We start from the raw sequence: 60,948 nt of genomic DNA, 5'->3' as shown, positions 1-60,948 counted from the left end.
ATTTAGCTCTTGAACAGTACTTGATATTTCTAAATAAATAGTTGTCAACCATCAAAGCTTTAAAGTGTAGCAGAAAGCTACTTAACCTATTAATATAAACCTTTTAACATTTAAATAGCAGGCCATTTAATCGTATGTTAATCGTGCATCTTCATTCCTGAAGGTGCACATTTGTCAGTGGGAAAATCTGAACATTTAAGAGCGCATCTGCAGGAAGTATCTGCCCCACCGACGGATCTCAAGCAATCTGTCATCTGCAGAACCAACCAGATCAGCGTCTCCCGGCCTTGACCTACAGGGCACCTACAGCTACTAAGAGAGGTGGACAGACACTTCTTCACAGATGCCTTTCATGACCTCCTTGAGTGGGGGATGTTCGCCTCCACACTCTCTCGGAGCATCTTATTCTCTCCCTCTGCACCGATCACAGCTTTAATTGTATTGGTGTGATGAATGCCCGTCTCCCTCTCTAGATCGTAAACTGCACGAGTTAAAAACCCTAATATGTTCCTATTCAACTTGTAATGCCCCAGCCCATTAGGACGCCTAAGGCGTCACTGCTATGCCACGGTATTTCTGCGACCGGCGTTTCTGGGCCCTAGTCGGGACGCCCGCCCCCGCGCTCGAACCTGCGGGCAGTAAGGTCCCGCCCACCAACGGCCGGGTAGGGCGAGGCCCGGCGCGGCGCTCTCGCGGGGACAGTTCCCGGGCTCGCGTGGGCGCGGCCCCTGGAGGGGGAAGCGCGGAGGGCCGGGAGCGGCGCGAGGCCGGGCCTGGCCAATGAGCGCGGCCGGGCGGGGCTCGCCGCCGGCGGCCCGGGAGCGCGCGGGGCTGGGCGTGCCCACGGGTGACGCTCCGGGCCTGGCCGGCCAATGGGCGCGGGGTGGCGGGCGGGCGGGCCTGGCGGCCGGGGGGCTCTAGGACGCTAGCGGGAGGCCGGCCGGACAGACTGACGTTTGGCTGCAACGCGGGAGGCGCGTGGCGGGGATGGCGCTGGCGCGGGCCTGGAAGCAGATGTCCTGGTTCTACTACCAGTACCTGCTGGTCACGGCGCTCTACATGCTGGAGCCCTGGGAGCGGACTGTGTTCAGTATCCTGCCCGGGCCGCGGGCGCGGGGCCGGTGGGGGCGCGGAGGGCCGGGGCGGCATCCTTTCGGGCTCCGGGCCTGGCAGGCGGAAGGGCGGAGGGCCGGCCCCGCGGGAGCCGCGCGCCGACTAGCCTCTGCGCGACGGACACGCGGGCCGAGGTGTGGGGGCCGCGCTGGTGGCGTTCCTTTGGTTGGGAGCGGGCCGGGAGGGCGAGAACTCTTGAGATCAGCGGTCGCGGGTGAGTCTCCGGACCCGAGATGGAGGCGCCTTTATTGCTGGAGGAGATCCCCTAGGGAGACGTCTCCCCGGTGTGCCCTCGCCTGCTCTTTGGCCGCGCCAGCCGTGGGTTCGGGCTCCCGTTCCGTGGGAGGCGGGGATAGTGGAGCAGGCTCCCGGCTTGGGCGCTTTTGACCTTTAACTGTCCCTGATTTAGCTGGCTTCGATCCTAGTGAGAATGCTAACTAGTTTATCAGCCTTCAAGTGAGGTTGTGAATTTGTGTTTATGGCATCCCAATTCCGTTTTTGAAAGCAGCTCTGTTCATTGGACCTTTTTTGATCTTGAAGATGGTTTTAAAAGTGTGTTTTACTCATTAATTTGCTGTTTGCATAGTCCGGAACAGTAGAGCCTGAAAAGGAATTTATGGTTATTTGCAGATAGTGTTTGAAACTGTGTTTTCGTAGATAGGTAATAACTACTTGTTAATGACTACTGAGCGTTTGCTACCAGCTAAACACCTGGGCTAAGCACTTTTCCTGTATCTTAACTCATCTTAACTTTCATAACCACAATGAATAACTCATGGTTGTGAAGAAAGGCTTACTGAATCTATGTTGACGTTCCTTGATATTATTCTTGCAGAATAAATACTAATAATGAGATAGAACTATTTATAAAAGAGCTTGAGGACCAATATGAGACAAATACTTTACAAAGCATGCTTGCTTCATGGAGGGCCGCTCCTCTTCAATGTGGTTTAGTTGGAGTAGCTTCAGAACAACTTTGCGAATACACTGTTGCATTGTGGTAGAGAGATAATTTCATTCCAAGCCTTAAAAGTGTTTATTTGTATTGAACTAATTTAAGATTGTACTCAAAGCTGGCTTTTGTTTCAGCACTTGAGGCATCTTTGCTGCTTTACGAGTTTTATTATTGTTGGCGTTTCTTTCCAAACCTGGAATTTAAGAACCAGAATGCATATTCTGGATGTAAAATATGTAAAATCTGAATGTAAAGCATGCTCTAGTTTCCTGAACCATTTACTTGTAGCTGTAGTTTAGTTAGGATTTTTTTTTTTTTCAATTTAATTTCACTCTAAGTTCTATAGGTTGGAATGCATGAGGTCATCCTTGTAAAGTGTATAGTAAAATAGAGACCACCTCTTGACTTAGTTAAAATTACTAAAAAGTGAATTTAAACAGTGTTAAGGTAAGTTGAAATTCTTTAAGAAATCAGAAGTTAAATGTAACGCCCCACTATCAGAGTGTACACTTGATTTTACTCTTGAAGGCTTTTTTGGCCTATGGATAAATGCTACAGTGTCAGTGATATTAAGGCTTTTTTGTACTATGTTGCAATAGTAACAGTGTCTTACAAATAGCTCCATGATGGCTTTGGGGACCTAATGTGGAGAAATAAATTATGAAATTGTCTGTAGTACCTCTGTGGATTTTTGCCTTTGAAACTTTTGACTTCTCATTGGTTTATGTAACCACGTGATTTCAACTAAAAAACAAAAAAATAATGAGATCTGCAACAACCAGAGAGAGATCTGCTGGGAACTTTTGATTTCCACCTCTTGAGGGGAAGCTTTAACGTGTTTCAGAAATCCCCTTTCCCTCCTGGAAGTCATCAGTGGGAAAGGAAAAGACCAGGTTTTGTAACCAAGACCGGTTTTGTAACCAGTGAGACACTCCCTGTAGTATGTCTCACTGAGTAACATTGTAACCATGCTGTTGAGGGGAGATGGGAAATTAAAATATACTTTGTTAAAATAATTAGAAGCATACATGAAAGTTATTTTAGCCTTGTTTTTTAATAAAAAAAACCCTAAACTTGTATTTTGTTATCACTGGATTATATTTGCCACCTTTCTATGGCTTTTTATGTTTCCATGGCATTTTATACTTTATTTTAAGCAAAATGTGGACAGTTTTTTGGTGTATGTTTGAAATTAGATTCCCCCCTGAAAGAGAGGACATGATTTCTTCAAAGAAAGAGTTCTTTTTGTTGTTCAGCAACACATTACTGCACACAAATAATGCTTGACAAATATTTGTTTATATGTGGCAGAAGTACTGATTTTAAGCTACTTTTAGAGTAGCTTTGGAACTAAACTGTTTCTGTTGAACAACATTCAGTTCTTATAGAGTATTCAAACTTAAAGAAGTAGAAAAAGCTGTCAGTTGAAAGAATTTCTTTTATTTTGGATATGTTTACAAAATTTGCATTGTTGTCCCCTCATTTGTAAAATATGTACATTTGTTGAATTCTTTGTTCCACAAGTATATACTTTCTAATGGCAGATACTATGTGCCACCTGGAAGCCCATTTTAGAGAGTAGGGATTTACCTACAAATAAAATGTAAAAATATTCTAATGCCACTAGACAAATAAATAAAAATATAGATTATTAGGTTCTTATAGATGTTATGGAGGTAAAAAAACAACAGAGATGAGGATAGGAACTAAGGAAGAGGTCATGTGCTTTGATTTTAGCTAGCGTGGTCAGAAAGGAGACGTTTAGAGAGATTTAAGCAGGGAGAAAATCCCAGGGGATTGAGCATTCCAGGTAGCAAGAATGGTAACCATGCCCTGAAGCACCAGCATGTCTGGCGTGTTTCGTGTTTCAAGGATAGGTGTGTGATTGGGGTGGGTAAAGTGGGGTGAGTAACAGGAGAGGTCAGATCCAATCCGGTAGGGCCTCCTAGGCATGGAGTGCGCATTCTGGAAGTGAAGGGAGGTGCTCATACCTTTTGGGTAGAGTCACTCAGATCCAGTAACAGTTTTCTCACTGACATTTTTTCTCCCTGACATTTAAATATTGGATAAAGTAGGAAAAGAAAACATAGGAATATACATTTTTTCCTTTCTTCTTGAGACTTAAAGCTCTTTTCATTCTGAGTGGAAACCCAGACAGACAGACAGACAGACACACACATACACCCCCACACCCCCCCCCCCACACACACCCCACCCCCACCCCACCCCCCCCCCCCCAGGAATGGGATTTTTGAAACTTATTTTAATTAAAATTTTTTTCAATGTACTGAGTTCTTCGGAGTTTCCAAGAATATGAACTTCAGTTTTTCCTTCGGGGAAATTAAATCCAAGTTCAGGAAAAACAAGAATTTACACATATTCTCAGATTCCCCCTGCCCCCTCACCCCATTCAGCTGGAAGAACTGGGCAGTGAGTGCTTTGGGACCCAGAGCAGGAAGAGCGATTAGAGAAATTGCAGAGGGAGGTATCTGAGTGTTTGGCTGCATTTTCCCCATGTGGGAAGAAGGTGTGGAAGAGATGTGTTAGGATGGTGAGTGAGTGTGCCAGGCTGACTGGCTGGAACACAGATTCTTTAATGCAGAATAGGTGGGAAGTATAGTTGAAGAAGCAGGTTGAGGCTGTTTATTAATTGGACACTTCTGTGTCCAATTTGTGTGTGTACTTTGGCCAGATGCTGGCCTAGGCGCTATTTCTGATGTGTCAGTGAGCAAACGAGACAGAGATCTTTGTCTTTGGGAACTTCTATAATAGGTGAACTATGTGGAAATTCTGTGGCAGTCCAGTGGTTAGGACTCTGCACTTGTGAAGTATATAGTATATTAGGTGGTAAGCATTATGGAAAACAAAAGTAGGTAAAGGGGATAAGAAATGTGTGGACAAGATGAAGTTATTATTTTTAAAGATGTCAGGAGAGGCTTCATTGTGAAAGCATACTTGAGAGTGAAAACATGAAGGAGGGGAGGGAGTTAGCAGGGTAGAAATCTGACAGAAGAGAGTAGCTTGGCAGAAGGAATAGCAGTTGCAAAGTCCCTGAGTCCATAGCCGCCTGGCATGGATGAAGGCCGTCACTGAGGCAGGTATGGCTGGAGCAGAGTGAGCATTGGGGAGAGTAGCAGTCAGTGAAGTCAGAATCGGAAGTCCTAGAGGTCTTTGTAAGGATTTTGGTTTTTAATTTTGGTAAAAAGGGGTGCTCTTGGAAGATCTGATAGAAGAGCGATCCAATCTGAACTTTAAGAAAAATTATTTATTTGGCTTCTCCAGATCTTAGTTGCAGCATGCAGGATCTTCAATCTTTGATCTTCACTGCAGCATACGAACTCTTATTTGGGGCATGTAGGATCTTGTTCCTCAACCAGGGCTTGAACCCAGGCCTCCTGCATTGGGAGCACAGAATCTTAGCCACTGTACCCCCAGGGAAGTCTTCAATCTGACTTGATAAGTTTGAGAAGGTTTACTTTGGTTGCAGAATATGGAATAAATTAAGTGGCTAGAGGAAGGAAGGGTGGAAGCAAAGGTAGATGTTTTGGATTGAGGTAGGCTTTGAATGATCATGAAAAAAGCATTACTTAAATTTTTTTTCAAATTAAAAAATTAATTTAAAAGTTGTAAAAATTTTTTTTATACAACTTTAAAGGTTGCTTTCCATTGACAGTCATTACAGTATATTGGCTGTGTTCCCCACATTGTACAGTACACCCTTGAGCCTGTCTTACACCCAATAGTTTGTACCTCTCACTCCCCCACCACTGTTTCCCTCCACCCTCCCCAGCATTTTGTTATTTATTTATTGATTTGATTGCACTGAGTCTTAGTTGTGGCATTTGAAATCTTAGTTTAATTGTAGCTTGTGGAATCTAGTTTCCTGACCAGGGATTTAACCTGGACCCTCTGACTGGGAGCATAGACTTTTAGCCACTGGACCGCCAGGGAAGCCCCAGCATTACATTTTTTAAAGCTGTATGTTCTTTTCAGTGGTGGCTCAGATGGTGAAGAATCTGCCTGTAATGCAGGCAACCCAGGTTTGATCCCTGAGTTGGAAAGATCCCTTGGTGAAGGGAATGGCTACTAACTTTAGTATTCTTCCCTGGAGATTTCCATGGACAGAAGAGCCTGGCAGGAACCATAGGATTGCAGAGTCAGATATGACTGAACTACTAACACTTTCACTTTCACATGTTCTTTTCAATAGTGACTAGTTTATTTTTTCTTTTTTTTTTTCCAATAGTGACTAGTTTATTTTCTTAGATCTTTGCTGTATCCTCAAATGTCTAAACTGGAACTGAGAAAGATTTTTCTTTACATCTGAATATGCTTGAATAATTAGTGTGTTTGAGAGTTTAGAAAATATACCTTCTTGAACTATAAATGGAAAATAGTTTGCACATCTTCATGGATAAAAACTCAAAAGGTACAAAAATGTAGATGGTAAAATTCTTCCTTCCACCCCTGCCCCAGCCACCTTGAGACGACCATTGTCATCAGTTGCCTGTGCATCTTCATTCTATGAACACCTGGAAAGTAATAGGTGTTGTTTTGGTGTGTGTAGTTTGGGGAAATCAAAGTTTTTATAAGCCAGTAGAGAATTGTTTGAGGAATATATTTTGCTATGCCCTTTTGGAGGTACTAATAATGATTGATATGGTTCCCTACAATTAAGTGTGTCTGTTTTTTGTATATTTTCTATATAAAGTATGTTTTGTGAGTAAACAGCACACAAAACAAAATTGACAAAAGAAAGCTCCTATATATAGGCCAGTGGGTACCATTGTCTGTCTCTTTGGTAGAGCTTTCTCTGAACTAGTTAGTAAATTATTAAAACCTGAATTCACCAAGAGTCTTCTACTATAACTTGTTTTTTCTTAATGAGCTCCTTTTTTGAAGAAAATGTTTGTAAATATAGAACCATCTGACAATTTAAATAGGTTTCCAGTAAAAATCAGCATGTAATTAGGCAAAATTCTTAATATCAGAAAGTTACTTCTAGAAAAAAATTATTAGTAAGTAAGCTTAATGTCTTTTAGAAAGATTTTATCAAGGTACTTTCAAGTCAAATATGATTTCCAAATAATCATATCTCTTTATCCCTTTGGCCAAACTTTATTAAAACCAGTGTCGCTGTGTGCATCTAGACTTCTGTTTCCTTCATGTCAGATTTCTGGGTCTCTTTCATGCCTGAGGGTCACCCTTCTTGAAGCCGACTCCATGGGTGAACTTGTGAATGTTGGCAGTGGGTTCTGTGGCCACTCTCTTAGTGATGGCAGAATGGCCCTTCTCTATATCCTGCTTGCTGGAGGCATTTTGTGGGGCCCAGATTGGAAAGGTGTCTCATGTCCAAATTCATGTTATTACACAGATAGATGAGGCTTGGAACTGTGCCAGAAGTTTATAATTTGAATGAAATAAAGTACAGCATAAGTTAGTTGACATTCCTTTGTTTGCTGTCCATCCCAGAGGTTATTTTATAGCCTGGGGAAATTCTGGAAATTCTGGATTTCTGGAAGTAAAGTGGGAGAAGTGAAATTGTAAGTGGGGAGGGGGTGATGAGAAGGAGAACTAGCAGATCACAGTTCTCAGATCAGCTGGAGGAGAGAAAACAGTGGAAGCTGAAGACTTATAAACTGATTCCCCTAACTGATCCAAACCCTTTGAAAAGTTGCTCCAGGGCTCCAGTGCTTTGGTTTGAAAATCACTGCTCTCGCCTGTTTTGTACTGCCTGGATATTTGACTGGCTACATGAGAGTGTTAGACTGTCCCTTGTCTGTACTCCTTAGGATAGTATTTTCCCTTAGTGGGAAAAAAAAAACCCTCTTTTGAGAAAGGTGGAATATAAAAGCAAAACAACAACAACAAAAAAACCCAAACAGACCTGAACTGTGCTATGCAAAAAGTAGGTCTCCTGTACTAGGATGTCAGGGAGAGTCATGGGAAGTTGATGGTTGAGAGGACAAAGCACATGTAATCTACAGTGTTTATCAGTGTGTGATACAAGTGATTTTTCAGTAGAGGTGAATGTGGATCCTTTCTCTACTGCTTCATATTCTTAAAGACCTTGTGACCCCCATCCCCCAATCCCAGGTCAGAGTTTGAGAGTTGTTAACATTTGTGATGCTTATGGGCAAGGATAAGATAAACTCTTTAGATTAAAAAAAAAAAAAAAACCAAAAAGCCCAATGCTTAAATTTAATGATTAAAGCTACATGTTCCAGAAGATCTACTTAATAGAGGATGTATACTTTTCACAAATTGCAGTGCTTAAAAAAAATAGCAATTATGGAATGAGAGGTAGTAGTTATGATCAATAGTGATGAAAAGAACTATTACTAATACAGGAATTTTGGCATCACATGATGTTGTTTACTTGCAAAGTTGTGTCTGACTCTTCGACCCCGTGGACTATAATCCACCAGGCTCCTCTGTCTATGGGATTTCTCAGGCAAGAATACTAGACTGGGTTGCCATGCCCTCCTCCAGGGTATCTTCCTGACCCAGGGACTGAACCCATGTCTCCTGTGTTGGCAGACACTTTACCGCTGAGCCACCGGTGAACCCCATTACGTGTTGTATGTGTTCCTGAAAAAATTCTCAAATAAGATAGTTTATGGGAAAATACCATTGACTCAGACTCCTCAAAACTGCTGCAACTTCTAATGAGAACAATGATTAACATTTGGGCGGATAACTTGGATAGCCAGGGCAAGCAGACTGGAGGCTGCCCCAGGGGACATTAAAAATTGATGGACAGAGTTGACTGGAAATGCTGGGGTGTGACAGAGATGGTGTGGGCTGCCTTAGAGGAGGAGGTGCAGGCAGACAGGGCTGTCCTATCATTAGTGGAGAGCTTTTCCAGCCAGGAGGTGTACCGTTCTGGAGAGGGAGAACTGGTGCAGATGCTAATTTTTAATTTTCTTAAAATAGAGCTATAAGGACTTGCAGCCACTAAGCTGAGGGATGTTTCTTGCTGAAGATTAGTATTCTTTTCTCACTAATCTGGCTCCCCTAATTTTTGAAAAAACCCCATATGAAACAAATCCTACTTATGTATGAGCTGATTGACATTTCAGAAATGTGTTATAGCAGAGCAGATTATATTTTAGAGCAAACAGATAATTCACCCCCCGACCCCTTGACCCCAGGACTTCAGATCTTCATTAGATTAACAGAAACTCTCATTAAAAAGGGATATATCTGTACATAGCTTCATTGTCTCTGGGCACAGACCTACAAACCATTTCTAGGATTTCAGTTCAGAGTGGAACAGGATCATTGCTGGTTTAAGCAGAAGACTTTTTTGTTTGTTTAGTTTTTAAAGAGCTCATCATCAAGTTGTTCTAAAATCAATCTCCACACTTAGGTATGATGAACACTACAGAAAGCTCAGAGAATGGGTTTTGCATGCTAACATTAACCTCTGGTGCTGATGCAATATTCTTCGTCGTCGTTGTTTAGTCGCTAAGTTGTGTCTGACTCTGCAATTCCGTGCACTGTAGCCTGCCAGGCTCCTCTGTCCGTGGAAATTTCCAGGCAAGAATACTGGGGTGGGTTGCCATTTCCTTCTCCAGGGGATCTTCCCGACCAGTGGTTTGAACCCGTGTCTCCCGCATTGGCAGGCGGTTTCTTTACCACTGAGCCACCAGGGAAGCCCGTGATATCCTCTACTGTGGCCCAAATATCAAATTGGCGACATACCCTGGGCTGTATCTTCTACCTGCTTTCATTTATGGCAACCAGAAGTATCAAAAGTGACATATTTGGGGAAAAAAACTTAAAAAAACAAAACAAAACCATTTGGTGGTGTTCTGAGGCTGCAGGATTTTAGTTCCCTGACCAGGAAGTGAAACCCTGCCCTCAGCAGTGAAAGCACAGAGTCCTAACCACTGAGCTGCCAGGGAATTCCCAAAATAAGCTTTCTTAGCATTTCTTTTCAAGGTCAGGGGACAAAACCTGCAGTAAGAAAATTGGCAGCCCACTCCAGTATTCTTGTCTGGAAAATCCTGTGGACAGAGGAGCCTGGTGGGCTACAGTCCACGGGGTTGCAGAGAGTCGGACAAGACTGAGCACGTTTCTTTTCAAAGTCAGGGGACAAAACCCGCAGTAGTAAGGAAGATTCCTTTCCGTAGCATTGTTTAGCAGCTGACACCTGCTTTCCCTTAGAACTTTGATTGCTTTTCACCAAACAGCCTGTGGTTATACTTTGTCAGATGCTTTGTTTTCTTTGAAATGGTTCCTTAAAATAAATTTATCAAAATTTTGAATACATCTAAGGATAAAAGTAACATTTAAAGAGTTGATTTTACAAAAGGAATTTGAGTAATAGAAGATTTGGTTGACTAAGAAGATTGAAAAATGACATTTTAGCTCTGTTTTTTGATGTGACCAGGGCCATCAGAGACTGAAAACATTGAAACTGTTTAGTGAAGAAGAATAAATCATACCCACTGGAATAAAAACCTCTACCCTTTTCCGAGTGAGGAACTAACTTTGGTTTCTCCAAAGTCTTGTGAACAGGTTGCTAAGGTAGGTGGTGATAGTGTGAGGTTACTGGTTAGGCAGGAATGTTAGTTTCTGCAATCTTCTGACATACTGTATTTTAAAGCATTTCCTCTTTTTTTTTTTTAGGTTGCTGGGAAAAGGCCTAGGGTGGCCAGTTCCTTGTATGAGCAAAACGTCTTTATTTTTCCTATCTAGCTGGTAACTTACCAGCTTGTGATTAGTTGGGAATTCCTGTTAAAGAAAACAGAACAAGACACAGATATATGATTTCACATCTATTTGCTTTTTAATCCATTGAACCCATAAAATAGTTATGTCCAGGTATATAAATAACCTCTATTTTTTCACTCAGCCCTTGAACAAACATTTATTGGCAGTTCCTGCACAATCTTGGCACATTATATGCTCAGTTCTTTTTTTTTTTTTTAATTTTTATTGGAGTATGGTTACTTTACAATGTTGTGTCTCTGCTGTGTAGCAGAGTGAATCAGCTATATGCTTACTTCTATCCCCTCTTTTCTTGATTTCCTTTCCATTTAGGTCACCACAGAGCATTGAGTAGAGTTCCTCGTGGCTATACAGTAGGTTTTCATTAGTTATCTATTTTATACATTATCTGCTCAGTTCTTAATGATTGACGAAGTCCTGGCGTTGTCTAACAACGCACTACAGCTAGAAGCAAAGAGCGGGTGAGTACAGAAGGAAATGGCAACCCACTCCAGTATTCTTGCCTGGAAAAGCCCATGAACAGAGGAGCCTGGCAGGCTGCAGTCTGTGGGGTTACATGGCTGAGCATGTGTGCATGATGGTGGAGGGAGATGGGTTGGTAGCAAATAAACTGGTAGAACTTAAAAAAAAAAGAGCGACTGAGGCACTCCCTCTTAAGCACTTAAAAATCAGTGGTAGAGGCAGTTACATACACACAAGACAGCAAAGACTTTTTTTAGTTCTTGAGGTTTTTGGTTTGTTAGTCTAGATTTCACTAGCTTAGTTCTGTATTGCTTGAATCATGGAGCCCGCTTTAAAGCCTGATGCTGGCCAGTCTTGTACGGCTAACTGATGCTTGTGGAAACAGCAGTAAGGGCTTGGTAAATGGAGAGGTGGTTGTGGTCTAGTCACTCAGTCCTGTCCAACTCTCTTTCCACCCGTTGGACTTTGGCCTGCCAGGCTCCTCTGTCCATGGGATTTTCCGGGCAAGGATACTGGAATGGGTTGCCATTTGCTCCTCCAGGGAATCTTCCAACCCAGGAATTGAATCCAAGTCTCCTGCATTGGAAGGCAGATTCTTTACCACTGAGCCACCTGGGAAGCCCAAATGAAAAGATTACTGTATTACCTTGTATATTATATAACATGATATATAGATTATTATCACCTTCTAATATATGTGTATTATGTAGCACTGATTACTTACATTTTCTCTCTGTGTGTGTATCTGTGTGTGTGTGTCAGTGTCTCAAATAGAAGATTACATTAGATGATTGAGAAATGGTGCCTGAATGCCCTCTCCAAGCAAGTGGAATCTGAACATGTTGAGGCAGGAAGGGATTTCATTTTATGAAGAAACTTAGGTTCAGAGAGGTTGTGATGCCCTAGGATTATATTATAAATTAACAACAAGTTAATAGCAGAGTGACCTTGGGCAATTTCCAAACAAAGATCTGAGTCATAGTGTTAAGTGCCCAAGCCTTAAAACAGTAATTTCAATAAAGATTATGTTACCTATTATTGAAGAATAGATTTATATTAACCCTGAAAGATAAGTTATGTATATCCTCATGTTACAGATAAAGAAACTAGTAATCAGATAGTTTTTGGCACAACCAGGGATTGGCAGAATTGCAGCTCAGACCTAGGTCTCTACTAGTGCTGTGGTGATTCTGGTATCCATTTCTTGAACTTTACAGTGTATCAGGGACACTTTAAAATTTGAGAGGTGTGTTAAAAGAATGCAGTGGATTGAGAAATCCACTCAAGGACTCAGAGAGCAAATAATAGCTGTTGTATTCTAGGTAGTATACTTTTTTCTTTGGGAGAACATTTCTAAGGAGACAAAGGTCACATGTTCCCCAACCTTGCAGATGTCACAATGAAACCAGTGCCCAAGAGTGTCAATAGGCTGCCATTATAAATGGTGCCAAGCATTATCTCAGGAAATATTCAACTCAGTATTTTAGAGCTGTTTCAACTACATGGCTGAAATTGCTTAAATTGCATTTGTAGAAAGCTCTTATAAAAGGCATTTCTTCTTTTTTTTAAAATTTATTTTTATTAGTTGGAGGCTAATTTCTTTACAATATTGTAGTGATTTTTGCCATACATTGACATGAATCAGCGATGGATTTACATGTTTTTTTTGCATGTTTTGTAAGGTGATTATTAAGGTCAGTAGAAATTCCTCATGGTCCCATTGTTTTATTTGTTCACTTATATTTCATTGCATAGTTAAGTCAGTCTTAAATAGTCTCTTATTTAGTGGAGGGATAAATTAGGAATTTGGGTTTAGCAGATACCCAAATTCCTAATTTACTAGTTAAGCAGAGGTCTACTGTATAGCACAGGGAGCTATATTCAGTACCTTGTAATAACCTATAATGGAAAATAATCTACAAAAGAATCTATCTGTATATCTGAATCACTTAGCTGTATACCTGAAACATTGTAAATCAACTGTACTTTGATTAGGAAAATATTCTCTTCTGGTTGAGCTTTAGGATAATTTTTGGAAATAATTTTGAAATTTAATTGTATAGCAAACTTACCTTTAGAGAGTTATTATTATGATTCTGAAGATACTTAGGAGAACTGGGGTCAGAATATAGAAACTTTTTTTGAGAGAAATAGAATAAAAGTTTAATAAGTGGCTCTGGGTAAAAATTTAGGGTTATTGTTATTATTTTGAGCAGCTAATAAATTGGCACTTGCCTCTTGGTTCAAGTGACTTTTGGTAATTTTGTTTATTTTGGTCAGAATTGAGGGTTATTTATTCTGTTACTAAGAGCTAAGACTTTCCATTTATTTCCTAGATCCAAATTAGATCCAATGATGCCTAACCCAAACTTTGTCAAGGAAGATCCTTCAAAATAGCTTTTAGTCTACTAGGATATACAGTTACATTTTCCTTTGCAATTTTTACTTATTAAAAAAAGTTGTTGACTATTCCAACATGCAAAAATCCCCATAAAGGATAATATAATGAAAGTGTGCCCATACTACCAACTAGTTGAAGAAAAACCTTACTAATACATTTGAAGCCCTTTTACACCCCTTCTTGCAGGTCTGTCTTCTTTCTCTTCCCATTTCACCCCTTTAAATATCCACTACCTGAATTTTGCTTACATAATTGCCATTTGTTCTTTTTTTTTTTTTTACAACTCATCTGGTAATCATCAAACTGGTAATCATCAAACTAGCATTGGTTATCTTCAAAAATTATCACACTAGCTGTGCTACCATTTCTCAAGGTTGATCAGATACCTCGAGTCACAGACAATTCCCACACAAGATACGTCATGTAAATCAAACTTGGTTTATCACCAGCATTTATAAAACCAGACCTAGGCAAAGAACTAGGTCTGGGGACACATGCATGGTCTTAATATAGTGAATGTTTAGCCTGCCCTGATTATTACAAAATCAGAACAGTGTCTCTTTTTTTTGTTGTTTTTTAATTGAAGGATAATTACTTTACAGAATTTTGTTGTTTTCTGCCAAACATCAGCATGAATCAGCCACAGGTATACATATGTCCTCTTATTCCATATATATTCATCACAACAGCTATAGAATGTCATGAACTCTAGTGTCGAATATCTTAACCAGGCAAAAAAAATCTTTTCCAGTTTCAATAAGTTCTTGTTTCACTTAGAAAAACGTCCTGATTTTATATGCAAAGAAAAGTTTAAAGATTTGAGAATTTAGTGTTCACAAAATTGACCTTAAGTTTCAGATTCCTATCTTATGCGGAACAGTCTCTGTTAAGCTAAATTTATACATGTTCCATAACTGATATATTCTCCATACTAAATTGAAGGGTTATAGTTCCATAAAGAGTAGGTAATATAATCATTCAAATGGCTGTTTTTAGTAATTACTTCTTACTTGAATTTGAGCCAATGACCTGAATTTTATTACTATGTCATTTCATTTGTTTGGTGTAGACATTCATAAGTCTTATGTAAAAGCTGTAAAAAAGCAAAAAAACATTTTGAAAATATAGATTAGAAAAAGATTTTGTGTTTCTTCGCTGTAGTCACTATAGAGTTTGTCAGTCACAGTAAATAAGTGGAGTATGTAGAAAGGCCTACAGTGAATCCAGGGTCAAATAATGTTTCTTGAGCAATTCCTTTATTTGTTACACATTTATTAAGCATGTGTTATGTTAGATATTGGAGATACAAAAATGATTAGACATTGTTCACGTGTTCAAGGAGTTGATAATCTGGATGAGATAAATCCACGGATATAAGCACTGTGACATTATATAAAGAGTTTGACAAACATCAGGGAATAATTCTGTCGGACATTGGGGTAAGAATGGAAAACATGAGTGCTAGGGAAAGCCTCATCTAAGAGGAGATGAATCGCTGAGAGAATGATTAGGTTTTATTTGGAGGAACAGGACTTCTCATTCATAGGACTGTATTATAGTGTAATGGTGAAGAACACATTTTGGAGGTTTGGTTGATTTGGTTTGGAATTGGCTCCATTGCTTACTCTGATTTTGGGATGTTAATTTAAACTCACTGAAGGGCTTAACACAGTTCCAGGTGCACACTAGATATTCACAGAATGAAAGCTGCTACTGCTGTTATCTTTGTTGTTCAGTTGCTAAGTCATGTACAACTCTTTGCGACCCCCATGGGTTGCAGCATGCCAGACTTCCTGTCCTTCACTGTCTCCTGGAGTTTGCTCAGATTCATATCCGTTGAGTCGATGATGCCATCCAACCATCTCATCCTCTGTTGCCCCCTTCTCTTCCTGCCCTCAATCTTTCCTAGCATCAAGGTCTTTTCCAGTGAGTCAGCTCTTTGTATCAGGTGGTCAAAGTATTGGAGCTTCAGCAAGAGCCTTTCCAATGAATATTTAGGATTGATTTCTTTTAGGATTGGTGAGGTCTTAAACTTTGAACTGGTTGATCGGATTTGGGGGTGGGCATTGTTACAAAGAGAAGATCTTAATTGGTTCAGATCAGTCGGGGCTTGTCCCTGGAGATGGGCTAGCGTAAGGTCCACTCAAGGAACATGACAGCTCTACTAGCAGGAGGAGTGGAGTGGATATTTGGGAGAAAAGCACGTTAACCCATCTTACACATCAGTGGCAGACAGGGGAAAAGAGACAGTGAAATAGGAAAATGATGTGAGAGAAGGAAGGAGAACCTCAGAGAAGTACCTCAACCCAGAGTCGAAGGAATTTTGAAGAGGAAAGATGAAAAATGGTGTCAATTCAAATAGCCATTGGGTTTGGTAGGAGGTCATCAGTGACCTGAGGGTGTCTATAGCCTGGAGGGATGGAAGGCATATGGTTGTGTCAGTGATAAACAGTAATGTGGAAACAGCAAGTATATACACTTAAAAAAAAAAAAAGAAATTAAGTGGTAAATACCGGGTGGTTGTTTAAGAAAGAACTGAATTAAGGGGGGGCTAAAAAGTAGGTTAAAAAAAATTGTCATGGGTGGACAGTACCTACACCTGACATCTGCATCTCCACCAAGGCGGCCAGCTCCACCTCCCCCAGGGCAACCTCCTTCCTGCCAACACCCTTCCCCTTGTGAAGTTCTTCACACGGACAGCAGCTCTAACCCAGGCACCCCCAGCGGGGTCATTGGTGTCATTCCAGATGTGACACTGGCCTCCACTGCCATCTTTAGCGACTCATTTCCGAAGGCCTGTCCATCTTCATAAATCCCACTTCAGGATATTCCTGTGTCCAGGTTGTCTGGGTCAACCATTCTGGGTACTGTGAGGCACACTGAAGGACTAAGAATGTCCACTGTGGCCCTCTCGTTGTCTTCCTCCTAACTCTATCACCCCACCTCTCCTCCCACCCCACCAGAAAAATGTAAATCCCCAAATAATGGTTGTTAATCATCAAGAACTTGCCTTCCCCATCCCGGGACCCACAATTTGACCAACTTTCACTTAAAAGCTAAGACTGAATGTAGGCTGACCCCTCCCATGAAGACTGTGAGATCCCACTATAAAATCATGATTTCTTTTTTTCAGGCTGCACTGTGTGGCATGTGGGATCTTAGTTTCCTAACCAGGGATCGAACCTTTGCCCCCTGCACTAGGAGCGTGGAGTCTTAACCACTGAACCGTCAAGGAAAGCCCCCAAATCGTTGTGATTTTAATTGCATTTCAAAAAGCAATCATCATGGGAGACTTTTCACCCGTGTTTGCCAAATGAACTTAGGGTTTGAGTCAGGTTTGAGCTCCGACTCTAAAGATAGCTTCTCGTGTGGCCTTGGACAAGTCCCCTCAGTGTTTTCTCAGTCTCTGATGAGTGGTAGTCAATAAACATTTCACAGGAAAGCTGAAAGCTGTAAAGGTCAAGTGAGATAATACATCAAAGATTTGTCAACTAAACTGTTATACAAATATTGGTTGGTAGTAAGCACATTGTTTATTTAAACCCTATCTTTTCACAGAGGAATGTAAGGTATGATAGAACTACCAGTATGTAGAGCTGAACGCAAGGAAGACAAGAGGTAGGGGGAGGGGAGGTTGAGGATATGAATGAACGAGTGACTAAAACACAGTCTTAGTTCAGAAGCAGTAACTCTCCTTAGAAATCCTTAGGTTTTACATAATTCTTGTTAACAGTGTTTCATGTGGCCCAACAGGAGGACTCCCTGTTGATTTGTGTCTATACAGTTTAAATTCCTTTTGGAATGCAGAGAAAGGACCACAGTGCAGAATGTCTGTGGTCTAGGTTATCAAGATGACTTTTGTTTGACGTTGCAAAGTTTAGTGAGAATAATATGTGTTTAATATAGCAGGTGTTATCAGTTTATGTCACTAGTATATGATTGATCTTATCTTTGGCCCTAAAGTCAATACCTTAGCCACATTCTAGTCTATTTTGGATCAGACGTTCTTATTATTCACGTTGGTAGACCTTTTGCAGTCATTAAATACTGTACAATTTTATTCCTATACATTTCTGTTTCTTAGGTTGAACAGTCACTTTCTCTGCTTCATTTTAAGCAGCCTGATATTTTGAAATAAAACAGGGAGAATAATAGTATGCTCTATGTAAGGTGATGGTGAAGATAAAATGAACTTAAAAAATTTAGAATGGGGACTTCTCTGGTGGTCCAGTGGCTAAGATTCATCACTCCCAATGCAGGGGCTCCAGGTTCAATCCCTGGTCAGGGAACTAGATTGCACATGCTGCAACTAAGACTTCTCATGCTGCAACTGAGTTTACATGTCACAAGTACATGATCCCACATTCTGCAACTAAAACCTGAGTCAGCCAAATAAATAAATAAAATTGTTAAAAAAAAATTTAGAATGGTGTCAGGCATGGTTCAGGTGAGCAGCTATAATTATAGTTATTTGTTCTCTATAAGTACTTGATAGGGATGAGAAAGAACTAAGTGAATGGGTACTTCCACACAAAACAGTTGCTGCAGAAATCGGGGAGTTTAGTTTTAGGTAAACTGAGAAAAATCCAATGAAGTGTCCTTAACTGTGACTCAGATTCCATGCTGGTTTCCATCGTGGGGATGGCGCTGTATACAGGATACGTCTTCATGCCTCAGCACGTCATGGCGATACTGCACTACTTTGAAATTGTACAGTGACCAACACGTGACCAAACCAAGGAGCTCCTTAGGGAAGACCCATCACCTGCATTTGGAAAGAGACTTCATCAGATGTCATAAGAAACTCTCCTAGATGTCAACATAACCAACCCTATGAATATAAAGACTAAAATTCATGAGTAGAACAGGAAAGCGATCCTGGCTCATGTGTTGTGTTCTTTATTTTTAATTTTAAAAGAGGCTCTTGTATAGTAGTTTTTGTCTATTTTAACATTGTAGTCATTTGTACTTTGATATCAGTATTTTCTTAACCTTTGTGACTGTTTCAATATTACCCAGTGAAAGCTTTTCTTAATGTAACTTTGAGTACATTTTAATTGCCTTCTATTTCTAAAACCTAAAGTCATTAGTTGGGCTTTACTGTTCTTGCTATCGTATGGCATACATATCTGCCTGGAAATATTTATACTCTTGACCAAAGTTTTGTAAGAAAAAAATTCAAGATTTGGGGCAAGGGGGCTGGGGAGGGAGGATATTTTATTGAGAACTATTTACAAAAGACTTACCTGTAAGTTTGAACTCAGGAGTACAGTTTTAGTTATCTGGACTCTTATCAGCTTTTGCTTTAAAACTATAAAGTGTTTCTTAATGAAAAAGGAAGATCTCGCTAAAGTTAAAATAAGGAACATTTCACCTTTTAAATATTTAATTCATGTGTGAACTCATTTCCAGAAAACTTTGATGATGGTTCTTGTGACAAATGGTGGTTAAGCATTATTATGTAAGGCTTATATGCCATAGAATTTTAAACAAAAAGTAATGAGCTTTCTCTGAGGGCCATTAGTAGCACTGTACTTCCTTAAATTTAGTTTCATGATTGTAATGGGTGCTGCAAATGCATTTGCACATTGCAATATGATGAGATGAATTGTTAAAAACTATAACAAAAAGAAATGTAAACTTGGTTAAAATCCTCTCACTCTTTGTATTGTTTTTTTTTAAAAAAAGATTTTTATTCCGTAAATGTAAGATGAGTACCTAATTTTTTGATGTAAACTCATTAAATTCGAAGAGAGAAAAATCAGCTGACGTAGCAGTATTTTTTTTCCCTTGATGGTTGAATATTGATCTAATATTTGTATTTCTGAATTGATTGCTGTGGACCAATAAGCAGTAAGTATATTTTAACATGTCTTTCAACATAAAAGTATTGCTAATTTTAAAAATTAGACATTTTTTAAAAGCATGCCTCCCAGAATGGTTTGCTATTTTTTAGAAAAATTTAAATATTTTTGGCATCAGATTGTACAGATTAGACTTTTGAAGTGTTTTCTAGTCCAGAGGTACTAAGTAATATTTGAAAGCCTGATATTTTTAAAGAATCCATTTGTATCATCACCATTAGATAGGGAGAGTGAAGGTAATATATAATTTGATTTTGAAGTGGTTAAAAGTAGATTATCTCAAGTGAAATAATGGATTTGAGGATGTACATCTGAATTTATTCAATTGGTGCTCAAATTTGGCTTCCCCCATTGGCATCATTCCTCCCCTCTTAATCATTGACAAGTAGATTCTAACATCGGGATCTCTGCTGAGTTGAAAACAAGAAAAGTCAAGAATCATTAGTTGCCAGGGATATCCAGATAATCTGTCTTTGCCCTCTATTCAGAAATCTTTAATTCATCCTCACTCTGCTGAAATCCATGCTGTTGTATTGCCAATGGTTGTTAAAGAAACACTGACCTGAGAGATAGATGGAAGGTAAGTGTAGCCTTACAGAGAATTAAAAAAGAATTTTTTTTTGACTTTACAGAGAATTTGGACAAGAGTCAGAAAGAGAAATAGAAGCAGGTCCACTTAATTAGGGAAGCATTTTCTCACCTACTGATGCAAGGGTCTGGTCCATTTGTCAGTAAGTAACAAATGGGGAGATCATTTCACTTTACCTGTTGGTTAGAAGGTATTTATTAGATAATTCTCTATAGGTTGCTTATGTTTTTTGTGTCTTCTGAATAGGGATACTGACTGTCTTTTTTTCTGGAATATTTTTCAAGGATGTTTGTATGATAGAGAAGATAAAGAAGAGATAATATCTCTGCCCAGAACAAAGGGCAGGTGTGCTTAGAGCTTTGGAAGGTGAAGGTAAAGACTGTCTCCTTATGAAGCAATGGACTTCATAAACAATTTGAGTTCCCTGTGCTCAGGATTCCTCTCCTGTAATGTGACCTTCTGCACGTACTGGTGTCACCTGGTCCTCTTTGCTTTGTCCTGTGGGGACTGGAGCTTGGGAACCAAACAAGAAGGTGATGCTTGGGCTATTTGTGTGTGTAAAACTAAGTCTTCTGTGTCTGATCCTGGACCTCAGCCTTCTGCCAGCACCCACAAAGCTATGCCAAACTAACTTGTTAGCTTGCAGACCCTTCACAGTTCTTGACAGTTTTGGTGGTGAGCATGCGACAAAGAAGAGATGTGGTATCTGCTAGAAGAGGAAGGACCATGGCCCCACAGGCCAGATTCAGAGATGAGACCACCCTGGTATCCAGTGGTAAATGCTCTTGCTCAAGTGTTGGGGGAGTTAGGGGAACCAGGGGCCCCTGCTATCCTACGTGTTAACTAATCCTTTGAAGCTGAGAAGCGAGAGACATGATTGTGCCAATCTGCTTACCTGGTGCCTTGGAGGTTGGTCATGTTCCTCCGGGGAGTGGGAAGAAGGAACCTCATGATAAAGGGACAGCTCTAAAGACATTGTGTCTGTCACTGCTAAGTCAAAGGACCTCCAAATGGAACTCAATGGTGACAACATTGGTTGTTGAATTGTTGAATAACATGAGGGCATATTATTCACATTTGGGTGGTTTGGAACCTTCCATGTTTATTCAGGCGAACTGAATGCAAAGCCTTGCTTGTCGGCTCAGAACTGCTCTCTCCCTCTGTGCTCCTTCTCCTCGATCCTGGCTTCAGGTTCATTAAAGATGAGACCCAGTGCACCCTGCCTGCATATGCTGGGGAGTTTCACAGAGGGGAGAGAGTCAAACTTGCTGGCTCTGTAGGATGTACTTACCCAAGTCATTATCCTACCCATTCCTATGGGAGAAGGCACACCAGTATTCAACTAGTGGAGTTTGGACATTTTTTGTAGTGCAGAAGGAAAATTTCTGTGACCTTGTTAGGGCCGATTCAGTATACTCTTGTGGCTTCCTATGGTGAGGATGCAATTGGTGTCAATGTCTGTGTTATGAATGCTTGTAAGTGCCAGAGATGATACCCATATTTGGCAAGAGAGGTATGTAGAGAAATACTAGTACCTTTGGATTTCCACAACTCTGATGACCCCTTTGAGCTACAGGTTTCTATGACTAATGATTTAGCCATTTAGAATCTGGCATAAAGAGACATCGTCCATCTAAGGTGCTCTTTCCATATTTGGACTCCTGGGTCCTCTTGCCCCCTGATAATGGCTGTCTGTTTGAAAAACAGCCAGGAACTTACTACTGGGCTGATCTCAGAACTGGCTCACAAGTAAAGAACAGGGTAGCCCCAGCTCCTGCATCTTCCATGCAAAACGCTGGTCAACATCTCTGGATTTCGTCCATTCCCATAGCCATTGCTCAGTCTCTAGGGGCTGAGCAAATGCCACCTTCCTGGTGGGATGGACTGACAAGACAGTTTGGACTGTTGGCCCTCAAGCAATCTCTCCAAAGTTAAGGACTAGATTCAGTTATTTAAACTGAATGGGGAACCCTAGCTGAGCTATACTAGCTTGCCAGAAGGCCCCATTGGAGGAACTGTCAACCTATGCTCTTTGAATGATGGAGATCTCACTTGAGGCCAACAGTTGTAACAACATTTTCTTTCCAGGGATACCTCACGTGATTTCTGGACTTTATTTCTTTTCTGGAAGCAAGAAGTTAACTTGTGTCCTGAAAAACACCCTTCAGGGCAATTATGAGAGACCTGCCTGCAAGTGTTTAGAAACACTAATAGATCACGTGACCCTCAGATGACTGCAGAGATCTCTCTAACAGGGTTCTCCAGAATGGTAACTGATTTATTATTCACCCATACGTTATGGGCAGTGATCTCTGTACAGGAGTCATCTGATTAGAAAAGGTTGTACAAAATTTCATGATTTTAGTTGAAGCGATCCATGACAGTGCATTTGCTCTGGAGGGATTTCAGGCTGGTCTAAGCTCATTAAGCAAGATTGTTATGGATGAGAATTGCCCTAGACTTCCTTCTTAAGGGCCAAGATGGATTTTGTGCAATCTGAAGTACATTTGGCTATGCCTGGATGAATGCCTTGGGCTGAGTGGAAAGGTCTTTATAGAAACATGGCTTTCTAAAATAGACCTTGATAGTTTTGGGGATTTGTTAAGCTGGTGCGTTCTCTGACCCTGGGGGCCATGGTTGAGATTGCTATAGGATGGCCACTTCCTGTCAGAATCCTATTTAACAGTTCAGTTCAGTTGCTCAGTAGTGTCTGATTCTTTGTGGCCCTATGGACTGCAGCACACCAGGCTTCCCTATCCATCACCAACTCCTGGAGCTTACTCAAACTCATGTCCATTGAGTTGGTGATGCCATCCAATCATCTCATCCTCTGTCGTACCCTTCTCTCCCACCTTCAATCTTTCCCAGCATCAGGGTCTTTTCAAATGAGTCAGTTCTTCACATCAGGTGCCCAAAGTATTGGAGTTTCAGCTTCAGCTTCAGTCCTTCCAATGAATATTCAGGACTGATTTCCTTTAGGATAGACTGGTTGGATCTCAGTTCAAGAGACTCTCAGGAGTCTCCTCCAACACCACAGTTCAAAAGCATCAATTCTTCAGTGCTCAGCTTTCTTTATAGTCCAACTTTCACATCCATACATGACTACTGGAAAAACCATAGCTTTGACTAGATGGACCTTTGTTGGCAAAGTAATGTCTCTGCTTTTTAATATGCTCTCTAGGTTGGTCATAGCTTTTCTTCCAAGGAGCAAATGTCTTTTAATTTCATGGCTGCAGTCACTATCTGCAGTGATTTTGGAGTCCAAGAAAACAGTCTCTGACTGTTTCCATTGTTTCCCCATCTATTTGTCATGAAGTGATGGGACTGGATGCCATGATCTTAGTTTTCTAAATGTTGAGTTTTAAGCCAACTTTTTCACTCTCCTCTTTCACTTTCATCAAGAAGCTCTTTGGTTCTTCTTTGCTTTCTGCCATAAGGGTGGTGTCATCTGCGTATCTGAGGTTATTGATACTTCTCCCTGCAATCTTGATTACAGCTTGTGCTTCCTCCAGCCCAACATTTTGCATGATGTATGCTGCATATAAGCTAAATAAGCAGGGTGACAATATACAGTCTTGATGTACTCCTTTCCCAATTTGGAACCAGTCTGTTGTTCCATGTCTGGTTCTAACTGTTGCTTCTTGACCTGCATACAGATTTCTCAGGAGGCAGGTCAGGTGGTGTGATATTTCCCATCTCTTTAAGAATTTTCCATAGTTTGTTGTGATCCACACAGTCAAAGGCTTTGTCATAGTCAATAAAGCAGAAGTAGAAACTAAATGTGGTAGAGAAGTTGATTTGGTTCTCGCCTCCGTTGATTAGATTGGCGTGACTATTGGAGCAACGTAATTATGTATAGAAACTAATGTATGTGTGGAATGGATATTGTTGGGATATAGTTCTCTGTGGGCCTCTCACATTTCTGCATGTTTTGTGAACAGTAGTTCTGACTGGTTTTGTTCTGGACCATGTTTACAAGGATATTTGTTAAAGGAAAGGCCTCGGAAGATGTAGTGTCTCCTTTTAGGGTAAATCGTAGGCTTGCTTGGAGCCTTGGATGGTAACAGTGTTCACTTCTGGAGCAGAGAGTGGAGACATGCTTGCCGTCCAGTATAAAAAGATTTGGGTTCTTGAAGCTTGGGGGTTCTCGTCTGTAATGAAACCTCTTGTCTTTATACATGATGTATATATGATGTCACCTGGGCTCTCTTTGTGTCTCTCTTAGAATTAGAGCTTGTTTTCTTTCAACAAGAAAATGCTATCCTTCAGCTACTGCTATTGCTGAGGGCAATAAAGACCAAGCAGAATGAAATCTCAGTTTCTTTAAACTTCTTTACTGCATTGACCTTGAGTAATGAAATAGTACCATGGTTTAATTAAAGCATAGTATTTTTTTTTTGGTATTTGTTTTCTTGATTTGTCAGCTTTCAGTCTTTGGAATATATACAAAGTCTCAATCTTGTTTTTATTTTATTTTATTTTGTTGTTACATGGAAACTCTAGTTTCTATGATTCTTTATTTTTTTAAATTTTTTCTGTGATTCTTAAATATTCATTTACCAAGGTTTTTAAAAGCATATGTCAAATATATTTATACAAACATTTTTACATTACAAAGTTGAACTCTTTACTAAGCCTGGTTGGTTAAGCTATTCATGGGAATTGTCTGCTTCACGCCCTCCTCAATGAAAGAAGGCTAGTTTAGTAGTCTAGGTAAGAAAAAGAGGGTAACTTGGACCAAGGTGGTGGCACTGAGGTAGAAACAGGATATGGTGACTAATTAGGTACAGAGGGTGAGGGGGAGGAGAGAGTCCAGGTTTCCCTCTTGAGTAACTTGGTAAGTGGTAACATTCACTAACATTTGGGGGAAATGATCAGATATAAGGGCGATCATGCAGGAGTTAATGAGTTGTAGACGATGAAGGATTTTGTAAGCCATTTTCAGGAGTATGGACTTAATCCCTAGAGCAGTGAGAGTCATTGGAGAGTTTTTAAATGAGGGAGATATCAGATTTGCTGTTTTTTTGGCCATGAAGCATGGCTTGTCTATGTTGGTTCCCTAACCAGGGATTGAACCTGGAACCTCCACAGTGAAAGCATGGAGTCAAACCCCTGGACCATCAGGAAATTCTCCAGATTTGCGTTTTAGAAAGGTCATTCTGGTTACAACATTAAACACGGATTGGAGGGTGTATTGCTGATCTTGCTCACAGCGCCAATTGTCTCGCTGTTCACGTTGTCTGCCCTGTTCGCTGAACCCAGGGTAGGCAAGGCGCGAGCTAAGAGGCTGGGAGAAGACTCGAAGAGCCGTAGCAACTGCAGACATGTTTATCCTCTCCTGGCTGGCACGGCAGCCATAACACAGCCTCGCTCCTGGCTGATGCAGCAGCTGGAGCGGCAGCCACAACATAACCATAATATGGCCACAATGGAACCATAACATAACCTCATATGACACAATCGTGAGGTTGTGCCAGTCTAGCCCAAATGCAGCAGCAGCAGCAGCCAGGGCTTTCAGGGTGAAGCTCGTCCAGGCATCCCACAGGCAATCCGTGACTCAGCGAGTATCTCATGATGCGCATGTGCAGTGCTATGAATGATCTCAGCTGCTACTTAGTCATTATTTACGAAACACGGGGTGAGAGAGCCTGAACACGCCATCTTGGCTAATTTGCTCTTTCCCCGCAGAGGATATAAAAACGCTGGTAGGAAAACTGTTTTAGGTGTCTGTTAGCAGCAGAGTAATTCAGGCAACGCATGATGGCCGAACTGTTCGTTGCGACGGACATGAGAAGCCGATAAAATTCAGAGATGTCAGGGGTAGAGAAGATTTACAAGTTATGGTTGCTGACCAGATTTTTGGCAGACTCAGTTGAGTACTTAGTGAATTTTTAATGAATTTTGATTCATTAAAAGTTAATACAAAGAGATAAATGGATTTAGCATAAGAGAAAATGATTTCAGTTTTTGATGTGTTGAGTTTGATGTCAGTGAAATATTTGAGTGGAGATGTTTAGTAGTCTGATGAATATGGAGATATAATCAGGAAATGGATATGGGTTGAAGATTGAAGTTGAAGGAAAGGATGAAAGTTCCTAGGAAGAGCATAGAGGGCAGAAGTTGTTAATCTGGTGTTTGAACTTCTATAGCTCTTGAAATTATATGCAAAATTATGTGCACATTTTCTGGGGGAGCTCTCCCATGACTTTAATCAGATTTTCAAAGTCATCATTTGCTTGAGAGGGTTAAGAACCACCGTTAAAATCTATATGTGAAGTGTTTCTTTTTTTCATTAAACATGAATTAGCAATTTAAAAAACCCTATGATAGTATAAGATAGATCTGACCATTGCAAAATGGGGAAAATCTGTCAATAGCCATGAAAATATGTTAACTTTCCTAACCTACAAAAACAGTTTAGAAATCAATAAGGAGTTCCATAACCCCTTATCAAAGACACTTGGGACTGTCTTTCAGAATTCTGATTTTTTGGGGGTTTTAGAAAGGTAAATGGTGTATATCATTTAATATTCCTGGTCAGACCCAGAGCAATATGTAGTTTATCAAGTATATTTTTAGCTCTGCATTGAACTATATGAATATTCACAGTAAACGAGGTCAATAAAACTGTAAATGCCTTTCAATCAGTCCAGAGAAGGTTTTACTGACAAATGAGTTCAGGTCAAGCCAGATTATGCTACCAAATGGTAGCACCCAGACTGACCTATGAAGGAACAGATCATGTGATATCACTTCCACCTAAAACCCACCCATGGCTTTCTTTTCTTTTTAAAAAAAGAGCTAGTTTTCCTTCTTAGAGTTTTCTTTTTGATTTCATCATTAACCCACTCTTTTTTTAAAATATTTATTTTTACTTATGTATCTGGCCACACCAGGTCTTTGTTGTGGCATTTGGGATCTTTGGTCCTCGTTGTGGCCTGTGAGATCTTTAGTTGTGGCATATGTGATTTAGTTCCCTGACCAGGGATTGAATCTGGGCCCCTACATTGGGAGTGCAGAGTCCCAGCCACTCTACCACTAGCGAATTCCCCCACTCATGACTTTCTAATGCATTTGGGTTCAAGTCCCAAATCCTTAACATTTCTACAAGGCCTGGATGATCCCCTGCCCTGTGCTTCACAAGCTTCTTATGCTTTTTCATCTGCCTGGTGAGGGCTTCCCTACCCTTCTTCTAGGTTTTGTCTTTTCTACCCAGCAGCACAGGCATCTCTTCCACAGGAAACCTCTTTGACCCTCTAGACCTGGTGAGGGGCCTTGTGACACAGTGTCACTTAGCACAATCCCATTGATTTCTGTTATGAGTTGTTACTTTCCTATTGCTCTATGAAGACTTGGAGTGTAGATCTTGCATGTCTCGTTCATTTCTATTTCAGTATCTGTAAATATACCTGGGATGAAAAAAAGTTATGTTGTGAAGAGATGGAAGTTGTTTCCCCTAGTTCCTCTTCCATGAAACTGACCCATACTTCCCCTCCTCTTTAAAATTTTAATAGCAGATTCTATAATGGATACTTAAAGCCTATGCTCTTGAAAGAGCAAGACACATTAAAAATGGAAGTAGCTTTATTTTTTTCCCCTAAGTATAACAAATATGAGCTTAGTGTAAAAAATTTCAAAAAAAAAGTTGGATGCCACTCATCTTGTTAAAGTCATCTTAATACTATCATAAGAATTTATTGGTGAGAATCTGTTATGTACAAGTGCTTTACACATAGAATCCTTAAACTAACCCTGTGTGGTAGGCATCATCTCTGCCTTACAGATAAGGAAAGCAAAATTCATAATGACCGGCAAAGCAGATGCTAATAAAAAGTGATGGCCTCTATGTGTGTGTGTATCTGTAGATTTATGCCTTGGGCTACTAGGCTGGACCTCTGCCTCCCTCTCTTAAGTGATTCTTTTTTTTTTTTAAGTTAACTTTTTATTGTGAAATCAATAAATATGTATACATTTATTTTATTATATTTTTGATTTATAGTTTGAGTAATTATTGTCATTAAGTTCTTGTCATGAAAATTACTTGATATCTTTTTTTTTCCATTTATTTTTATTAGTCGAAGGCTAATTACTTTACAGTATTGTAGTGGTTTTTGTCATACATTGACGTGAATCAGCCATGGATTTACCTGTATTCCCCATCCCGATTCCCCCTCCCACCTCCCTCTCTACCCGATCCCTCTGGGTCTTCCCAGTGCACCAGGCCCGAGCACTTGTCTCATGCATCCAACCTGGGCTGGTGATCTGTTTCACCCTAGATAATATATATGTTTCGATGCTGTTCTCTCGAAACATCCCATCCTCGCCTTCTCCCACAGAGTGCAAAAGTCTGTTCTGTCTTAAGTGATTCTTAACCAGGAGGATCATCCATGGTATATCTGATTCAGGAGATCTGCAGTGGAGCCTGGGAATCCCTGCTAGTCCAATATACTGTTCTGTAATTATAGTTCTACAGTACCAGACAGTCTCCTTTTCTTAATTTAGAGACAAGTACAAGCAGGTCTGAATTAATTGCTGATTAATTCACGTGGGTGCCAAGTTATTTGTGCCCATTTATTGACTCCTGCCAGCAAATAAGCAGTAAACTTAGATGCCCTCTTGTATAGATCTACTTGCTAATGCTCTGGGTAAGTCCTTCTATGGTTAACATCTGACTTTGTCTCCAGCCCACTTTTTGGTCCTGGGGCATCTTGACTCTGGATTCTTAGGCTTTGAAGAGCAAGGAAAGAGAGATCAGAACTAAGTTAAGCAATTCTAGGAGAGAGAAGAGGAAAAGGAAGGAGGAAAGAGAAGGGGAGAAAGAAAACCTGACAAATAAAAGAGTATTTTAGTATTTTGTGATTATAGAGTAATAGGACTCATTTTTCTTATGTGGCTGATAATTCATCTCTGAAGACATTTTTATTACAGGAGTCCCAAACATATATTCTAAACATTTAAAAATGTCATATAAAATGAAACAGGACTATAATGCCATTAGAGGAGAAAGTTTGGAATTGTGCCAAGATGGAAGTTCCTTTTTTTTTTTTTCTTCATTCTGTGGAATCAAGGTCATCTTTGGCTTTGAGGTCTTTGCTTTTGGCCACCACTCAAGTCAAAGCTTGACAGAATGAACAGCCCTGAGGCGAACTATCAAATGCTAATGTTCAGTCAGAGTGAAGGTTGGTGTATGTACTTTCAAGAAAAGACCATTTCAAATATTATCTAGCTGCAGGGTAAAATTGCTGGTGCAAGGCAATGGTAACCCAAGAACACAAGTGTCCCATCTTTTTCAGAGGCACAAGAAAGACCAACAGGCTGATGGTTAGTGCCTACACGTGTAAAAGGAGAACTTGTACTGATTGGAATACTTTGTAAGTTCTTGAAGTAGTCATTGAGTGACCCTAACTCTTCCAATATCTTCTTACACATACCTGTCAAAATGTCCTAAAATTGATAAAACCCATATTAAGTATGTGGAGAAATGGGAGTTTTCACTCCTTGTTATTGGAGTGAGAATTCATACAAGCATTTGGAAGTACTAAATAGTACTAAAATAGTACTAAATTACTATTACTATTAGTAATTTAGTACTATTCAATGTTTTAATGGTTGTAGCATTTGATCTGGTAGTTATACATCTATAAATTTATCCTTCAGAAAGACTTGCTCATGTTTATAACAATGAGTTATAAGAATATACATTCAGTATTTTTAAAACTTTTTTTTTTTAAATGAAACAGAACATGCTAAAAGAAACCTCATTAAAAAAAGGGGGAGACTTGCCTGGTGGTCCAATAGTTAAGGTTCCATGCTTCCACTGCAGGAGGCATGGGTCTGATCCCTGGTGGGGGAATTTAGACCCCCCCCACCCTGTGTATGGTTTAACGAATAATTATGAAGCAAACACTTATGTAACCCACACTCATGTCAAAAAAGATAATAATGACAGTTCCCCAGAAGCCCAGGTGTCCTTCCCAATTACAATCCTACTTCTTTCCAATAGAGATAGCTTCTTTCTTGACTCTTATATCTGTTAGAACTGAGTTGTCTAATATGGTAGCCACCAGCCACACATGGCTGATAAGCACTTGAAACGTAGGTGGAATTCAGATGTGCTGTAAGTATAAAATTCACACTGGGTTATGAAGACTTAGTATAAAAAAAGTGTAAAGTACTTCATTAGTAATTTTTAATATTGACTACATATTGAAATGACAATATTTTGAATGTATTGGGTTAAATTAAAATATGTTAATTTCACCTCTTTTTTTTCCCTTTGTTTAATGTGACTCCTAGAAAATTTAATATTGCATTTATGGCTTGTTTTCATGGCTCATGTTATATTTTCATTGGACAGTAGAGCTCTGTAAGTAATCACTATCTTGACTTTTAGATAATAATTTTTTTCCTTTTCTTTAAAATTTTACCCCCTGTGTATGCATCTGTAATGTAATATAGTTTAGTTTTGCCAAATTTTGAAATTTGTATAAATGGAAAATACTTTATGCATTCTTGCATATCTTGCTTCTTTTGCTTGTGTTTGCATAATTATTCCTGCTTCTACATATAACTGTGATTCATTTATTTTCACTATATTATTCCAGTTTATGCATATATGCTACAATTTGTTTATCCATGCTGCCGTGCTAATTTATACCCCTACTAGCAGTGTTTGTGAATTATAGCATTGTTTTTAATATTAAAAAATTAGAAATGTTCATCAGTATGGATTGATAGATAAATTATAGTACATCCATGCAGCAAAAGGCCACACAGTTATTGAAAAGAATGAGCTAACTCTCTGAAATGACTTGGCAAAATGTCCAGAATACATTGTAAGTTAAAAAAAAAAACATATCACAAAGTTGCAAAATAGATCTACAGAATCATCCCATCTGGGCACAAGTACAAAAGTCTAGAAGTGCAAAAGAAGTTTTTGCAGCAAAACAATAGGCAGGAGAGCCTTGGATTGTGGGGGAAGAGGGATGAAGAGGAGTGTTTGGGGGAGTGTCATCAGAGGCTTTGACCTGGCGGTGGGGTGCCATGTTAGGGCAGTGGAGAGGAGCACTGAGGACTCTGGGAGAAGACCTCCTCTCGGGCTGTGCATTCAGTGCCAATGTGGGGCATTGCTATCAGCAGGGAGTGTACTCCGCAGGGAGCAGCAGAGGGAGACTTTGAATTTGAGTCCTTAGGTAGGAAAACATCCTCTTTAATGCCATTGTTTCTATTGGAAGATCAGATTTAACTTAAGGCAAAACTTTTATGTAATAACCTGTTGTAGGTATAAGTTTTTTTTTAGTTAATTAATTTTTGGCTATGCTGGGTCTTTGTTGCTGTGCATGGGCTTTCTCTGGTTGCAGTGAGCAGGGGCTACTCTCTAGTTGCGATTCTTGGCCTTCTCATCGCGGTGGCTTCTGTTGCTGCAGAGCAGTCTCTAGGCGCGTGGGCTTCAATAGTTGCAGCGCATAGGCTCAGCTGCAGCTCTTGGGCTTAGTTGCCCCTTGGCATGTGGAATCTTCTCAGACAGGGGCTCGAACCCGTGTCCCTTGCGTTGGCAGGTGGATTCTTAACTGCTGGACCACCAGGGAAGTCCAGAGATAAATATTACATGCATGTTTACTTATCATAATCTACCTTCAAAGAATATCAGACTATTTCATGAACAGTGTAAGGATATTCCAACAACACAGTTCCATTGCCCTTCTCTACTGTTTTTGTTCTCATTGCTTATATTTTGCTACTATATATGCACTAAGCTTCTCAACTTCTTAATTTTTCCTTTAAAAACTGATGGCCTTTTACAGAAATTTGAAAAGAAAATATATAAAATAAAGGAATTAAAACATTTAAAGCATTTACTCAGATAATTTATCCTTTCTTTTGCTCATTTTTTCCTACAGTACTAGTGTTCTGTCAGTTTTATTTCCTTCTAGCCTTACACCTTTTTCAAAGTAAAGATTGTGGAAATGTATTCTCTCTGCTTTTATCTAAGAATATCTTTATTTCATCGTCATTTTTGAAAGATATTTTCACTGAATTCAGTGTTCAAGGTTGACATTTATTTTTCTTATATTACTTTAGAGAAATTTCTCTATTGTCTTCTGACAAATTATTTCTGGGGAGAAATCAGCCTTTATATGTATCCTTTTCTGCTTGAATATAACGTATTTCCCCCTTTTCTGCTCCTCTGACTGCTCTTTTGAAGATGTACTTTTTATTTTTGACTTTTGGAAGTTTGATTTTGGTATGACTAGATCAGTTCTTTGTGGTTACTCTGCTTGGAATTCATTGAGAGTCTTAAATATTTGAATTGTTGTCTTTTATCAATTTGGGGAAGTTCTTGGTCAGCCTGTCTTCAAATATTTCTTCTACTTCACTTTCTCCCTCCTCTGTTCTAGGACTCTGATTGCGTTAGTGTTAAACCATTTCATATTTCCCCACAGATCAGTTCTGTTATTTATTTTTTTCCTCTCATTCTTTTTCCCCCTCTGCATTTCAGTTTGGATACTTAATACAGGTCTAAACTTGGCTCTGTGATACTCTCCTCTACTTTGATCTGTGGTTACACCCACCTAATGAATTACTTACTTCAGATAGCATATTTTTCATTTCTAGCATTTCCATTAGATTCTTTAAAAAAAAAAGTTTCCATATTTCTGTTGAAGTCTTCATCTTTTCAAACGTGTTTTCCTCTTTTCTACCAGGTACTTCAGCATTTTTACCATTCTTACTTTAAAATTCTAGTTTGATCATGTGGGTCAGACTGGGATCTTTTTCTGACTATTTTATGATAGTGGGTCACATTTTCTTGTTTTTTGGTATATCTTGTGATTTTTTAAATTGCATTCTGGATGCTTAATGTGAAAGAATAGTAGAAAATATTGAACTAAATATTTTAGTTTTTGAATACTAAATACTATTCACCTTCAGAAAGGTAAATACCAGGCTACTAGGATGGTTGAGTCGATCTGATCTTTCATTGAGCTGGGTGTGCCCTTTTTTTGCAACCAATGGATTAGTTCACCACTGACCTCAGATGCTTTGAGACTGGGATCTTGACTTTCTCTCTAGCAAGGCCTGTATGTATCTGAGTCCTGGTGAGATTCCAGGGATTTTCTGGGGCTTCACAGCTTACCTATCAGCTTGTGAAGCTATTAGATACCTCTCGTTGCTTTACAGACAAGCTGTCTACCTTTTGGGTTGCTGGAAATTTGCCTTCCACTCCTGCCATCTCTCATACTAATTTTTTGAGAAGACTCTTCCCTGAAACATTGGTCCCTTAGTTAGGAGCCTGGAAAGAAAAAGCTCACTTTATTATTATTTACCAGTTATGTTTTAGCAAGCAGAAGAAACTACATTTCCAGGACAGTTTTCCTGTTTTCACTAAATCCTCAGCTTAATGTAAAAATGTAAGTAAATCTAGAAAGCTTTTAATAACTTCCCTAAATCTTCTAAAATTTATTACAGTTAGCAGTGCAGCCAGGGTTTTATTTTTAATTCAACACGGTAGTGGAGGATCCCAGTATTTTAAAATACAAGATTCTTGTCAAAAATTATACTTAAAACTGAAAAGATTACTGGAGCAAACATGAATTGTCACTGAGTAATTAGAACCATGTGTAGGCTAGTGAGACTCTGAAATGTAGTAGTCGATGATAAATCTAGCATTTCCAGTGGATCATTTTAGGAGATAGCAGTGTCCAACAATAGTGGGAGAAATCAGTGGGTGATTGCAAAGTAATAACGTTTAGCCCTTGAAAGTTTTCATGCTCATGTGTTTCTGAAGCTTCCTGCTTTTACCTCTATAAAAATCTATAGAAAAATTCATTTTTAATTTGAGCAAAATTTGATATAGTGTTTAGGTTTGTTCAACTAGCTGAGAATCCAGAGACAACTTTGGATTTGAATTTTTTTGGTTCCTGTTTCTGAGCCTGGAGAATTTATCAGATTCATTCTCATTGTCCATTGCTTTTAAGAACAATCTCTACCTTCTGAAATTTCTAAACAAGATTCATTTGAAAAATATCTGTCATTTCTCATGAACTCAATAAAACCTTATATTTTTTTTAGCTATGTAAAAGTTTAGAAAATGGATTCACTTTTTTTTCTTGCTTGATTCAACCATGTTAAAAACTGTCATCAAAGAAGATGATAATTTTTGCCTTTGTGTCTTATTGTCTTTAAAGTTTTTTAAATTTGCCAAAAAGGACTCAGGTAGATTCACTGATTGAATATTTGTTGTGATCAGTATGAAAATACTGATTTATAAATATTTCTATTTGGTACAATTCTAGGTATAACAACTTCAATATACATAAAAATGGAAACCACTTATTATGCCAGTAAAAATGCAAGTAACTATAGGAAAAACAGAAATACAGGAGCACATAAAATTATTTTAATGATTAAATCACAGCCACTTTTACTTTAGTACCAACAATGACAAGATTTTTTCCCAACTTTTAAATTGGAATTTTTTCAGTCATTCAGAAATGTTGGATGAATGGGTGAAGTAGTACCATGTACCTTTTACCTTGGTTTACTGACTGTTATTATTTTCTAACAGTTCTAAAAAGTTACAGCTTTTATTTGGGCAGTTGAGAATTATGTTTTGTTGCTGTTAATTTTTTTGGTAGTTTTCCTCTTGGCGATTAATTATAGAGATAAAAAGACCTTGTAACAGAATTGTCTCCTCACTTTGGTCAGTGCCAACCTCAAGTTATCTGCTGTTTGTGAGCCATTCATTTAGAGCATGGGTTCTCTTGGATTATAGCAGGAAGGGAAGAAGATGGGAAATAAGAGGATATTCTTTCTATAAAGTGTCTACCTTCCTTCTTCCTCCTCTTTTTGATGAGTACTTGCTGGTCTGAAGAATTAACCATGTGCATCAAGGCAGGGTGAATTCAATTTTCTTTTCTTCTCATCAAGTGAAGAAAGGTCAATCTTTCTAGGTTTTTCTGGTATACTGTATTATCCATCAGAAAGTTCACTATGATTTTGAATTCTGTTATATTTCCCACAAACCTATCTTTCAGGGTTAATAGTTTATAGCACTCTCGTTCAGATAAAAGGATTGGTGCTGTGGATTTATGATATCTAACCTAATTTTCCATCACCATACCTTGACCTTGGCCTTATAAGTTGTAGCCCATACAAAGCAATCGATTGCTACCCGATAGAGGTAAATGACCCTCTTTAACTCTAGGGCAATAGCTAATAAGGTCTTGATAATTGTGATTTATCCACTGTCAGCAGTGATTGCATGTGCCTCTCTGACGCTGCCCTGAATTGATGGATGCAACTTGTGTGACAGGGAGCCAGTTCCAGAGGCTTTCTTCTTTTATCCTTAGCATCACCAGGGCTCCTAGAATGGGATTAATGAAGTCATTTTTCTTTCATTGTGGTTTTCTATAATGAAATATGGTAAAAATTCATCTTCTCTTGAGCATGCCATTTTTCCCTTGTCAGATCTACAGTCTTTCCTTAACTGAACCAATTTGTTATCTACAAAAACAGTGGCCTTGCACTTCCTTTTTGATTCAAGGAGCTTGAGTTGGCCAAGAGGAGTTTTCTTCTATAAATTTAGTAGCAGATCAGTTCTATCCTTAGCCAAAACACTTGATATCCTTTCCTTTTTAAAGAATTTGAGCGAGAAAGAAATATCTGTTATTGGTGACTCTCTTGAATACTTCAAGTGATTGTCCTTCAAACATCCTTGAAGAAAATCCTAGGCAAACTGTGTTAGGAGAAACCAATACTAATTTTCTGTTTGTCCCAGGATTGAAGGATACCTTAATCATTAGCAGAAATGAGGATGTGATAATCTGGAGAGCCCTCATTTAAAGATGTTATCATGTACGAGTTTGAGGAACCCTCAGAGTCAAGCTGTTTGTACTCTAGCTTGTCTGAAGTAAAAGCCTGCTGGTATGTCCTTCAACGTATTGAGTTGTGGGTAATACTGGATTTACTATTAAAATGAGAAAGCCGGGGCAAGAAGAGATCTTATATCTTGATGTCCAGCCCTGCCATGATTAAACATTTTATGTATTTTTTCCACTGGCTTTTGCTTGGTGGTACTTGATTTCAGTTCAGTTTACATCTGAACTCCTCTTTATGTTTATCCAGATTTATTAAATGAAAGTATGTTAAGCATTTCTTGGGTACAGGAAAATGACTCCTTTAAGCTTTCTCAGGCCTTTTCCTCACTGCACTGAACCTTCCACATTATTATAATTGTCTGTTATCATACAGACCACTAGTTCCCCTCAATATCCTTTTTCCTCTTTCTAACATACAGATAGAATTTCTAATTTTTAGCTGAGTGTGTGGTTGTCTTGAGAATAAAGGCTGTATTTTCCTGCATCCTTTGCAGCTAGTTGTGGCCCTATGATGCTATTCTGGCCAGTTAGGATGTGAGGGAAAGTGATGTGTGTGGCTTCCAGAAAGAAGGGCGTACCCTTTCTTTTTCCCTTCTTTTAGTGTGCTAAGTGGAACGTGAACATGACAGCAGGTCATCTTAGAGCTTGTGGACAGTGGCAACCCTCAAAGAATGGTGGTACAACAAGATAGAAAGAGCCTTGGTCTCTGGACAACCTCATGGAATAAAGCAGTTCAGCCAGCTCTCCACTTATATCTGGGCTGTTGCACGAAGAGAAATAAACTTATTTAACTAAATGCAGTTTTGGGTCTCCACTTCATGCATCTGAACCTGTATTCTCTTTACACACCTGTGGTCTGTCTTCCCAGTGGACTGAAGCTCCTTGAGGATGGGTGCTGTATTCTAGTCACCATTAGTGTCTGACTAGTTCAGAACTAGTTGGTTGGCTCGAGGTGGAACTGGAAACAAATTAGTTTTTTTTTTTCTCCAAATGAAAGTGCCTTTTTGATAAGACAGAAGTACATAGGGTACAGGTAAAACACAAGCAATCTTTTCTGTTGCTTCTTGCCTTGCTAGACTCACTGGGGAAGGAAGGGAGGGGAGGGTCCCTAGGCAGAAAGGCAGGATATCCAATAACCAGGCATGGTCTAGTATCCATGGCCCACTGGGTTGTCGCCATCTTCCTTCTCTACTGTTGGTATGGATGGAACCTTGCTCTATAAACCCTTGCCCTTTGGCCTAGGGACTCTCCTCTTTCTTCCCCACTAAGTTCAGGAAGGCAAGAGGCAACATAAAACCCAGGTGCATGTCCTATTGCCTTGGGCCATTTCTCTGGGCTCTCCCTGAATGGGGCCAGCTGCGGGGTTCAGATACTGGAAAGAATTTGTGCAGGTGGCCTTGGTGGCCTGATTATATCAAGGTAGACAAGTGTTTAGGGGTTGGGTTACACAATCACATGAAGGGCCAGATGCTCAGAAACTGGGACTACCCAGGCAAAAATGACTCACTGATCCCATAAGATATAGGGATCTAAACCAATTCTATACTTACATTAAAAACACCTTGGGACTTCCCTGGTGGTCCAGTGGTTAAGACTCTGTGCTTCCAATGCAGAGGGCATGGGTTTGATTTTTGGTCAGGGAACTCAGATCCCACATGCTGTGCACTGTGGCAAAACAATTAAATAAGAAAAACAAAATAAACCAAAAACCCCAACTTGTATCATTATTGTCCAGTCGAGTCATAAGCCAATACAACTGTTTGGACAACGAGAACTTAATATATAGACTGTTAACTAGATAGAGTTAATTAAGTAATCAAAAAGACAAGAAAAGACACCAAGGCATCACAGATATAGCAATTACAGGAAGCAATGACCACTCACAGGGTTTGCGGAGCAAAGACTGGGATTACTGAAATATAGACACTTGGAGGAGGGACCTATGGAGTGGAGGTCAGACCTCTGAGGAGGGGGCACAGCTCTGCTGGGACTAGCATCTCTGAGCTCAGAGAAGAAAAAACTGCAAGCTGCATTTAAATGTGGAAAGTCATATTGGGTAGATAAAAAAAAAAGGCAACCAAAGAGATATCTCTACTGCTATCACCTCCACGCCAGCCACCATCACTGTTTATTGGACAACTACAGTGTTCTATATACAGAGCAAGTACTTTATGTATATAGCCCTCTCAGAACATTACACATGACACCATTTTATGGATGAGAGGAAGCTGATGCTTAGAAAATTTAAAACTCTGGCTCAAAGTCATGGAGCTAATCTGTCTGAGTTCAGGCCCATGCACTTTGTACTTCACTACCTCCTGGGTGGGGAGTCCTCTCTCTTGACATTGCATGTTAATTACGGCTCACAGATGGCCCTATGAAGGAGTGACCGGAAGAGTGCATGACTTTTTAAATTGACCTTTGGTCACATTGGCCGACTTAATGTTTTTATAATGTTGAAGTTGCATTTTTATGATCCAGTCAGTGGAATGAGGTTAATGAACCAGTACCTTCCTCATATGGGCTGAATGTGACTGCTGAGGTGAAATGAGGAGGGCCGAGTTATTTAACTGGAAGAGGGCTTCATGAGCTCATGCCAGGGAGACCAAAATCCACCTTCAGATATTTTCAATTCAGTGTGGCCAAGCATCTGTAAAATCAGAAGCCTACAAAACATTTTACATTCATTCTTTTACTTTGTATTGTTAAAGTTAAAAAATCATTTACAATGGGTTTGCCACTAGCTGTTAAAGATGTTAAGTGTATGGGTAAGCAGTAATCAAAAGCATTGAAATAATTTACCCATTAAAAAAAATTGTTTAACTGTTTCTGGTCTTAGATGCAGCACACAAGATCTTTGATTTTTGTTGAGACATGCAGGATCTTTTTTAGTTGTGGCATGTGGGATCTAGTTCCCAGACCAAGGGTCAAATCCACCTACAAATGCAGGAGACACGAGTTCAATCTCTGGATCAGGAAGAAACCCTGGAGAAGGAAATGGCAATCCACTTCAGTATTCTTTTTATTTTCTTGATCACTTCACTATTCTTGCCTGGAGAATCCCACAAACAGAGGAGCTGGTTGGTCTACAGTCTGTGGGGTCGCAAAGATTCAGATACAACTTAGCGACCAAAACAACAATATTTAAAATGTCCTCTATCTCTTATAAAGTGTGCGCATTTACACACAGACACACAGTTAACATGCTCTGTACTTAAAATGTGGCTCACCTATTCAGTGAGGACACTTAGAGGTATTAATATGGAGCTTGGTTTCATCTCTTTTATTTTTTGAAATCAAGATTTGAAGGAACCTAATTTTCCAGTGGTCATGTATGGATGTGAGAGTTGGACTGTGAAGAAAGCTGAGCCCTGAAAAATTGATGCTTTTGAACTGTGGTGTTGGAGAAGACTCTCGAGAGTCCCTTGGACTGCAAGGAGATTCAACCAGTCCATCCTAAAGGAGATCAGTCCTGGGTGTTCATTGAAAGGACTGATGCTGAAGCTGAAACTCCAATACTTTGGCCACCTGATGCAAAGAACTGACTCATTGGAAAAGACCCTGATGCTGGGAGGGATTGGGGGCAGGAGGAGAAGGGGACAACAGAGGATGAGATGGCTGGATGGCATCACCGACTCGATGGACATGAGTTTGAGTAAACTCCGGGAGTTGATGATGGACAGGGAGACCTGGCGTGCTGTGATTCATGGGGTCGCAAAGAGTCAGACACCACTGAGTGACTGAACTGAACTGAACTGAACTGAATTCTCCACAAACGTAGCTTCTCTATTTGTATATTCTCTCTGCCTTTAAAAAAAAATAATTATAGTTGATTTATATGGTTGTTTTAATTTCTGAGGTATAGCAAAATAAGTCAATTATACATATAAAAATATACCTATATATTCTTTTTCATAATCTTTTCCATTATGGTTTATCATAGTATATTGAATGTAGTTTCCTGTGCTATACAGTAAGACCTTGTCATTCTTCTGTTTTTTCATATATCTAGCCTGATTTAATCTTGGTCTCAGTATACTTCACTAGACTGGGGTGTGGGGAGGGTGGTACTCTCAAGGCACCTGAAAAATATTTATTTGACTTGAGTCTCCCAGTTATACTCCTTCAATTAGTGGCTGGCTGTCACAAAGGGCTTACAGAGACTGTGGTGTTTATAGTTCAGTATTGGTGTTGTCCCCTTCACGGGGTGGGGGGCCATGTATTGTTCCACCCTCCTCATCCGGGTGAGCAACCAGACCAACGTGGGTCAGGCTGCAGATTAATCCATGGCCTACTGTTGTTGTTCAGTCACTGAGTTGTGTCCAACTCTTTGCGACCCCATGGAGTAAGATGGCTCAGTACCAAGGATCTGCCTAGACTGCCCTTACTGGCCTGATGGCAGTGAGTGACCCTGCAGTAAGCCGTTTCTTTGGCTTTAAGACAAAGGATCAAGATACAGAGAGAGTCGGTTGGTTGAGGGAGCAGGAGCTGAGAATACATCGAGAGGGCAGTCTGCAGGTGCCATGGGGCCTCAAAGCCACGAGTAAGCTGAAGTCAGGAGGCAGAGAAAAGGCACGTAGCGCCTGAACATGGTGTTCCTTGAATGAGGTTTCCCAGGCCAGAGCATTTGGGAAACACCACATCCATATTTTCTCTTAGAAAGTCACAGGGTGCATTAGCATTTTAAGGATTCTGAAGATCCCACAGGAATAAACTTGTCTAAACACTCTTAGCTTGTTGTAACCATGTGTTCTGGGAAACAAATTCACTCAGGACAACGCAGATAGTGGAGTGCAGTTTATTACACTGGCAGGGCCAAGGGAGAGTCTCCTCTTAGCCAAGGACCCCGACCAGGTTTCGTGAAAACCTTATATACCCTAAGCATACATGCCCAAACCCACCTCCCCAAATTCCCTGAAACTAGTCTGAACAAAGGAAAAAGAAAGAGACAATCAAAGTTAACCCATGATTCACATGCCTTAAACCTAGGTAGTTAACAGTGGACAATTATCAATAGGTTTGTGGTCATGCCCCAATAAGCATAATAGAATGTATGATTCTATTCGGTTACACAGATAGTTAGGGTGTTCTTTTCGGGGATGGAGCGCCTTGGGGCTCTTCTTTCCAGGGGCCTGGTTTTCCAGTTGGATTGTCGTTCCCATAGATACTGGGCATAGAGCTCAAAGTCCACAGTCTGGCCCAAGATGGAGTCCTGCTTTCAAGACAGAGCCTGCTCTGTTTCCTCCTTCAAACTCAGTGTTCCCTAGGTGTGTTTGACAACAGAACCCCCACCTGTTCGCGTCTTACTGTGTTCCAGGGAACAAGGCTGGGAGTGGGAGCTGGCACGCGGTGGAAGCAGAAGGAGAACGGGCAGCCGGAGCAGAGAGGCAGTTCAGACTTCCGGTCATTAGACCCGTTCCGCACTCTGAACTGCACCCTAGTCCTCTGCGCCAGGGGCTGCCCTTGGGCTGCCACGCTATATTAGCGTTCCTTATTTCCACCAGTATTTTATCCCAAACCTCCATTAATTAAGATGAATCGAGGGAGTCTCTTTACTTGTAACTAAGAGGCTGACTAATGTAACTAGATGTTAGCTGTCTCCCCAGACACTACGTCTGGTGACAGATGTTCCCATTAACTCCTCCTTGCGAGATGCTGGACCACCTGTGTGGGACGTGCTAAGAGAGTGTGGAACTGGCATGGCGAGATGCTGGACCACCTGTGTGGGACGTGCTAAGAGAGTGTGGAACTGGCATGGCGAGATGCTGGACCACCTGTGTGGGACGTGCTAAGAGTGTGGAACTGGCGTGGGCAGTATTTGCCCTCCTGTGCTCCAGGTGAGGGGGAGGAGGAGGGGCAACGCCATTGGGGTGGACAGTGAGACTGCTTTGGAGAGAGGGTTGTCAGTGTGTGTTCCTCGGGGATGGGGCGAGAGGTCCCCCGGGGTAGTAAGCCAAATCTTGGGGCCTTCAGAGTTCCAGTTGGAAGGACTGAGGCCTGTTTCTTTCTCACAAGAGCTGGGAAGAACTTTTGTATTCTATTACAAGTTAATCACTAAAGGGGTGTTACCTTTCAGATTCAATTATACACAATGGCCCATCTCTGGGAACCCTGCCTCCCAGGCAATGAGCATTAAGCTAAAATACCTTTGTTTAACTCACGGGAGGGCCTGATCAGGCCCACCTGTGGACAAGTGGAGGCAGGAAGAAATAACACAGATTGGAAACAGGAAATGCTTGACTTTATATCTGGCCCTTTTAGTATAAAAGAAGCCTGGGTTAAAAAAAAAAAAGCCTGAATTCTAACTCAAGGCCTCACTGATTCTTTGGGGGCACAAGTTCACCATCTTCTTGGTCTGATGGCTTTCGGAATAAAGTGGCTGTTTCTTGCCCCAACAACTCTGTTCTGTGGCAAGCAGTACCAGCTTGGACTGGGTAGTAGTACCATCTGAATGGCGACTACATCAGGTCCTCAGTGAGGAGGAAGTTTCCCCTGTGAGGAGGAAGTGTTGGTAATTGTGTGTCTGCTGTGCCAAGGCCTGCTTTTGGATTACAAATCCAGCAGTGGAAGGAGACTTCACCGTCCCCACCTCTTTCCCCTCCTGGCCCCCAGGGGATCCAGAGGCTGCAGAGGGCATGGCAGAGGAGGCACTGAAGGGGGTGGCCCATGCACCCCATTCTCAGCAGTCTGCCCAGCAAAGGTAGGTCCCAACTGGAGGAAGAGAGAAGATTTAACTGAGAGTTTGGAGATCGGCTTTTTGACCAGACTAGAATTTTTGTCTAATATGACCAAAGGACTTAAATGTTCTGAGTGACTGGAGACTCTCTGGGCCTCAGGCTGCCGTGGAGAAGGTCTGTTTTTGGTCAGTCACTCAGTTGTGTCTGACTGTTTGTGATTCCATGGACTACAGCATGCCAGGCTTCCCTGTCCTTTATCTCCTGGAGTTGTTTAAACTCATGTCCATTGAGTGGGTGATGCCATCCAACCATCTCATCCTCTATCACCCCCTTCTCCTCCTGCCCTCATTCTTTCCCAGAGAAAGTCTACATGTGAGCTTTGCAGAGGTCATGCCTTTGGCTCATTCAGTCCTGCACTCTGCAGACGAGGAGTAGGACAAAGCTAAACCTCAGTACCAAGGGTTTATAGCTATTTACACTGCTCCCTAAGTAACTATGCAGGAGCCAATTCTAACAAAAGATTTTGGACATTTACATTGCACACCCAGTTAACACAGTTCTTATGTGTTCAATCACGGAACATTGTTAAGCACCTCAGCTGGATACTAGGGCTGTGAGGATGAATAAAATTTGCTTTCTATTCTCAGAAGCATGCAGTCTAGTGTGAGAAACCCTAGTCCTGCCTAAGGCTTTCCTCCTTGCGATTGCAGAAGAATCACAGTGCTGTTGGTTTAATTTTTATTTATTTATTTATGGATACTCTGGGTCTTCTTTGCTGCACACAGGTTTTTTCTAGTTGCAGTGCTGTTGGAAGCATTGTCATCCCTAAAGTCTGATTTGGTAGCTTGGAACCTAGGAATTTGCATTTTAACTAGCACCTTGTTCTAAAGCCACCGATGAAGAAATAATCTAGCCTTTTTTCATCAATACCACATACTAAGGCAGAGTTTATTGCGTTAGGACATGCATTATCAAAAGCCACAGGGTTTGGCCCAGAGTCCAGGACAGTATTACCTACTTGGGTAGAACAAAGTTTCTGCTTTTTCTTTATTACAACAAATGAAGTTAGCTGGATAGATTCTCATCAAATTGGAGGAGAATGTTTGGGCTTCTCTGACTTAAAAGATGGGGTAAAAGAAATGAACTTTGGGAATTCCTAAGGAGGGGACTCTTAGCAGAGAGGCAGCCATTTTTAGAGTGGTGTCAGTCGCTGAATTCTGACAATGCTGCTTCTCCCAAGGGTGTGTTGGGCTTAGGGTGGAAGCAGCAGGAGTTTATTGATTTAATGGTGGTTAATGATTGATGTGAATAACCTTGGGGAGGCAAGGTACTTGACAACAGAATTTTCACCAAAAAAAGTATGCAGGAGAAAATGCCTGTGAACACAGAATTTTAATCCCCATTCAGCTATTTGTCATGGAAATTTGGCCAATGTTTCTCGTCTTCTCTGTTTTCCTGATTATATAATTAGGACAGTGCTGACTGTTTTTTGTAAGGTTTCTCCTAAGGAGTAATGAATGAAACACCATGTTAGCTCTTAGAAACTTTATAAAGATGAGTTTTTTTTTTGTATGTTAAAAATGCAGAATAAGCAGATGAGTGAGATTTTACTGCAGGGTTGGGGGTTTGGTTTAATCTGACTTAGAGTATATTCTCATTTTCTTTATAATCTGTTTTGATGACTCAGTTTACAAGAGTGATGCAATTTTGAAATTACATGTGATTAGATTTAGGAAACAAATCTAATGTGGGAACTAGGACAATTAGAAAGCAAAGGGTAGGCATAGTTTTTAGAAAGCCCAATAGGACTTTGAAAGATAAAGCAAGCGTGGAGAAGTATGCTAAGCAATCGACTATAGACTTATAAATAGAGGAGTCCATTCTCTTTTGGTTATTAATTTGCTAAAGGGCCTTGAGCCATAAATATAGATGAAATCTATGAAAAATTGACACATTCAAATTTGGGCGATATATCACCACACCTAAGAGATGGTGCAGTATGATAGCCTTAAATATTTAACATAATGCTGTGTCATATAATTACATGTATAGCATTATGTTTAATAGAAGCTGATTAATGAGGCTGACATAAAGCAAGGATGAATATTAGCTATTCAGACACTGATGTTCAGAGAGTCACCTGCGTAGTCATTTTCCCTCTAAGTCCTATTCCTTAAGGATTATAGAAATGTCAATTGTTTTTGCAGTTTCCATTTCAAGAAGCAGTTATTCATAATCTCCAGAGAACCCTTCCCTAACAGACTACAATAAAACTTAAACTTGATGGTGGTGACATTTTAGACCTAAAATACTCCTTCACAGTTTAAGTAATTATTCTGCTATGTCTGTGCAAGGCACTTTCAAATTGTTCACTTCATTCCTGGCTTATCTCTCATCTCTACCACTTGACTAGTTTCTTGTCCCTTACAGTTGAAGGCAGGAGGCTGAATTTCTAATTTCCCCCTTAAAATTTTCCTGCTCCTTAGTTAGTACTTTCATGGTTATTCGTCTAAATTAGTTTTTAAGCAAATTCTTCTCATTGGTCATCTCTGGCTGTCCATTTCTTTTTTCATTTCGGCACTGAATAGCTGCTTTCCACTGGTCGATCCTGGGATTTGTATGTTCTCATCTGGGATTTGATTTCTCATCTCTTTCTCTGTTTCTGTGCTTTCTCCCTCAAAGGTGATTCTCTTTTTCTCTCTTTATGTATATATTTTTTCACAGAATTTTTATGAGCAGTTTTATGAGCAGAGGTACAGAGTTTCCTCACATTCCCCCTGCTCCTACACACATACAGCCTACTCTGTTTTATCAATATCCCCCAGCTGAGTGGTACATTTGGTACGACTGATGAACCTACATTGACACATCATAATCATTCAGGGTCTGTGGCTTATGTTAACTCTTGCTTTTGTACGTTGTTTGGGTTTGGATATATGTCTAAGGGCACATATCCATTGTATCATACAGAGCACTTTCACCTCTCTAAAAATTCACTGGGCCCCACCTATTCATCCCTCCCACCCCTTGTCAGTTTTTAAAATCAGTAATTGTTGAGTGGCTGCCATCTATAGGATTGGACTAGTTCCTTAAAAAAACAAACTAAAAATAAAGTTCCATGTTATTAAGAATCTTCCGTCTGAGGGAAACCAATTACATAAACAAATAACGTAATGTAGTGAGCTAAATTGCTTTAAAATGATTGTGTGTCAGCGTCAATGGGGCCATAGGGGAAATGGAGCTCAGAAGTTAACCTGGGCAGCATTCTCACACACCTATCTTCTCCAGTAAGGATTGTTTGTAGGCAGTGTGGAGGGGGGTTGGTCCAGAGGTTGCAGAGCATGGCATCCAAGCTCAGAAGATGGCATGTGTAAATGCCCAGCAGCTCTGGAGGATAAGGGATGCTCAGAGTGACCACAGGAGCATAGCATATTTGAGGAACTGATTGCAACAGCGGGCTGCTTAGTAGGAAACAAGCCTTGGAAGCAAGGTGGGAACAAAGGTCGTCAAAGACCTCAAATGTCATGCAAGAGAAGTTTATTAGATTTTATCTTGGAGGCACTAAGGAACCAGTGAAGAATTTTGAGGAGTGTACTGATGGTTTTTTAAAAATTGAAGTACAGTTGATTTACAATGTTGTGTTAGTTTCGGGTGTATAGCAAAGTGATATATATATATATGAATCACTATTTTTTTTTTCTTTTTCAGATTCTTTTCCCTGTATGCTAGAAAAATCTACAAATCTACCCTTGATGGAAGGGTGGAAAATAGACGGCAGGAAGACTGGAGACAGGAAAGCCCAATGGGGATGCTTTGGTTTGGGAGACAGTAATGTTTAGTTTGGGAGACAAAGACAGCAAGAATAGTGCAGTGGGGAGGAGATGGAGAAGAGAGACTGATGAAGTACACAAGATTTGGTGTTGGGGAAAGAAAGAGGGAAGTTTCTGGCTTGGTCAACTTGACATTACTAAGTTGACATAGTAAGATAGCGAAGACAGAAAAAGCAGAAGAGTTTTTTGGGGGGTGGGGGAAGGGATGCAGGCATTGAAAAGGGGAAAGATGTGTTTGACTTTGAATAACGTGAGTGTGAGGAGCTGCTGGAACATTTAGGTGTGAATGTTGAGTAAAAAGGGAGTTCTGGAACCAAGAAGAGAGTTCCAAGCTGGAGATACTGATCAGGGCGTTCTGCTTGTCCATAGGTGTGGCACAGAAGTGTGAGCAGAGCAGCTGAGCATGAGTAGGGTTGAGTTAGAAGAGTCAGAAGACAAGAGGGATAAGGAAGGAGCTCCAGGCGATAGATACCAGGTGAGTTCAATTCTAAGTATTTCAGCTTCTCTTAAGGGCAAGATCTTCCTAGACAATGATGCTATTGTGAGGTTTTGTTTTGTTTTAATTTTTATTGGAGTAAAGTTGGTTTACAGTGTTGTGTTAGCTTCAGGTGTACATCAAAGTGAGTCAGTTACACACATGCATATATCAGGGCTTCTTAGGCGGTGCTAGTGTTAAAGAACCTGCCTGCCAGTGCAGGAGACATAAGAGACTTGATTTGATTCCTGAGTTGGGAAGATCCCCTGGAGGAGGGCAACCCACTCCAGTATTCTTGCCTGGAGAATCCCATGAACAGAGGAACCCGGTGGGCTACAGTTCATGGGGTCACACAGGGTTGAACACTACTGAAGCTACTTAGCACATATGCATACATATATCAACTCTTTTCTAAGATTCTTTCCCCACACAGTTAATTACAGATTATTGAGTAGAGCTTCCCATATTATACAGTAGGTCCTTCTTAGTTATCTATTTTATAAATAGCAATGTGCATGACATTGTTTTTACACTTCAATTTATTATTGCAATAACATTCCAAATCTCGACTATACTCAAATTCCTAAAACTGTTCTTTTAAGAAGTTTTTTATTTTTTATCCATTTATTTTTTTGAGTGTATTAAGATGATAGAATTTCTTTTTATTTTCTCCATACATTGACATGAATCAGCCATGGATTTACATGTGTTCCCCATCCCGATCCCCCCTCCCGCCTCCCAAGAAGTTTTTTAAAAGCTAGGCTCCACTCAAGTTTCATGCTTTGTACTTGACTATTACCTTTCTGTTGCCTCAGACTAGAAAGTCTCCCTTCTTCTCCCTCCAACTCCCTCTGGTCTCCATGACATTGAGGGCTTTGAGGGTTCAAGCCAGTTGTTCTACAGGACACTACACATTCTGGACCATGGTGAGATTTAGGTCAGTTATGTCCACGAGCTCATCAGTAAGTGATGTTTGTACCTCCCACTGCATCATGGCAGAGGGGTTCTAATGTCAGGAACAGGCCCTTTGTATGATTAGATTTTTGACTATCATTTTATCAGAAACTGCCTAAATTATTGGAGAAGGCAATGGCACCCCACTCCAATATTCTTGCCTGGAGAATCCAAGGTTTGGGGGAGCCTGGTAGGCTGCCGTCTATGTGGTCACACAGAGTTGGACATGACTGAAGCGACTTAGCAGCAGCCTAATTATTGGATGTGACAAATATGCATATTTGGATCATATATATGTGTGTGTGTGTGTGTATATATATATATATATATATATATTCCAATCCCAAAGAAAGGCAATGCCAAAGAATATTCAAACTACTGAACAATTGCACTCATCTCACACACTGGCAAAGTAATGCTCAAAATTCTCCAAGCCAGGCTTCAACAGTATGTGAACTGTGAACTTCCAGATATTGAAGCTGGATTTAGAAAAGGCAGAGGAAACAGAGATCAAATTGCCAATATCCGCTGGATCATCGAAAAAGCGAGAGAATTCCAGAAAAACATTTACTTCTGTTTAATTGACTACACCAAAACCTTTGACTGTGTGGATCACAACAAACTGTGGAAAATTCTTCAAGAGGTGGGAATACCAGACTACCCTACCTGTCTCCTGAGAAATCTGTATGCAGGTCAATAAGCAACAGTTAAAACTGGACATGGAACAACAGACTGGTTCCAAATAGGAAAAGGAGTATGTCAAGGCTGTGTATTGTCACCCTGCTTATTTAACTTATGTGCAAAGTACATCATGTGAAATGCCAGGCTGGATGAAGCACAAGCTGGAATCAAGATTGCTGGGAGAAATATCAATAACCTCAGTTATGCAGATGACACCACCGTTATGGCAGAAAGCAAAGAAGAACTGAAGAGCCTCTTGATAAAAGTGAAAGAGGAAAGTGAAAAAGTTGGCTCAAAACTCAACATTCAGAAAACTAAGATCATGGCATCTGGTCCCATCCCTTCATGGCAAATAGATAGGGAAACAATGGAAACAGTGAGAGACTTTGTTTTCTTGGGCTCCAAAATCACTGCAGATGGTGACTGCAGCCATGAAATTAAAAGATGCTTGCTCCTTGGAAGAAAAGTTATGACCAACCTAGATAGCATATTAAAAAGCAGAGACATTACTTTGCCAACAAAGATCCATCTAGTCAAAGCTATGGTTTTTCCAGTAGTCACGTATGGATGTGAGAGTTGGACTATAAAGAAAGCTGAGCACTGAAGAATTGATGCTTTTGAACTGTGGTGTTGGAGAAGACTCTTGAGAGTCCCTTGAACTGCAAGGAGATCCAACTAGTCCATCCTAAAGGAAATCAGTCCTGAATAGTCATTGGAGGGAGTGATGCTGAAGCTGAAACTCCAATACTTTGGCATGTGATGCGAAAAACTGACACATTTGAAAAGACCCTGATGCTGGGAAAGATTGAAGGCAGGAGGAGGAGGGAATGACAGATGATGAGATGGTTGGATGGCATCACTGTTGCATTGGACATGAGTTTGAGTAGGCTGCAGGAGCTGGTGATGAATAGGGAAGCCTGGTGTGCTGCAGTCCATGGGGTCGCAAAGAGTTGGACATGACTGAGCAACTGAACTGATACACACACACACACACATACACACACACACACACACACACAGATACACATATATATCCCGGTCTTTTCTACAAAGTGATACATATTTAGCATCTCTGATCTTTAAAATATAGCCTAGCCTAAGTGAAAGAGGAGAGTTAAAAAGTTGGCTTAAAGCTCAACATTCAGAAAACTAAGATCATGGCATCTGGTCCCATCACTTCATGGGAAATAGATGGGCAAACAGTGGAAACAGTGTCAGATTTTATTTTTTTGGGCTCCAACATCACTGCAGATGGTGATTGCAGCCATGAAATTAAAAGACGCTTACTCCTTGGAAGGAAAGTTATGACCAACCTAGATAGCATATTAAAAAGCAGAGACATTACTTTGCCAATAAAGGTCTGTCTAGTCAAGGTTATGGTTTTTCCAGTGGTCATGTATGGATGTGAGAGTTGGACTGTGAAGAAAGCTGAGTGCCAAAGAATTGATACTTTTGAACTGTGGGGTTGGAGAAGACTCTCGAGAGTCCCTTGGACTGCAAGGAGATCCAATCAGTCCATCCTAAAGGAGATCAGTCCTGGGTGTTCACTGGACAGACTGATGCTGAAGCTGAAACTGCAGTACTTTGGCCACCTCATGCGAAGAGTTGACTCATTGGAAAAGACCCTGATGCTGGGAGGGATTGGTGGCAGGAGGAGAAGGGGACGACAGAAGATGAGATGGCTGGATGGCATCACCGACTCGATGGACATGAGTTTGAGTAAACTCTGGGAGTTTGTGATGGACAGGGAGGCCTGGGATGCTGCGATTCATGGGGTCGCAAAGAGTCGGATACGGCTGAGCGACTGAACTTAACTGAAGTCAACTTTGCAGGTTTCCCTGGTGGCTTGGATGGTAAAAAAAAAAAAAAAAAAAAAAAAAAAATCTGCCTCCAATGAAGGAAACCTGGTTTGAAGAACTGACCTGGTTTGAAGAACTTCCTCGGTTGGGAAGGTCCCCTGGAGAAGAGAATAGTAACCTACTCCAGTATTTGTGCCTGGAGAATTCCATGGACAGAGGAGCCTGGCAGGCTGCAGTCCATGGGGTCACAAAGCGCTGGACACAACTTAGTGACTGATACTTTACTAAATCAACTTTGCAGCTGTTAATTTCAATTTTTTTTTCTTGATTCTGTTTTCCCATAGAAACCTGTTCTGCAAATAGCTTGTTCTGAGTGAGGCCTGGTGGGGTTCAGTGAAATTCAAAGCCTTACTTGGGTCAATCTGGTTCACTGATAACAGTTATGTTTCTGTCTCACCATCCATTCTGTCCCCTAGAATTGTGATAGATAAGGCCATATTTGAGGGATGGACAGAAAGAGTTGCCTGATGAGAAGACTGAAAGGAGCAGCCAGAGACTGGGAAGGTGGATTAGAGATAAGAGAATGTTTAGATTGGTTAGGACCCTTTTGGGGTGACAGGTGACAGAAACTTAGTGCAAACTGATGGGAGGAAAATTGGAAATGTATTTGAAAGATACAAGGGAGTCAGGCATGTAGGTATGAGCATGTATTTGGAATGTGTTACCAAACATTGTGGGAGATCCAAGACATTTTTTGTTTTCCTTCTCTATTGAAAAATTCTCAGGGAAATCACTGATAGGTACTGGTTTGGTGGGACCCATCTCTGGGTTGATTGACCACAATGGGGAGGTGGAGGCATGTAAGTACAAAAACTCGGGAGCTGGGGCCCAGGAGGGTGGTTTGAACATTTCCTAGGGAAGGAAAAATTGTTTATCAGACTCTGTGAGGGCTTTATTGCTGTGACGTCAGGACATTTGAGGAAGTTTTAGTCTACTGGGGATGGGTCACTGTGAGATACAGCAGGAAGTCAAATGAGAGAGAAGAGTGTATCCACTGAGTTTGGCATTTGAAATGTCAGTGGTAACTTCAACAGGATTGGCCTTTCCTATGGCTCAGCAGTAAAGAGTCCTCCTGCAATGCAGGAGACGCAGAAGACGTGGGTTCGATCCCCAGGTCGGGAAGATCCCCTGAGTTGGAAATGGCAACTCACTCCAGTATTCTTGCCTGGGAAATCCCATGGAGAGAGGAGCCTGGCGGGCTACAGTCCATGGGGTAGTAAAAGAGTCGGACACAACGGAGTGCTTAAGTACGCACATTACAGGATTAGTTTTGGTGGAGTGAAGGCAGTGGATAGAGGAATTAGGAGATAGGGAGTGGAGAGGTGTGTATGCTTGAAGCTTGCTTGGAAAGGAAGGGGAGGTGTCCATGAGCATCTAAGGTCTGAGACGGAAGAGACTTCCATTTCTTAGGAAACGGAAGAGCTCAGTGAGCCTAGGGATCTATCAGCCCCTTAGCAATGACATGCAGAACTTACCCGCTTCTCAAAGAAAGAGTCTTTTGAGCCTCAGACCTTTAGAATCATGGTGGTGAAAGAAACGTGGCCATAGAAAGGGAAAGGTGAAAGAAACAGAGTTGATAAACAGCTGGTGCATGACTTTGAGGAGCAGGGGAAGGTGGGAACCAGAACTCAAAGGAAATTATTATCCTTTGTGGGAAGAGGTTTATGTTTTTTTTCTGCAGAGACTGTAGGGAAGTTGTGAAATCCAGGGCAGATGCAGACATCTTTGTAGTTAGCATGGCAGGGAACTGTGTGCATTGCGTTTCTCTCTCTTTTCTTGGTCCATCTTGGTTTGGTAGCAGGATTAAAAACTCTTTCTATGGGTAGCTGCTTGAGAGATGGTCATAATCTGTTCTCTTTCTTGGGCTTTCTGCCTCCAAGATTGCTCCTGACCGATGTGTTCTGCTGCTTGTACCTGACATGTTAGAACCTGACCTGTGCTGGAGCTGTTCCCCTGCCCTGCCCCAAGACCTTCTACGGGTCACTCAGTACTCTTTGTGGGTGAAACTGACAAGTGTGAGCAATAAACCATGCCTTTTCCCTTTCCTAAAGGTAAGCTGCATTCGGAGCTTTTGCCCAGTTTGGGGCTTCTTGTGTTGGAGTCTCCTGGCAAAGAGTGAGTTAATAGGCACACTTCAAGAGAGTAGGTGTTTATGTGGCTGAACAGTTATTGAAGTTTCTTATAATTAACAATGAGCAACCTCTGTTTCTTAAATGATCTCAAGCCAGAAGGCAGGGAAAGCATGGCCTCTGAGCCTGGAGTTTAGGGACTAGAATCTGAAGTTCTCTTCTCATGGGATGATTTCAGTGCAGTCTTTTAGATTTTCCAAGCCTTAACTTTACCATCTGCCAATGCAAATAATATTTTCCACTTATGTAATGGGAGACTGTGTCTTCATTTTCAGAGAGGTACCATGAAAGTAGCCTGTTGAACATGTTACTGTTAGAACTGGAAACCCTTATAGGCCACTCCTGTGATCTGAATGTTCTTCAAGTTGCAATTGTGGAAGAACCGGTTTCTGAAAGAAAAGCTTTGTGACATTCTTTGGAAAATCATACTCGTAGAAAATACTCATACACCAGACAGAGTGTGTTGATTTTTAATTTAAGGGCATTTTTGATTATAGGAGCATATATTTTCCTACTTTTGATTTTTACAAACCCTCACTACTGGTTAGCTTTCTGTGCTACTGAGATTCTCTTTAAACATAATAATACTTTGAGTCAGACAGAGAAAGACAGATACTATATGCATGTATGTGTGTGTGTCCTCAATCGTGTCCAGCTTTTTGTGACCCCATGGACTGTAACCCACCAGGCTCCTCTGTTCATGGAATTTTCTAGGCAAGAATACTGGAGTGGGTTGCCATTTCCTCCTTCAGGAGATCTTCCTGACCCAGGGACCAAACACCAGTCTCTTGCATCTCTTGCATTGACAGACGGATCCATTACCACTGCGCCACCTGGGAAGCCTCAAAACTGTGTGGTATCACTTATATGTGGAATCTAAACAATTTGACAAACTAGTGAATATAGCAAAAAAGAAACAGAAACTAGTGAATATAACAAAAAAGAAACAGACTCCCAGATATAGGGAACAATCTATATGGGGAGAAGGAAGGAGGGAGGGAAAACATAGGGATGGGGATTCAGAAATACAAACTATAATGTATGAAACAAGCCACAAGGATATATTGTACAACATGGGGAATATAGCCAATATTTTATAGCTATAACCTTTAAAAATTGTGACTCACTATTGTATACCTGTAACTTTTATGATATTGTATAACAACTATATTTTAATTGAAAATTGAATAATACTAAATCAGTGATCATGAGACCACCTGGGACTTAGGTGTACTTCCTTTTTTTTTTTTTTTTTAAATGTGTTGCATTCAGTTTATTTTAAAATTTTTTTCACTTTGAAAAATGGTGGCTGGGGCTGGGGGCAGAGGAGGGAGAATCTGGGAGTTTGGGACTGACCTGCACACACTGATGTGTTTAAGATGGATCATGAATGAGGACCTAATATATAGCAAAACAACAACAAATCCAAAAACAAAACAAAACAAACCTTGGAACAACAACAAAAAAATTATGGTAAAATATATATAATCATCTTAGCCCTTTTAAAGTATACAGGCCAGTGGCATTAGTACCTTCGCATTCTTGTGCAACCATCAGCACCATCCATCTCTAAAAGTAGGTGTACTTCTAAACTACCAGTTTACTGGCTTTGGTGATTTCTTCTGCCAGGGATCTGTAGTCAGGAGGCAGACTGAGTGACTCCTTGCTCCTAGGAAGCCTCTTTTTTTTCCCCCTAAGGAATGATTCTTAAATGAAATGAGAAGGCCCTAGAAGAGGCCCCCATTGGAGACGAACCTTGTCAGGGTCCACAGTAGTGTGTCACAGCCCAGCCTCCAGGTCCTCACAGGCGTGGTTTGGCCGACAGACAAAGTGGGTTTTATTCGGAGGGCGGAGGAGAGTTCCCAGATTTCTGCAGCAGCTGGAACTGCAGAGCTGGGGGATGTTTGGTGCTGAGTGACGTGGTGGCAGCCGTGTTGACGGCCCGAGTCGGCTGCTGCGGCTGCCTGCATGATGCTGCTCAGAAGTGGTAAGAGGGGTGAGGGGTAACGGGGTGAGAGGGGCTCTGGCCCGGCGTGCTGACTGGAGGCAAGAGAGCACGTCCAGATGGTTGAAGTCAGCTTCGTATTCAGTTGTAAACTTCCCCTTTCTTCCCATGCACACTGAGAGATGTCCTTAGCAGGACAGGAGAGCAGGGTGGAGAGTAGTTTAGAAATTTCAAGCATAGAACTCCGATGGGCTTCAGCTCTTTTCTGATGATTCAGTCTTCCTCTGGGATCACGTAAATGGAAAATATCATCTCCACAATGGTTTGCTCAATACTCGTTCCCTAAAGATGGCCTTGTTGCAAAAGCGATCTCATTCGTACTCGCCTTTGTTTTATCGAAGTGTACTGTGACGTGTTATAAAGCTCACAATTTACAGCCAGTACTGAAGGTCAACACAACAAAGAGAGGATGCTGGTGTCCTCCTAACTGAGTTAAATATCTTCTTTGGAGGACTGGGCTGTTTCGCCCTTTTAAAAAAAAATTACTTTTTGTTGCATTGGGTCTTCCTTGCTGCACTCGGACTTTCTCTAGTTGTGGCGAGCAGGCGCTGCTCTTTGCTGCGGTGTGCAGGCCTCTCATTGCCGTGGTTTCTCTTGTGGAGCACAGGCTCCAAGGTGTGCAGGCTTCAGGAGTTGCAGCCTGCTGGCTCTAGATCACCGGCTCAGGAGTTGTGGCACATGGGCTTAGGTGCTTCGCAGCCTGTGAAATCTTCCGAGACCAGGGATCCAACCCATGTCCCCTCATTGGCAGGTGGATTTTTATCTGCAACACCACCGTGGAAGTTTTGTTTTTCCCTTGACATGAGGATAAAAGTTTGCCCTTTGTCTTTGTGGAGGAAAGTTCCTATGGTGTTGCCTAGGAGACCTGCCAGGGAGGGAAATGGATGTCCTTCTCATTCAGTTAAAAGGTCCATGGCAAGTGAGTCCAAGGTCATGGACTCAATACCCCCTGGACTCTTCTCTTTAAGGAATGCCTCAGAGAGGGCCAGGACAGCCTGCTTCTGCTCCAGTGAATAGCCAGTCACTCACTGCTTCTGTGGTGTCATGATGGATGTGCATACCAAGTCCCCCTATTGCTCAGCTCCCCTTCTTTGTCATGGGAAGCCTGGTTTTGGGATGGAGAATGTGACTTCCTTGTTTGTCTATGTTGAATTATGAGAAACCAGTAAGGAAACATTATGTTAGATCCATACTGCTAAAGGGAAATTTAGACGGAAAGAAAGAGACTTGGTCAGGGGTTGACTGGCATGTCAGACTGTGCATCTGCCCACCTCTGTCTTCCTTCCTCTCTTGGGTCTCTCTTTGTCTCTCCGTCTCTCTTTTCATCTCTTTACCTGGCTGTAATTCTCTCTGTCCTGTGTTCTTCTGTCTCAGTATGCTTATCTCTATCTTGTTTCTCTGAGCAGATGTTGAACTCCAGTTGGGTCCCAAGTGCTGTGCTAGATTCTGAGAGTCTAAAGGCAAATAAGACCCTGTGGATAATAATAGTAACAATAGCACCTGGCATTGTTGTTAGTTACTTAACATGGATCAGACTCTATTAAGAACTTTGTATCCATTATTGCATTTCATCCTCACAATAGCAGTATGTGATGGTTACAACATTACCCATTTCACAGGTAAAGAATCTGAGGTTTAAATAGGTTTGTAACTTGCCTTAGGTTGTGTAGCTTGTAAGGGCTTAAGTCTGTCTGCCTCGTAAGTTCTCCTTATTTACTGCTGCTCTCACTGGCCCTTTCGTGGTTAACCTGAGTTCCTGGGGACTTCAGGTTTCCTGTGGGACTATCGAATCAATTCCAGGTTAGTGGTCTGTTCAAGATCTAGGAGTTGTTGTGCCACTCTGGAAAACACACACGCACAGAGAGATTAAGATAGTGATAGACTGAAAGATGAAAAGAGGAGCTAGGTAGAAAGACATATTAAGATACACAAAGAATGAGAGAGGGAGAGAGAGGAGAGAAGAGAAGAAAGAAAGAGACACAGATGTACAGACTGACAGACATACCAAGCCATTGATCAAATCTCTTGCCTTCTCTCTCTCTCTCTCATTTTTCTTTTATTAGCGGGACTTCAGTATAATGTTACCTTACATGTTTCTTACAAATCAAGATGAATGATAAGCAGTAGTGTCCAGTAATATGTTGTGTGCTGTGGGCAATATAAAAGCTTGGTGAGAATGTGGTACCTCTGAAACCCAAATAAAAGCCTTTTTTTTTTGTTCCTAGTGATCAGAACACAACAGAACTCTTATTTGTTGTATCTTACGGCATTTGACATAAATGATTAGGTATAGACTTTGGAGCTGGGCTGAAGAAATTTACATCCAAGCTCCTCCACTTCCTAGTTGTGTGATTTTTGAGTTAAGTTACTAAACTTCTCTGAGTCTCAGTTTTTTGATCTGTAAAATTGCCATAACAGTGGTACCTCTTTTATGGAGTTCTTGGGAGTTTTTCAAGAGATGGTGTCCAACAGTGTTGGGCATAAATGATTTCAGCCATTTTTATTTTGTGGACAACGTTGGTAAAGTTAGTTTATTTAATTTAAAACATCAAATAAACTCATCTGCTGTTCAGTTCAGTTCAGTTTAGTCACTCAGTCGTGTCTGACTCTTTGTGACCCCATGAATCACAGCACATCAGGCCTCCCTGTCCATCACCAACTCCCGGAGTTTACTCAAACTCATGCCCATTTAGTCAGTGATGCCATCCAGCCATCTCATCCTCTGTCATCCCCTTCTCCTCCTGCCTCCAATCCCTCCTAGCATCAGGGTCTTTTCCAATGAATCAACTCTTCGCATGAGGTGGCCAAAGTATTGGAGTTTCAGCTTCAGCGTCAGTCCTTCCAGTGAACACCCAGGACTGATCTCCTTTAGGATGGACTGGTTGGATCTGCATCTGCTGTTAGGATGTAGCAATTGCATTGTGCTACTTTTAGGACTCAGTGACCTAGTTTCCAGGAGTGCTCCCTTCAGTCCAGGGGCTGTGATGGCTTGGAATCTCCTACATAATTTCCTTATCAAGCAGCTGGTACTCATGTACCCCCCCACACACACACTGGTCATTTTCACCTGCTGGTAAATTTGAGGACATGATATTCTCTGCCCAGTACACACTTCCCTTCACTTGCCCAACATTTCCAGTGGTAAAAAGCCCAGGAACTGCTTTGAGTAGCTTTCCCCACTGTAGAGATGGAATGTGTGCAGACGCACACCACTGTGAAGCATCCCTGTTGTGGCCATGATCACGGTCTGTTTAATTAAAAGCAGGATGTCACTCATCTGTAGATTATGAGTTCTTTGCAGACTGGTATTATCTTATCTGCCTTTGTGTTCTCAGCGGGTGGACAGAGCCCCTGAAGAGTCTAGGAGAACAGGCTGAGAGAGCCTTTGGCCATTCGTCATGTTCCAGAATTTTCTTTTCTTTGATAAATAGTTACCAGGAGAGCCCAACTAACATGTTAGGCATTTCCATCCCATGAAAGACTAGATAGGATGTGGTTGAGAGTAGTTTTATATTCTGAGACTTTGCTGTAAAGCCCTTCTGTTTGATGTCTCAGGGTTCAGAACCTCTTTCAACTTAATTTATAATAAGAATCTGTCTATCATTTGGGGGGCTTCTGGGGGAGAGAAGACTGCCATGATATTTGAACACAACTGTCTCTAAAGCACTGGGATAGTGGATGTCACATAGCATAGAGCAGGTACAGAGCAGGGGGTTGGGAAATGCTTCCTGAACAGCAGGAATTTACATTGTTTAAAAGTATTTCTTAAAACAGATGCCAATGTCCATCACCTCAATAGGACATGAGCAAAGCAATGATGTAAGCTGAGGAACTAGTTTTGCATGGCCTGGAGTTGAACTTCAGATTTCATTGTTCTATCACTCCATGACTTTATGTATCTGAATCACAAGCTGATTCAGATCCTGGGCAGGAATTTAAATTCTAGACTGACTGTCAACTCTACGTAGGTGGCAGATGTGGGCCTCCAGTAACTGACTTTTGACTTCAGCCTAAGAGCCTGGGGCTCTGGTGCAGGCTCTAGAGTTGCAGAGTGGTATGAGGTCTCCTTTTCCCCTGAACAAATGGGGAAATATGAGTCATTCCTACCCTTGACCATGGAAAAGCCCATACCAGTCTGAGATCTATTAAGAGTGAGTTCTCATCTCTTTAATCTAGGGTCAGTTTTTCGTCTTAACTTGGCCATAGTAGAATGGAATCCATATGCCTTTCTTGGGAGTGCTTCAGTGTTTTGCAGGGAGGGAGTGAATGGGGAATTGCCAGGCTGTTCTGAGTTCAAAGAGGGTTTCAGGTGCCCTCAAGGTTTGGAAGACTTCAGGGTGAGCCCTGGCCAGGCAGTTTTGAGTAGTTCTGGGTGGTGGTTCCCTAAGCTCCTTCGTCTTCACACTTGTCATTAGCCCTTCATTCTTAAGCTAATTTTTAAGGTTGGATGCACCACAGAGCTGACCAACTTAGCTTAGTCAAAGCATTACTCCCCCGATGAATCTGTACTTGCCACTTGCCAGCTTCCTTGGGCCACATAAAAGCACAGGTTTCCACTCGAGTCTGCTTCTCCTGGAAGAACTGAAATTCCCTTTGACACTGTGTGTAACACTGTGTGTGACAAAGCAGGAGCTGGAGAAGCGGATTAAGGCTGGAGTTTCAAGAAGCACAGTGGTGACTGCTGTGAGAGCGGCTCTGGGGCTCAGATCCCAGCCAACCTGCTTCTCCACTGTTTGGCTATGGGCATGCCTCATAGGGCTTCCCTGGTGCTGCAGTGGTTAATGCAAGAAACACAAGAGACGCAGATTCAGTCCCTGGGTTGGGAAGATCCCCTGGAGGAGGGCATGGCAACCCACTCCAGTACTCTCACCTAGAAAATCCCATGAACAGAGGAGCCTGGCAGGCTACAGGCTATGGGGTCACAAAGAGCTAGAGATGACTGAGTGCGCACGCATGCACACACGTGTACACACACACACACATACACACACACACACACACACACGCCTTGTAGGCTCTCTGACTCTTAGGAACCTCATCTGTGATAATAACACACACCTTGAGAGGGTCACACCTTGAGGGGGGAATACTGGGGTACCACCATATCATGGAGACTGGGATGGTGGGGGCACCCTGGACAAGAGTCCTTATCCATTTCTTTCTTGCTGTTTGGGTATCAACAGATATTCTGCTTGTGGTGGGTGGTGACATCCTGGATGCAGAATGGAAGAAACCACATGGGGTGGTCTTTTAGGAACTCATTTATTTACATATCAAAATTTTTTTTTATTATAGTATAGTTGATTTATAATGTACTGATTTTCTGCTGTATGGTATAGCAAAGTGACTCAGTTATGCACATATATACATATATTCTTTTCCATTATGGTCTGTACGCGGAGATGGATATAGTTTCCTGTGTTACACAGTAGGACCTTTTTTTTTCTAATAGTTTTTTATTTTTTATTTTTATTTTATTATTTTTTTTAGTTGGAGGCTAATTACTTCACAACATTTCAGTGGGTTTTGTCATACATTGATATGAATCAGCCATAGAGTTACACGTATTCCCCATCCCGATCCCCCCTCCCACCTCCCTCTCCACCCGATTCCTCTGGGTCTTCCCAGTGCACCAGGCCCGAGCACTTGTCTCATGCATCCCACCTGGGCTGGTGATCTGTTTCACCATAGATAATATACATGCTGTTCTTTCGAAACATCCCACCCTCACCTTCTCCCACAGAGTTCAAAAGTCTGTTCTGTATTTCTGTGTCTCTTTTTCTGTTTTGCATATAGGGTTATCATTACCATCTTTCTAAATTCCATATATATGTGTTAGTATGCTGTACTGTTCTTTATCTTTCTGACTTACTTCACTCTGTATAATGGGCTCCAGTTTCATCCATCTCATTAGAACTGATTCAAATGAATTCTTTTTAACGGCTGAGTAATATTCCATGGTGTATATGTACCACAGCTTCCTTATCCATTCATCTGCTGATGGGCATCTAGGTTGCTTCCATGTCCTGGCTAGGACCTTGTTTTTAATCCATTCTAAATGTAATAGTTTGCATCTGCTGACCCCAGACTCCCAATCCATCCCTTCTCTGCCCTTTCTCCCTTGCCAACCACAAATCTGTTCTCTGTATCTGTCTGTTTTGTAGAGAGGTTCCTTTGTGCCACATTTTAGGTTCCACTTGTAAGTGATGCCATATGATATTTGTCTTTGTCTTTCTGACTTACTTCACTTTGTATGATAATATCTAGTTGTATCCATGTTGCTGCAAATGCATTATTTTGTTCTTTTTTAATGGCTGTGTAGTATTCCATTGTGTAT

At 41.0% G+C, this 60,948-nt stretch overlaps 1 protein-coding gene and 1 pseudogene across 1 annotated transcript; one reads left to right on the top strand and one right to left on the bottom strand.

The window, feature by feature from the left end:
* Positions 1-921: 921 nt before the first annotated feature.
* Positions 922-19,431, top strand: SPTSSA (serine palmitoyltransferase small subunit A). The gene is made up of 2 exons (XM_065906440.1): positions 922-1,090; positions 18,286-19,431. The coding sequence occupies exons 1-2, from the start codon at positions 988-990 to the stop codon at positions 18,387-18,389; spliced, it is 207 nt and encodes a 68-aa protein (XP_065762512.1). The 5' UTR covers positions 922-987; the 3' UTR covers positions 18,390-19,431.
* On the bottom strand, positions 14,108-14,232 carry LOC136147650 (small nucleolar RNA SNORA72; annotated as a pseudogene).
* Positions 19,432-60,948: the final 41,517 nt, after the last annotated feature.

Source organism: Muntiacus reevesi, chromosome 15 (assembly GCF_963930625.1).
Source record: "Muntiacus reevesi chromosome 15, mMunRee1.1, whole genome shotgun sequence".
NCBI classification, from domain to species: Eukaryota; Metazoa; Chordata; class Mammalia; order Artiodactyla; family Cervidae; genus Muntiacus; species Muntiacus reevesi.
Note: the sequence above shows the minus strand (reverse complement) of the source record. Positions and strands in the feature narration are given on the sequence as shown.

What these genes read in the sequence shown, in the direction of transcription:
- SPTSSA (XM_065906440.1), top strand. Translation starts at nt 988, where the DNA reads ATGGCGCTGGCGCGGGCCTGGAAGCAGATGTCCTGGTTCTACTACCAG. An exon ending in CTGGGAGCGGACTGTGTTCA is followed by an intron (nt 1,091 to 18,285) that starts GTATCCTGCCCG and finishes ACTGTGACTCAG; the next exon opens with ATTCCATGCTGGTTTCCATC.